The following is a 72,089-nucleotide window of genomic DNA, read 5'->3' as shown; positions in this document are numbered from 1 at the left end:
CCTGAGTTTGATGTCTCCCTCTGCCTATGAATTTTCAGACATGCTTTCCCCATCTTCCTGAAAATTGTTCCAGTTGCCAGTTCATTAGACTCAAATGGCTTATGAAGGCAATACATTCTGTGTACTGCCTGACCTAGCTGAGACCACATAGCACTGCAGGAAAAAAAGTCACTGGAGTGGTCAGTGCACATCTCACAGGACTGGGACAGTTGGATAATAGCTGACATTGAATGTCTATTACACAAGTTACTCAGTTCTTTCTCCTCTCATTTTGGCAAACATTAGTCCCTGAAAATAGATAATTTATCTGAAATTTGCTGATGGGGAATGCTAGGGAAGGGGGTACATGGGTCATTTTTGGAATTACAGTGATTTTTCACAATAAAATAAATAGTGGTTTAAACAACTTTGGAGGAGAAGTTATACCAGGTGCTGTCCTTTTCATGAGGAGTTATGAGGTATTAAGGATTATACAATTCAGTTTTTCCACACTCAGCGCAGCCAGAGATGGGTGGGAGGTAATGGCCCACATAAAGGGAGCAAAGCAGGGAAGGAAAGATTTAAAGTGTCACTATTTGGTTTAGGAGTTTTTGAGGAATACAATGGACTTGTCTTCCCTGATACTTCCAATAGGATCTTTTACAGTCATTCAATGTTCAACTACAATGTCAACTACCTACAAGAACAGGTGATACTACCAGCAAATTTGGCAAACACTGTAAATATTCTGTTTTTGTGGAGGAAGTTAGCAAGGACATCAGCTTCCACAGTAGTTCTCCTATCAACAAGAGGGAATGCCATCTCTTGTTTAGCAGAGATGGCCAACTAGTCTGCTGGACTATTTATATACCTGTTTTCCTCTTTTATCTCTCTATTCAACACCTTATTGTTTCATTAAGCCAGTTGATTCATCATTTGAGAGTAGAGAAGTACAGCTCAGTGAGCACCCAGACAGTTTAATTTAATTTTCTCAGGTTTTTAGATGGGGGCTCAATTTGATGTGACCCCTAGAAATTGAACCCAGCTCTTGCTGTAGCTAATCAAATCCTGGCAGTCTGTTACATCAGCTAGAAGAATTTCAAATTGTAGTAGCATTAGTTTGTTAGAAAAGTTTATTTTGTTAGAGCTGACATGATAATGAACCTTCCCTTTATCCATTTCAGCAGACAGAAAATTTGATCTTGAATATAAACAACATTGTAGTGAGGAACAAAAAAAATTACTTCTTTATTAATTTTTAACAAAATAGTTTCAGTTCAGTGAGGAGAAAAGTTGGAACACCTGACTTTCAGAGTTTTGGGGTTTTTCTGTACTTTCTAGTTTGGAGGTGGTTTTCATTGCTTTATTTTGTTTGTTTAGTGAGATTTTGCGCTAGAAAAATTAGATATACATTTTCCCTCTTATCTAGAGGTATGATATGGTTTGGTATGGTATGGTATGGTATGGTATGGTATGGTATGGTTATCAATTTCTGTGTGGAAGAGCTTTCATCTTCATTCAATCATTTGGATAAAATGTTGATGAATTATCCCTTATGACTTTGTCTCGGTATTCTGCTGCATTCATTAGGGTATGCATAATTTTAAATCCAAAGCTTGCAAAGTACAGATTTCATAGGAAAGTCAGGTTCAGGTCTCTAACAGGGCAGAACTTGTGATGAAAATTAAGACAAGTTGATACCAAATTAAAGAGCTGTTTGCCTTAAACAGAGATAAGTTTACTCTTGAATGCATATATTTAACCCATGGAATTGATATTTTACAAAATTACAGATATTATTTATGCTATAGATGAGAGTTTATCATATAATGTTTCTTGAAATATTTGTTATTGATTTTAATGATGTTTAATGATGTTTAATGATGTTTAGCTTTGTGGACAGAGTTAATATAACATCAATTAATCTTCAAGTAGAAGTCTGGGAAAGTAAAAATTTTGCCCTGCCTTTCCAAACAGTTTTCTCTTCTTTCACATTTTCTCAACTGGCAAAATGTACTTTAAGGATTTCTATTTTCTCTGAACTGTGAATCTGCTGCCCAAGGCAAGAACGAACAACTGTGTGGTAAAATCCAGTCTAGCAAGTCTTATTTTCTTTGATACTGGCAACTTTGATCTGCCCATGAAACCTATTTGGGGAAATGTTCCATGTAATTCTCACTGGTGCTTAAATTGATTAAGCCAAAAAAAGAAACAGAAAAATTATTTTCAATGTCAAGATACTCAAGGTGAGACAGAAATATACACTTGCAGCCCAGGAGGCCAAACATATCCTGGGCTGCATCAAAAGAAGTGTGGCCAGCATGTCAAAGGGAGATGATTTCCCCCCTCCATTCTGTTCTCAAGAGACCCCAGCTGGAATGTTGCATCTAGATCTGGGGTCCCCAGCAAGAAGGACACAGATCTGTTGGAATGAGTCCAGAGAGGGCCACAAAGGTGATCAGAGGGCTGGAGAACCTCTCTTATGAACACAGGTTCAAAGTTGGAGTTGTTCAATCTGAAGAAAAGGAAAGAGGCACCTCATAGCAGCCTTCCAGTACCTAAAGGGGCCTACAAGGAAGCTGGAGAGGGATTTTTAATGAGGAACTTCTGATAAAGGTCTGTAGTGATAGGACAGAGGGGATTCAGCATTAAACTGAAAAAGAGTAGATTCAGATTACATTTTAGAAGAAATTCTTCTGGGAGGTGGGCTGCATTGGAACTTGTCACAAACACACACACATGCACACATGACTGTGACTGCCATTTCCCAGCCAAAACTGGTAGCTTTTGATGTGCTTCTCTCCCACACTGCTCTCCTCCTGGTGTCTGTGTTTGATTTACTGCCAGCAAGGCAGAAGGTGAGAGACATTCACATTGGCAGGCCCCAGTGCTCCCTGTAGCCTGCTGGTATTGAGCTATTTGCAGCCTCCTCTGCCTTTCTCACTTGCAGTTCAATGGTTAGCAACCTCTTTTATAACATCTACCTGAGAACAAAAACCATTTAACTTTACACACTGTTTTGGGTCATGGCAGAAGCTCACATCAAACCTCGTCAATGGAGATGGTAACTTTCTTTCCCCAGTGGCAGGAGAGCTCACTGTCCAGCTGAACACATCTCAGGTGTTTGCCTTAGTCAGGTGCTATGAGAGTCATATAACAAATTTTCAGTTTCTGCTGAGAATTCCAAGTATTTTAATAGAAGGAGAACAGAAAAAGAGGTTTCTGCCACAGAAAATTCCTTGTTTCTTCCTTCTTACCTCATTTTTAAAACCTCATGTCTTCTGACAAGAGGGCATCTGTTACAATTTTGTGCTTCAGCCAAAAAATCAGTCTCTAATATTACCCAAAACACTCCATGTTAATCACATGTGTAGAATGTTACAGTTTTTGTATTGTATTTTTTTGAACACCTGGAAAATATACTAAAGCCATTCTATGACAGCACAGTGAGATTTATAGTTTGTGCAGCCTCAGTTTTCAATCAATGAGAATTAAGACTAGAACTCTCAACCTGTTTAAAATGCATAGAAATTGTGAATACCTTGTTTCTGGGCTGATGCTGCACTTTAATGTCCAAGCAACATATATTCAACAAAGTGTTTTAGTTCTCAGATCAAATTATCTGGATGAGATTGGAGCTCAATTGCCCTTGTGTCATAAGACAAACACAGGACTATTTTTCACAGCTCTCTAAAAAAACTCTATGTGAATAGCAAATCAGCTGCACAAATACAATGAACTACAGAATTTATCAGAAATTTTAAAATCCAAAAATTAATTACATCTTAGACATTATACTGTTGAGAAAGGGCTATTAGTGCCTTAAAGGATTGGAAAAATAATTTAACTTGCACTGGTAGAATGAATTTTTATTTTCAGAATTCCTTCATTTCTCTAGGAAATTACAGTACATCATTTTCAGCTAATAGAGTAGCCCAGTGTTTCAGCAAGGGGATGCACATGCTGCTAAAACAGGACCCTTAGATTATCAGTAATTTAATATTAATACTTTTGCATTTCCAAATCTATCTTGATGCTTACAGTTTTTAAGCATCTCTATTTGCTAGGAAGATCTGGAACAATGGTTTCAGTTTTGTTTTACAGGAATTTATTTCTGAAATAGCTTCATGCTATTAGACTGATGTACTAAAATAAAAATTCCCCAATTTTTGGAAATAAATAATAGTAGAATTTCATTTAGGTAAATATTGATTGTTTATTGCACAGAGTAGACTCTGTTTCACTGTGAAACAGAAAATTTTCAGTTGGTATCTTACAATAGTAACAAAATATTTATTAATTTTGAAGTCAATATTATTGTAAAAAAAAAAGCTCTAGTCAAATTGTCAGTTAGTCCAAATTTTCAAAGCTCCACCCGCTGACCTCTACTAGCTATGCCTCCTTCAGGAAATACACATTTTTTTAAATGGACATAATACAGAGCTGTAGCACAGGATAATATTTAGGTGCTTAACTTTCCTCCCAGTTTTCCCAGAATGACATTAATGTGATTCAAACTGATATTGAACTGAGCTGTGAAATGGCTTCTTGTATTGACTTCTTGTATTGCTAAGGGTTAAATCTGGTGGGACATGGCACTGTTTCAAACCAATCTTGCCTATTATCCAGTTGGTACATTCACGTTGGTCAGTCTTGACATTTTCACCAGGCTTCAGTGAGAAGGCTTTCAGAGCACAGTTTGAATTTCTAAAATTATTTCTTAGAAGGTAATACAAATTAACTATTTTGTCTTTCATGCAATCTAAGGCCTTTGTGTGAAGTAATTTTCTTGACATAAAAGAAACATAGGAAGAAACAGGCAAATCCATTTGAATTGTCAGTAATGACACAATGTGCTTCCTGGTTCCTTCAGGGGATTGATAAAATTAATTCAGAAGAACAGAAAATTTGTCAGACTAACCAACCATCTTCTCAGTATCCATATTATTTCTGATAGTAAGCAAAAATAGATCCTTAGGAAAGACTATTCAAACATTACAAGGATTATAGTGAATGCCCTCCAGAATTGTCTGCCAGCCCCCAGGAAATTAAGTACTTCAGAATTTCTTTGGCTAGAGAGAAAGTAGTCTTCATCTCATGGGAGTATAACATTACAACCTGCCTGGGAGGGAGGGTAAGTGATGTTCCTGTTAATAAATCCCTTGGGGTGAATTAGAGTGAAATGATACTGAATGGCTGGTGCATGTGAGCTAGCCATTTATTTTAGAAATTTCAACAGGAAAGAGATACATGGCCATTTTGGTTATTTTCTATAAAACTGTAAAAAAGTCATGAAGATAATTCATAAGAAAAATAATTAAAGAGAAGGAACATTCAAGAAAAGGTAGTGGGTAATGAGACTTGATCGCTGCAATTTTGATGTCTGTGGTTGGAGTAATGGTGGCAGTCTTGGTCCATTGGGGGTGGGGACCAACAGATGCTCCTCAGGTTATACACATTCCAGTTAGCCTGGAAACACCTAAATCCCCACCCCCAAGGGAAGTCTTCATATCCAATGCAACACTGTGAGGCATGCACAGACTTCTGCTGGAGAATTCCCAGTAAGAGTGCCAGAGTGCTTTGGGGTCCTTGGTGAGCCACAGTTCCCTCTGAGGATATGACCACTGTTTGTCCCTGCTTCTTGCAGTACTGCAGCTGTGTCTCATGATGATGGGGGGAGCTGGCATCACAAAAAACGTAAGATGTGCTTTTTACTTTTGGCCGTTGCCCTTGACTGGTTTAAAAGACAACGTGTTTCCAAATGTCGTGGATAAAATCAACCACAAAGCAACTGTTGGCAGTGGTTGCCACACAAAATTCTGTTTTCTGAGGAGCTGGTTTTTGCATCCACACACACTTTACCAAGAAATTTTACAGTTGAACTACATTGTGTGTGAAGTATTTGGTATCACATTTTGTTTAGTATGTCACCCTACTTTCTCTGTAAGGTCACATCACTGCAAACAAATCTATTACAACATTCTTTTAGTTCCCTAGGCTGAGTAGTCTGCATCTATTTGATCCTTTCTCTCAAGGAAGCAACTCTGTAATTTGGTTCCTTTGGTCACCTTCCACTGATCCCTCTCCTTTTCTTCCATATTTCTCAGCTGTGGGGGGTCAGAGCTATTCAGTGTGCAGGATATGGAAAAAACTCTAAGTTTATGCAATTAGTGATATTTTATGCTTTGTTCCTTATTTTTTTTCCCAGTAGTTCCTAACAATTTTCCTTCTCACTACTGCTGAAGCTAACATTTCTATAGAACAGTCTACTGCTAAAGTTCATGAGGCATGCAGAATTTATGATTGTTTGTTCTCATGTTCATCAACTCAAACCTGTCTGTGAATTTTATTCACTGCTTCCTGTTTACCTTCTATTACTTCTATCCTGATGCTAGTGATGTTTCTTTATGGAGTCTAGTTAATTGCCTCAGCTGTTCAAGGTAAAAATGAAGTTGCTGAGGAGAATGGTAGGTTAAAATGAAGACTGCTATAAAATAAAGATGATATCTCATAAAAATGTCTGATTTTACTAAATAAAAACAGACAACATATCTGACCTGTTGATTTTTTTACTATTCCTCGGCCTCATGCTTCAATTTCTTTTCCATATCCAGAAATATCACAACTGCAAAACAAAGATAAAAAAGTGATGTTTCATGTTTCAAATTAATTTAAGATTGAGAAATAGGTGTTCTTCATAACACTACCAGTCTTGGACATTTATTCTAAAGTTTCATAGATTTACTGAGAAGTTACATCTGGGTTAATTTTTCCTCTGTGTGTGACATCTCTTTTCTCAGGCTCAGAGCTTATATGTAGAGATTATCAAATGTCAAATGCAAATGTAAAATGGATCCACGCTGTACAAAATAGTCTTTTAGAGATATTGAGCTGACTATTCCCTTTAAATGTTAATGGATCTGTGGTAATTACTGAAATACCAAACCAGCGTCAGAGCTGGAGATCACAGCTGTAGCCCGTTGCTAATAAATTACTGGCACATGCACTGTCTTGGCAGAAAGAGTTGTACATGAACTTATTCACCATGCCTCCTTTTTAAGTAAGGTATGGAGACAGCACAGCTAGAAAACTGAGAGACCTTTTTGTTTTACTAAAGTATAAATCTTACCCCCAGCCAGGCTGCCCATCTCCCTGTCCGTGTGTCTCCCTCCCTCCTTCTTTTCACATTGAATTGCAATTATAACCTAAAAGCTATTGAACATACAGAAAAATAAAGCAAGCCTCTCTAAAACCTTTTTTTAAATAAAGATCTGCTTATTACACTTAGTATATTCTAATCTAAAATTTTTAGTTATGCTTGCATTTACTCTGTTGTTTTGTTTTTATTTTTCAATGGGAAAACTGTGTCCAAAAGTAGACAGACAGGATAGAAGGAAAGCGAGTTGAATAATGGGGGAAAGGGTGGCACTGCTTCATTTTTTTCTGTGATATTTTTTCAGCCAGCAATCCTGTAGCACAAATGCAGTGAAAAGGAAAATAGAGTACTTGAATGGGGTAAGTAACCTCAAGACAAAAAATGTCTAAGGGCAATGCCAGCATAACTAGGCAGTAAAGAACCAGTGATATCTATACTAAAGAAGGCTGTTGACACCTTGATTCTTTGATCTGTGAACTGTGTGACAGGCTTGCAAACGGATAGTTTATTATCTGGGAGGTGAATAGCAAAGTCCTACAGCGTTTCACAGGGTTAATACGTATAAAACAGCCATTTAGATGTGCACCAGGAGCAGAGCGTGGGAGGAGTTTGCTTCAGCATGCAAGGAAGTTGTACGTGCGCCTGTGCCTATATGTACGGCTACGCGTGTGTGGAGCACCGCGCGGAACCCCGCTGGTCACATCCACTGCAACTGGGGAGATCCACACCGAAGCTGACCATGGAATTGCCAAATCCTTTTGTTTCACCTTCCGATGGCACTGAAGGTGGCCTAAGCCTGATCGGGACCTTATTCTGGTTTTCACGGAGGATCGCTATCGTTACACTCCATTTAAATTCAGGAATAAGCATCCCATGACGCCATGCTCCACTGCATCGGAACTGTATGAGCAAGGCGGTTCTTGCACAGAGAGGGAGAGACGGAGCGAGGGAGAGACTTCCCAGGCTGAGAAGAAAAGAGACATTATCTGGTTTTTATGTCTGTGGGTTGATATTTTCTTTTAAAGAAGTCTGCAGCTCAAAGGTATTGGAGTAATATTTCTGTAAGCCTTGTCTCAGCAGCAATAAATGTATCTGTATCAACAGCAGAGCCAGATAATTCTGCCGTTGTTCTTACAGCGATCTGTTGTTTCATGGATCACATAGGAAATTCCTAAGAGCAATCTTTGTGTTACCTGACATTGTATGAGCGTAGCCATTTAAGGCAAATAACTCATCTTTGAAAGGAGCATGCATCTCACCTAAGCTTGTTTAAGGGGCAGTCTTACCTCAGGTGCAGACACTTGATTTTTTTCTTTCAGTCATTTTTGAAAGTATGTTTGGCATGCAATCTACTATCGATATGTGGTTACTTTTTCTGTTGGGTTTTGGTTTTGTTATTTTTTAAGAGGTCTCTTTTAGTTGCAGACAAGAAAACGTGAAATTTCAAGGCAATAATTATTGATTTTGGGATAGCAAAGTATTTTGAAAGCATATTGGTATGTGATGAGTACAGATAGGCTACCTGGATTTTTTCAGCATCTTTACTCAACATCCACATAACTGTGGAACACTAAAAGGACAGTCGTGGAAATATTCGGAAATAACAGTGACAAGAATGTTGCTCAGGTAAATGAAAATTAGCATTATAAAACATTAGGGACTTGTTTTTTTCAGATTATATTATTTCAGTAGCAAAAAATAAAGACTTAATTGATGTGAACAGTTACAACTGGTTATAAGTACATTTTGTAAGGAAAAATACGTATACAGCAGAAGTCAGAGGAAAAAATATCTTCTACCTTGAGTATATGAAGATAAAACTATGAAATACTCAAACTTGCATTATTGAAACTCATTTAGTGATTAAAAACTGAAATGACGAAAAAAAGTAGAAGAACGACTTTGCTTGCCTGATATGGTAATTGGGTAATAAGATATATTCTACTGCAAATCAATTTCCTCATTCCAGTTCAGAAGTACAATATAGCTCTGGCAAAGTAGCATCTTTACGGTCCTATGGATTGACATCACAAAGCCCTAGCCTTCTTTTGAAATCTATGGAACTGTGATAAATCTTCATGGCTCTGTTTTCTAAAAGGAAAAAGGATTAAAGAAAGATTTTCAAGAGTGGCATATTACCTCACTACATTATTTGGAGATGAAAGGATTGCATTATGGAAGACTAGCAGTTATCAGTTTTTCATGGGATTAGTAATTAAATAGAATTTATAGCAATGGGGAAATATTGTTACGGTTTAAAGATTTAAACAATGAAAAACTTTTTAAACCACTAGAGCTTAAAGATGGAATTATAGCCTAGGAGTATAGAATGTATAGAAAATCTTCCTTTAGGATATGTTGTTTTTTAATTGTACCCTTTATTTACAGACAAAACCACAGAAAACTGATCATCCTAATAGACCTATCCTTGTTTATTGATGAATAATGTCAAATGAGTTTTAAAGGACAGTAACTGTTCTGCACAGAGGCATATTAAGATTTTTCTGAGTTGCCTTTCTCTAAGAAGGGAGTCTTTATTATCCTGCTTTTCTTATAGCTCCAGGAGTCTTTGTTTGTAATCTTACCAAGGAAATTTTAGAAAAGTGTTCTTTGGGAGCTACAGAAGATATTAAGACCCAACTAGGGACAGAGACTTTTTGATACAAAAGAGTAAGCCCAGATTTGAGTTGCAAGAACAGGTAGAAGCAAATCTGTGTTGTTTTTTTGATAAAATGGCTAGGGCTGGTCAGGGATTCTCACTTGCTTGTTTTTCAAGTTGCCCTGGAAATATTTTGCAGTTCAGGCTTTTGGGATCATTCCACAATGCCACAGAAACTACATGGCTTTTGTGGATGTGAATGTTGATCCTGATTGTGCCATCTGGCACTGAGTTTCCCCAAGCATTTGACTTCCAAGATGCAGTTCAGCAATGTATGAAACACAATTTTCTTTCTCCAAGTTTACATGAGGTAAAAATTCACAATGAGGAAATATGTTCATCATCACTAAAAATATTTTAAATCTAGCTTTTCTTCATATTCTGTTCTTTTTTAGCTTTGTAAAAGGCTGTGTTTAATGTTCCCAGCAGTCAAAATGTTACTAAATGCTCTAATTAAACTACTCAGACAGAAGTTTTTTATTTTTTGTTTTTCTTCAGTTTGCTTTGTTTGGGTTTTTTTTCAGAATTCATAATTTAACTTAATTCTTCTCATTTGGCACAAAGAATGGATGCCTGGATCTTTCACTCTTCTTTATTTATTGGTGTATCTAAGACTAAAATTTCAAACAGAGACAATGAGTTTTTCACAGTAATCTCAATCTTTTTCCAAAGCAGAATACACTGGCTCCATTTCCATAGGATACGTTATAACTTCAGCAGTAGGCTTAAATTAATCCAAGTATGGCAAGGGTTGATAAAGCAGCATCAATGTTGTATGAAGAATTCCTCTTATAAAGTCATTGAAAGTTAACATAAATTTTTATGAGGTTCTCTTGCTCCCCTAGAAAAATAAACTAACAAATATGAAGCAGAATTTAATTACCGCATGTAAATATGTATAGAGGCTTAATGATTGCAATGCATCGGTTATGCTATGTTTAATTTAACAGTCTATTATTAATATCCCTTAGAAAGAAACTTGAAATTTAAAATACATTTGATTAAGAACACAGATGTCCAAGATTCAACTACTATAATTTTAAGGTATTTTTACTAGTTGTATAAACTCGCTGCCTCTTTCAGATCAAGGCTTGCAAATAGAGGGTCATGTAACAAATCACCCTCTCACATAAGGCTGTGCTTCACTATTTTTTCCTTCCTAAACTGGTGACATCAGCCTCAGAAAAAGAGATTTACAGGGAGTTCAAAGGATTCCAAATAGGCATGAACAAAACGTCTGAAGAGACTTCAAGGTTTTCGTCAGGTCATGGAAATGAACAGATATTCCTTGATCTTAAAGTAAAGCCCAAACCATCCTCATACACTTAATATTAATGTTCTGGGTTTTTATTATCCTTGTCAACTGCCCACACACAGGAGAAGACAGAGGTTTCTATCCAGATAGTCAATTTGTTCCAGTCCACATCTTTATTTCGGCTGAAGAAACCTATTATTAGCTCAAACAGCAACTTTCCCAGTTGAAAACACATGTAACATTTTAGTAATCTAGATTTATGTCAGGTAGGTCATGAACTTTTATTGTATTCCTGTGGTAAATAACATAAACAAGCAGAAAAGCTGTTGACCACTTGTAGTGAACTGGCTCCCCTATTTCAGTTTAAAGACAGCTTCAATGAAGCAAAAAGAAAAAGCTTGCATAGAGCTGTCGAAGCCACAACAAATTGATTTTTTCCACTGCTTTTGTTACCTCATGGAATTTCTACAATGTAAGAGCCAAACAGCTTCAGCTGAGATTTTGGCCTCCTATTTTAAGGAGAAATTATACACTTACAACAAAATATCTTGCACATATCCAAATTCTAAACAATTAACTGGGTAAACGCTTTGCTGAAGTGATAAAATAAATATTTTCCTGCTTCTATTTGTTGTTCATTTGTTTGCTGTAGGATTTTGCTATCTTCCAGCTCACTGAGTGGGCAGTTTATATAGAGTTTTCTTGAACAGATTTCACTTCTCACAGGATTATCGGTTTCATACCTGACAGTATTACACAAAAGCTTGTAATTAAGGGCAAAATTTGTGAAGCTAGACTAGCAAAAAGCTTTTAAACCCCTGGATCCTTCAAGCTTGTGTGCCATACTTCTTTCAGTAGTGTGGGCAATATCTCCAATCTAACTTTTCTTCTTGGACCTTCTGAGATTACTGAGAGCTATTTTAGGTGTGTAGATCTTGCCTTGCTGTGTGCAGTACAGCTATATTCTCAGGACATATCTATATTGCAATCAGAAGTGTGTCACCTCCACACATAAGCACACTTGTGGTAGCTTTTCCTTAGCTGTCTCAAATGCCAGGAGAAACCCTGCAGCATTTCAGAAGTGACTCCATTTATTCTGTCACTTGGTATTTAAATGGTCAGCCGTACCTTTTTATATATGTGACTCAGAATGGGGGAACTTATGATTATTTTGAACATATAAGTGTAGTCACACTTGTACTGTTATTATGACTTTAACTTGAATTAAACGATCACTGAATATGCACCTCCAGCTGTCAGTTCATCCCCTCCTGAAATACTGGAGACAAAGGATGAAACATCATCTGCATTTCCTCCAGTGACTGTAAGGTGAAAATGATTAGCATAGATGATTAGCTTAGACCAGCTGTGTTACTTCCAGTTGGATAAAGTTATATCAGGTGAATTAGTTTGTTTCTTTGCTGAACTGAGTCTTGAAGGTGATAACACTTTATAGAAAAACCCTGGTTTCCACTAGACTGATGAGGATAGTCTTGCTTTCATCACCAGTGTCCTCAGTGGCTCACTGCCTCAAGCAGAGCCATGGCTTGGGTCCATGGATCCCAAAAAAAAAAAAAAAAAAAAAAGAAAAGCTTTTTTCTGTCTAGATAAGTTTCTTCCTCTGGTCATACACTTGTGCTTTTTACAAAGAAAAAGGATTGAGTAACCTTAGAAGGACAAGGGGTATTGCCTCTAGTTACAACTGCAGAGGCATACGCTAGAGCAAAGAGACTGTAAAGCCATAGTCTCAAATCTTTTTCCCTTAATGCTGCAGCAGTGAATATGCTGTTTGTTGTGAATCCCACTCAATGAGTCTGGCTCTCCTCCACTGAATACTGAGGAAGCTTCAGGGCCCCAAGTCAGGACTGCGAATTTCAAGTCCAGGGAAGGCAAATGGCTTCCAATCACTGCAGTACAGAGCAGTACAATTTAACACACCTTTTCTGAACCTAAGCCTGCAGCAATCACCCCTCTCCTCCTGGGTTGTTGCTGACACAGGATTGGATCCAGCCTTGGCACCCTTTCTGTTGCTATATTTCATGAACAAGGATACCAGGTTATCAATACTCCTAGTTTTACATTATTGAAATGAAGATCCAGACACTGATTTCCTCTTGGCAGCAAAAACCTTTGGAAGAGCTTTCTGGACCTTAAAGCAGTTCCTCTAAGCACTCCCACACCTGCATCTGATTATTCCACACCATCCTCCCAGCTCTCAATGTCAGCTCTTTGGACTTCAGGTTGATTTTGAAGGAGGGACAGGCAGGTACACCAGCTGAAAATGCACCCTGAGTGCAGAAAGGCATCAAGGTTCTACAAAGTGTATTTGTCTGATCATATATCACTAACCCCAAGCATACCATATATGAAAATTTTGTATAGGTGTGCTTGAGGTAATTTTGTATATGTATGCTTGGGGAAAAAAAACTTAGCAGAACAGGAGATTCTGTTGTAGACTTTTTTCCCTTCAATTTCTTTCCCCCATTCTGCTCCCTGGGGTATCTTTGGGGAGAAGTTCCAAAAAAATCGAAATTTCGGAATTTTGCTGGTGTGAGATTTCATTTCATATGTTACATTTTAAATAAATCTGCTTATTTTTATTATGAAAAACTTGCTTTGCCTTAGTAAATCGGTATGACAGCCACCTACAACCCCAACAATTACTTTTCACTGCTTACAAAAGCTACTTTAAAAAGTAACTTGTAATTAGATTAGTAAAGAAAAGCATATATTGAATAAGTGAGCATCAATGTTTAATCTGGAATGATTTACAGGGAGACCCACATGTAATTTTTTCTTCCAATGCAATATTCCAAAGTCCTAATCTTTCTACTTGCATATGTCAAAATAGCAGAAATCAGTCTTTAAAATTAATAGAAAGGCACAAAAATCCACAGTCCTCCTCTGCATATTCTTGCATATGCTGGCAGGCATCTTATATGTGTGCACATTAATGCATGTGTTACGTGTACATGTGACAATGAATATAAATATTTCTGATGGCGGGTGTTTACAGGGAATGTGACTCATATAGATGAATTATTGATTATACGTATGTTATCATCCATTTGTATGAGCTGCAATGCATGAATCAAAGCAGTTTAATCTACAAAGGTATTCCACACAACATGGATTCGTTGCCATAGCATTTATCATGCAAACTCTAGCCTCAGTTCATTGCTGAATTAAAGAATACCTCTCCAAGCAGCCATAAACTGAGCACAAATTCTGTAATATTTTCTATGGCAGAGAATCCATGTCAGTATAGCAGCCATTCTCACACCACCAACCATGGATTTCTTTTTATATGTAAGCAATTGTGTCTGGGATGCAGACAGTAGTCTCTTCTACCTCTTATGTATATGCATTTTAAAATTTTTGGTTCCTTTTCTCATTTTAGCTTAATTTATAGTTAATTGAAATGGCTTTTTGTATTGCTTCCTCATATTTATAGTAGCTAAATAATGAACATAATTTTCCCCATCTCACACATAATGTGTGTTCTCTTTGAGCCAGAATCTGTACTATAATTTTATGGGACCATGAAAATATTAAAGGTCAGCTCTACTCTGACTCTTCTGGAATCAAGAAGACCTGACAACTGGGACTACAGCCTTGATTTTGGAAAGTCTAGCTTCAAGATGTCATTCTGCTTCGGATTTCTTGTATGGACTTTGGCACGGTGATAGTGTATCTAAACTGTGTATGGTGTTCATCTTCTGTAATGATGGGCAGAGAAGCACTGTGCAACACCAATGGTGAGAATAAAATCTGTCCTTCCCTAAAATTTATACATAAAGAGACATAAAAGAAAATGAAGTGCAACACAGAAAGAGTTTGGATAGCACTAAGACGATATCCTGGTTTTAATGGCACGTCATTTCATGCATATTTTACAAGAAAACTGCAAGTGTTATGAATCACAGAATCACATAACCAGAGAATCACAGATCATGCCAAGTTGAAAGGCACCCACAAGGATCATTGAGTCAAACACCTGGCCCTGCACAGCACCATTCCCCAGAATCACATCATGTGCCACTCCCAACTCAAGGGAATCTCTCCAGATCCTCCTTTTCTCCTAGCTCCCTCAGCCACTCCTCACAGGATTTGTGCTTGAGACCCTTCACCAGCTCCATTGCTCTTCTCTGGACATGCTCCAGCACCTCAGTGTCCTTCTCGTAGTGAGGGACGCAGAACTGGACACAGGACTCAAGATACAGCTTCACCAGTGTCGAGCACAGGAGGATAATCCCTGCCCTGATCCTGCTGCCCACACTAATTTTGATCCAGTCCAGGATGCCATTGGCCTTCTTGACCATCTGGGCACAGCTGGCTCATGTTCAGCCAGATGCAAAAAAGCATCTCCAGGTCCTTTTCTGCCAAGCAGGTCTGCAGCCACTCTTCCTCCAGGCTGCAGTGCTGCAGGGGGTCATTGAGACCAAAATGTGGGACCCAGCACCTCACCTCACTGAACTCCATGCTTTTGGCCTCATCCTATCAATGCACTCTGTTCAGATCCTTCTGAAGAGCTTTCCTGCCTTCCAGCAGATTTACACTGCCATCTACCTTAGTGTTGTCCTTGAACTTACTAACTTGTTCTGATCAAGGCAGAAACATGTGTCTGAAGGAGAAGGTTGTTCTTGGGCTTACAGGAATGCTTCTGTCTTTCACCTCCTAAGTTCTGCCACACGGCCACACCAGGCAACTGAATAATTTCTCAGACAGTTCTAATTTTTAATCACTTTTTTCTATCATTTCAAAGAGAAATGTAGCAAAAGACCTGTACTGGTGTTTTGTATATTACCACTGAGATGACACACTTTTGTTTTAAATAGCAAGTTTAACTTTCCAATTGTTTCTCTAAATGAGACAAGTAACTTGCTAGAGGACATGGTTGGGAAGGAGAAGAAAGCACAAAAAATGCATGTTAGTAGGATTGCAAAGGATACTCCTTGGACATACTAAAGGTTCATTACACAAACTAAAGGGCTGTATTATCTAGCAGAATAACATGTGCTTTGCCAGAGGTTTAGAACGCTGTTTTTGCTTGAGTGGCAAGGAATAAAGTTTATGAGAAGGGAATAGCATCATCTGATTATAGCAGATGAGACAGCAACAGACATCAGTTTAGGACATTAATTCTGACAGGCAGAGTGTCTGAGCAATACTTGGAGCTTTGTGCTAAACTAGGTTGTCTTCCCAGATGTAGCCTTGTGTAACCTCAGTTAATGTATTCCAAAGAAAATGTAAGAAATTTTTCTTTCTTCTGTAACATGAGTGTTGTGGGGAAGAGCAAACTAATGCTTTTACAGTAGACAACAGGCAGGATAGGCACAGATTTAGATTTTATAGTCTGCTAGCTCAGTATGTTCTCCTTTATGTTATAGGGTATAATGATGAAAGTTGTGCTGTTTCCTGTCAGTACCAGTAAAGTGACATGGAAGGAGACGAGGTCAAATTCCCATGGGATACTGAGCACATCACTTCGGAGTGTTGAGACATATCAGTCAGTTTTGCCTACTCTCTACCTCACAAAATTTGAAGAGTTCCATTTCTATGGACAAGAAAAACAACTTGGAGCCTGATTTCTAGATTGTGGAAGCATATAGTAAACCAACAGAGGTGCTGGAAGTCAAGAAAGGAGTATATGAGGAGAATAATGCAGCAGCAATACTATTTACTTCTTATTTAATGTGTATTTTATGGATTAATCTATATAAAAAAGATTTTTCTTACTACCCCTAATTTCATCAAAATTGCCTCAAATTCTGTATAAATTCTCCTCTCAAAATGTGAAACTGTTGATGTAACTGTATAGTTTGATAAGAATTTTGTCTTCCTTCTTTGAAGAGACACAATCATTTGTCAAAATTTAATTCTGTGTTGTTTTTATTAATCCTAGCTATTGTCTATAAATCACAGTTTACTGATTTATATGAAAGAACAGTGATATAGCCAAGTAATCTCAAATTTTAAAAAAGGATCAAAGCATGAAAGAAAGATAATTAATTGCATCAGATTATGTCATCAGGCCAAGCCATGCAGTTCAGATTCAGATATCCCTGAAGGGAAGACATAAAAATGCTAGGAAACTGAGAAAAATATGACAGAAATAAGATCTAAAATGATTCTGATGACAGAGATTTTTAATAAAGTCTTCTGTTTCACAACATAAATTAATTTTTATTCCCTTCTGGAGGTTCATTATAAACTTGTGTTATTCTTTCTTCCAAGCTCATCTTGTCATTTAAAGAGCTTTCCAGTAGTCCAAAGAGAACACCTTAAAACAGTCATGAAAATGTGTTGACAGGAACAAAGCAGCAGATCTGAAATATTTGTTTCCAGTCATTTGCATTTCAGCTGCACAATATCTAAAACATTGTAAGCATTTGTTTGGTGACATTTGTGTGAGATAAATATAAGCAACAGAAATAAAGGTATTCTTCAAATAAACCCACTTGTTGAAATGTTTAAAAACAAGGGGGTGAAAAAATTGTGGTATGCATTTAAAACAAGAAATTTATATAAAACTCAGTTTATCAAAACTTTGAAAAGAATGAAAGGAAAAGATTGCTGCATTAGCTCTAAACTCAGAAAAAATTCTTGGCTATTACTTCTGCCTCTCCTTTCAAGTCACAAAGAATTAGAAATAAAGTCCTGTTCTTAAATACAAAGCCAGAATTGAGAGCATCCAAGAATTCATTAATTAGGCTTACTGGGAAAGAATGTGAACTGTAGTGATAGGCATGCTAGTTGTGTTTCATCTTTTGCATATTTGATGAATTCTGTAACACGACAAAACAACAACAACAAAAAAGACGATAATTTTCTCTAATAAATCTTCATTTTAACCAGCTACATGGAGCAGGCAACAATCTTTTTTTTACAAATGTATAACAAATGTATTGCTGATGGTGAGAAGAACCTGAATTTTTCTTCCAATGCCTCTTAAAGGTTTGGAATAAAATGGCTTTTTATGTACTACCATAGATGAGCCTCAAGCTCATTTTGCCAGCCCATAAAAATCAATATGTAGCTCTGGTAAGATCATCAAAGTTTTTTTTTAATTTATGAGATTAAAAAACCACCAGACTTATGCAAGCTTAATGTCCTGCAAACAGACTTCCTTTTATATAATCAGCTTAAAACTCACAACAAACAGATTTGGTTTAGTCTTTTAAACGCATCTGTATTCTTTTATTTTTGTCTTTAAATAGTGAGTGCTCATCACATTATATCCATGCAAACAAGCGTATTCTAGTCTGGAGTCTTCAGTAAAGTGAGTTAAATTATGTTATAATTGCTTAACTTAAAAGATTCAAAAGCACTAAAAATCCACATAGTGTATGAATTCCCTTTTTGCACTTTACAGTGAAAAGTTTTTTCACTATTCTTGTCATATATATTGAGGTTGGGGGTGCAGATTGTACTTATGTGATTTGCCTCCCAGTCTAAGATCAAAACCATCAATGCTTCTATGTGAATGTATTGATGGGAAAATGAGCAATTAAAGTTTTGGCCAGGTGAGGGGTTAAAGGTGCAAGTCTCAGTAGACAAGTGACACTCATGCAAAGCAATCAACATGGCCAGCTATATTTTGTGTCCATAGAAGATATAGGCAAACCAGTCAGAATGTATTTGCAGCAGGAATTAATAATTTACACTTCCTATATCAACCCTGTGATTAGATTCCATCAAAAAGAATGAATAGAGCATCACATCAGATGCCCACCCATGTCAGTCATAGGGGGCTCCTCACATAGGTGTAGATCTAGTTTGAGGCAAAGAAAGAACTGAAGAATTATCAATGAGAGTAGCTTTATTTCTTTATCTCAGGAACAATATCAAAATTTAAATCAATCAATATTTCAATACCTGGTTGTTTTAATGTCTGATAAAACCTTAAGGCACTGTTTCTCATTGAGATCCTGAGCTATGCGTCCCTTGAAAAAGAAGGGAGGGATTGAGATGCAGTAGTATCATATTTCCATTAATAACATAGAATTAAAATTATTCCACTTGGAAGGCAAGGGTTAAGAATGAGGGAGGTAAAAAAGTATGCCAGGATAAGTAGAAGTAGGTAAAAATGGATTTTGAATTTTGATCATATATCAGCAAAAGTGGTTTTAAAGATATTTCTGCATAACATTTGCAATCACTTTTCATTTACTGTGTATGCCTAAAAAGTCAAAATTACATGGTTAAAGGTTAATATTTGCATTTTTTTAATATCCAGTACATTTTTATAGTAGAACTGTGTATTCAGACAGTAGTAATGTATATATTATTTTTATTTTAAAAGAAAAAGTTGATCTAGACTATGGAGGATATTGCCTTCTTTCTCTCCTTCTTCCTTTCCCATAAGAAATATAAAAACTTAAATTCAAAATACATAAGAAGAAATGTTACAACAGATATTTTGCCCAACCACTCTGAAGACCGTCTTCCTGACATAAATATTTCATATGCAGATTATCTGCTATTTCTACAGACTATACATAATGACTAAAATCAATTGCAGCAATTCAAACCAATACCTGCATTTCTCCCATCTCATAATATTTAAAGAAAAATATTCTGATGTTTTGATTTACTAATCTATATTGCCTAATTCGAATTATTCCAGCAATGTTACTAAAATGTAAAATTAAATGTATGTTATAGAATTTTTCACCATACACAGAAAGCTGTTCTTTTGACTTTATTAAATTGTTAAGTCAAGAACCTTATTCTTAAAATATATTTTATACAAAAAAAACCCTAAAATATCCTAAATAATTCTTCAGTGACTGATCTTCAATAGGCCTCTATTCTTGACCTAAAATGAGTGAAAAAGATTAATTTAAAAGTTTATTTCTATGTTAGAAGCCCTACAGTCCTTCCAAATGTAGGTGGACCCAGTAACCATTAAGGTCCTTTTACTGTCAATGATGCTGAAGTAGCACCTCTAGTGTCTCTTCTGTAGGTTTTAGTTTACTATTTGGTTTTTAGTTAATTGTATTCTTTTTCTCCTCTCTCTCTCATTCACTTTCCTCTAATTTTTCTCTTTGTGCTTTTCTGTCCGCCTGCCAGAATACCTATTCCCTCCATCTTTTGATTTAGCCTGTCTAAGCACAGAAGATTGTTTAATTTATTTAATTCTTGGTACTGGTTTGTTCTAAGAGAGAAGATTCTCTTTTCAACAATTTAGAGGCATAATATTAATGAAAACTGGCTCTTAATCTGTTGAAATCCATCCTGCCATTTTAAACAGGGAAGCAACGGTCTCCCAATCTACAGCAGGCACAAATTTTTGAAAGATACTAAACAAACAGCTCCTTCTCAGGACTCATCTGTTGGAGACAGCTGCATCTTCTCAGTCAGAGAATCACAGAATTACTTGGGTTGGACTGGTCCTTGAAGATCATCTTGTTCCTACCCTTCTGCCATGGGCAGGGACACCTTCCATTAGACCACCTTGCTTAAGGCCCCGTTCAGCCTGGTCTTGGAAATTTCCAGGGGTGGGACATCCACAGCTTCTCCAGGCAACTTGTTCCAGTGCCTCACCATACTCACTGTAAAGAATTTCTTCCTATTACTTAATCTAAACCTACCCTCTCAGTTTCAAGGTGTTCCCTACTGTCCTATCACTACATGTCCTGCCAAAAAGTCCCTCCCTACCTTCCTTGTAAGCCCCCTTTAGGTACTGGAAGGCTTCAATAACAATAATGTGTCAGTAGAGACTTTATCAGAACAGCCAAGTAACTGTAAAAACTTCCTCTTGATTGAATTATTAACTTTTTGCTCTGGTTTCCAAAAAACCTCACCAGTCAAATTAAGTTCTCTCCTAACTTTATGACAATGGAATGCAAGGAATGTGCTACATTGAAGTTTTTATATGGTCTGCCTGCTCAGGTGGAAGAAACCCTCCAGCAAAGTAGGAATCAAACAAATTTACTAAGACATGTGTTATCAAACTAAAATTTGTATCAATACTGACTTTGTAATTGTCATTTACAATAATCAACTGAGATCGTCTACAATATTTAATATCCTAGTCTTGCATAGTTTTACATTTACTGCTATGACAGTAAAGAAACCTGAGTGATTATCCAGGAGACAATTAGTGTGAGCAGCAATTAATCCATCACTTCTAACCAAACCCTCAGAAACTGCTGGCACCATTCAAGTTACCTGTGGGACAAATATTTGAATCACAGTGAGGGTAACAGATCAGTTCATTTAAAAGAAATGGAAGAGAGAAATACAAAGAATATTCTCAGTTGGCTCTGTAGAGTACACGTGCTTTCATGTACATATGAGGGACAAAAACCAACACAGCCACAGAAATCCATTATCTGCACATCCAACTGTGGAAGAAGCCATAAGCAATTCTTATCCTTGTTGCAAGGCCTTGGCACCTATTATACCTCTTCCTACAATGAGAGTGGTTAATTGGTTTATTTCTCTTCAATGTATTCACAAGAAATTCACTTGTTTAGCCTCTTTCAAGGAGTACAACAATCTTTACTTTGTTGCTATTTCTCCCTGAAAAAAATGCATTGAGAATCTGAATATTCCTCACACTTCCATCAAATATTCTGGGCTGAATTTTGTTCTGTGAGTGGAAAAATGAGTCTGCATTTCCACAACTAATTATTTGTTGATAATTAGTTGATAATGCTCTTCTTGCATGCTTGGGAATATTTAATCTTCCTTTGGACATTAGACCAGAAATGTGCATTTCCACTTATAGTTATAGTCCCTGCCCTTTTGAGAATGTTGAAAATAAATTAAGAAAATACCATCACAGCAGCATGATTTTCATGTTCTAGATGCTTAGACTTGATTGAGCTATTGTTAGGAAAAGCAGTCCTCCTGGTAAATTTTGCTCACCTATTGCTTCAGAATAAAAGCCATGTGGTTTCAGTAGGAAAAAAAGATGCTTTGAACCCACTTCAACTACTTATTTTTGGAAAAATAAACACCAAGAAAACCTGCAATTGTAGGAAGTTAGCAGGTCTTTGAGATATGAGAAACCTTGCATTACTCATCACCTCTGCAACCAACACCACCAGCAATTTCCAACCATTCTAATCACTGCTAGTGAGTCTGCATTACATATGGTTGTCATTTCACTGAGTCACTTTCTGAAGCAAGCTATCTGTGATCCCTTTTCCTGCTGTGTTGAAATTTCTAGAAAGGATTCTCACAGTTTTTCACCTTTCAGACAATCTCCTTTTCCTGAGGAAATCACTTACGTTTCAGCTGTGCTGGCCCACCTGCTTTGCTGTGATAGTGGCTGTTATATAAATGTCCAAATGAACAGAAAACTTTCATTTTTCTCAAAAATATTCTACTATTACCCGTAATGTCTTCTATATCTATTTTGTGTTGATCAGCTTTTGAATTCTCTCTTTCAACATTTTGTGTTCAAGACAGCTGTAGTTAGTTCAGTAGTTCTGACCTCACCATGTAACAGCCTGGCACTCAAAATGGCAGAATTAAACAGAAAGACATTCTGACCTCAGAATTAGTTTGAATCACAGAAGAGGACACAGATTTTGGTATGTAACTGCTGATAATGGTACTACATATATCTATTCTTATAAACAATAATGAGAATACATTTTCACTACCGCAATAACATTCTAATACACCTGAAATTTTTTCCTTCCTAAAGACAATCATGAAACCATTGGTGAGTTAGAAGTCCTCTCTTCTTTCAAATTTTGAATGAAAACTCTACAAATCAGTTACAATTCAATAAATGGTCTAGACTCTATTTGCATTCAAACTAATTATAAGGTCAGAATGTCTTCCTGCTTACTTTTGCTATAATTTGGTTCATAACTTATGTGATAAAATGATAGTTTGGGGTGAATCTCAAGGGATAACAGTTTCAATTTAACAAAAAAATCCCAAATATGTGTAATAGTAAATATTTTGGACAATTTTTATATCTGTTCTACTTTTATATCTGTGGAGGTGAAGTGAAACTAAATCTAATGATCACACATTTGCCCTGGGAATTGCGACTACTTCAAACATATGGAATGTCAAATTTTACAGATCTTTTATTTTTTCCTCATTACTTGGCCCAAGTATTTAATTGCATGCAAATCTTCTGACTCTGATTTTTTTTTAACCAAACTGTGAGTACAGCTATAGATTGGTAGACTGGTGTTCAGGCTTGATTTCTGATCCAAAGGCATTAACTTCAATGGTCTTTGGATCAGATCCTTAGAGAGCTTGTTTTCTGTATCCTCATTCCAGTAATCTGTAGTGCATAATTAAGTGAACTCAAAACTGAGCCCTATGTCCTCTGTTCATTATTTCTTTCAAAGTTACTATGTTCCCATGCATGACTAAATTTTGTCTCTTTCTGTTTATTCCATTTTATATCTGGCACCTTATTTTTATCTGTGGCTTTCTACCTAATCAGTAATCTCTGACGTGGTACTTTTTCAAATACTTCTTGAAAATCCAAGTGTAATGTATCTGAAAAGTTTTACTTATCTGCCATGCCTGAGTTATTTTCAAAGAGTTCTAACAGGTATATTTAAGCAAGACCTTCCTTGACTGAAGCAATTTTGGACACCTTTAATGAACTGTAAAGTTGGTATTCTCCTACTAACCTCTGTCAAGACCTTTTCCACAAAGGTCATGTTAAACTACGTGGCCTACACTTTCTCTTAAGCCTCTGTTTACTAATAATGTACTTATATTCATCTCTTCTCAGTCCTCAGAAATGTCTTTCATATCTAGTGAACTTCTAATACTGAGCATTTAAAGGGCAACCAGCATCTTACTTTGCTCTTTCACAAAATACATTTTTTCGTGAAAGGCATCCAAATGTGCAGACAGCTTTGGTTCCTGTTAGTAAGTACACAAACAGAAGCATAGAATAAGCATTTGCAATTTATCTAAATGAGCAAAGACAGTTTGGGAGGAGTGGGAAAGGAGATCCAAATCACAAGATATGTCTGTCACAGACAAGAAACAGATTGAGGGATTCTCTACAGCATGGCAATGATTTCTAACCAGGTATAACTCTCCTGTGTACATATTTTTAAAAAATCATTGTCTCTATCTGCTTTAACTGCCCTCCTGAATAAATAAGCTTTGCTTAAATAGTTCTTTGCACTTTTTCATGGATAAACCCCCAAATCTATAACTGTAAATATTTTGACACTTCTTTCTCCCTATCATCTCCACTGTGAATATTTTAAATGTTTGGAGTCTTTTATATTCTGATTAACTTGATTGTAGTGGTCAGCTAGAAATTCCACCCTCACTTAGTTTTTTTTTTCCTATAAATTGAAATGTGAACTGGAGAAAATTGGCACAATATATTTTCAACTCTCCCAATGAATATCCCAATATTTCACTTTTATAATATATTGGCAGTTATTCTCAAGCCTTGTTTCAGTGAATATTTGAGCATAGACGCAGCAGGAGAAAGTTAAAAAAAATCATAGGAAAAGAAACATTTTTCTAGGTCATTATAAGTTTCATCATTGGTCTGTTCCAACAGCAATTTTTCTTCCTGCTTTTTTTTTAAAGGCAAATTTCATTCTGGAGCACACAAACTCTGACTTCCTAAAATAGTATAAATGGAAAAACGTAGTACAAACTGCTCCTCCTATGTTTTCTCCAAATAGTTTAGAAATTGTCTGGAAAAAAAAAAAAAGATGGCTGAAAAATGCAAGAAAAATCAGGAAATAATTAAATTACTTCCTTATAGCAATCATAATGGCAAAAATCAGCAGTTTATAGATGTTTCCACCTTTAAATAATTTGGGAAAAATATGATATCATTAAAGGATGATAAAATTCTACAAAGCTTGTGAGGAAACTGAATGAGACACATCCAACTCTGCATAGTAAAATCTGTGACCAGGCAGTGTCTGAAGAGATTTCAAGACTCCACCATCTCAAATCACAAAACTGCTGCTGTAAGGTGAGAAAGCACTACAGGTATCAGGTCTGATAACTTGTTTCACTTGATGCATTTCAAGTAAGAGCAGCATTGGTAAAACCAACCTGGCAGCTTTTAAGGCCAAAGACCCTAGCTAAGAAAGGTTTGGGAAAGACATGGATACATGCAATATGAAATTAGGAGGTGGAGTTGTGAAGTGGGGCAAGATTCAAACTAAAATTATAGCAATCATAAAATAGTAGTATACAGTTTCCAGCAGAAAGAATTTCTTGTATAGTAAGATTCTCCATAACTGGACTCCAAAAGGCAAGAGATTCCCTATGACACAACTGTAAGGAAATGCACATGACAGACAGTGACAGTACTGATAAAAAGCCAAATTCTAAACATGTTATATGTTAGAATAGAAGAGAAGGCCTTGTTAAGAAAGACAGAGAAATCATTCTCCCTGTAAAACAAGTAAAAGAAGTCAAGACACTGGGATGTCTACTTAAACATACTCTATTTATGCATTTTTTCTATGCTCAGCTCAAAATGGGACATTCCACTGTTCTTGACCACAATAATTTTGTTCATATTCTCTCCATGAACTTTGCAGAATTACTGAAACGTAGGAAGAAAAATGCAATAGAACTGCTTTATTATGCCCATGAGAAAGAGTTAGAATATAGTGCAATTGCAGTGCAACAAATATTTGATTTGCCTTTTTAAAAATAAACAGCAAAGTATCCAAAACAGGCAAAGCCGTTCAAACTCCTGTGGTTATCTCCTCAGATCAATATCTTTCATGCAGTGGAAGCAGGTCCCTGAGGGAATCACAATGGAGTAACTGTTAGCAACTGTCGACCATTTAACAGAAAGAGTCATCTGGAAATAATCAGCTGTAGAAGAGAGAACAGAGGAGTCCAGCTGGTGACAAGCAGTCTTAAAAGTGGTTGCCTGATAGCATCAGAGAGGAAAGAAAATTTTACTACCTGTCCCCTTTGCAAGATATCTTGCAAAGACAATGTGAAGTAGATACTTCATTGTTTCAGTGAGGAATTTTTGGCAGCCAGGATATCTCAGTTCAGCACTTTGCTTTTTTTGCGTTAGCTTAAAGGTACAGTAGTCATTTGATTAATTACAGACATCTGTCTCTGCAGCTGTTGGCTGTATTTTGAATGCTCTGACATCGAGCTTTAATACATAAATAAGTAAACTTTTAACATCATTTGCACCATCTCTAATGTCACTGTGTAGCTCTTCTCCCTTTCATTAGAGTGTAATAATTCATTGTTTGACATTACAGAGATTCAGGTAAAAGCTACAGACAGTGCAAGGTTTTAGGCATGTTTTACAGCTGTTCTTTTCTCTGTTTTGTACGTGTTTCAGCCTCTACTAATTAAACAGAGAGCTGCTCCCACACAGACAATTGGAAATATGTTACAATGATGATGTTGTTTTAACATTTATGGAAATCTCCAACAATATTCTGTGGAGAAAAGGGGGAAAAATTTGTTTCCTCAATGTTTCTATTTCAATGGCTTGTTTCATTTCCAACTGAGTTCTTGAACTTCTCTATGTCAGATTTAGATGCTCTCAACTCTTTAATTTTTGAGTGTGTCCAGGCTTTATTTTCCATTAGATAAGTAGTATGAATAATATAACATATTAAACAGAACATGACAAAATAATAAAAAAAAAAATTATATTCTATCTTGCAAAAAGAAAAAACCTTCAAAATTATCTGTGCAAAGGCAATGCCACCGCCACCACCACCATCATCATCATCATCATCATCATCATCATCATCATCATCACCACTTAGGTATTTAAGTCAGCCTAACATGATGTCTTTAAGTCCTTCTAAATCTTTCTGTTCAAGTCAATTTTCATGGTAATAAATGGGGTTTTTTTTGAATGCCAGTACTTTAATCATTTACACCACTTATTCCATAATAAATTGTTTCTTGGAAAATGCTATTTACAAGCTGAGTTTCTATGCTCTGGGCTGACTGCCACCTCATTTTGGCTTGCTTCATAGAACTCTGCATGTAAATATGGCTATAAATTGGTATAAATCTCCTGTAAGAGTCTCCTACAGCTCTCCACCCAGAAATACAATCTATTTGCCCTCTCCAGCTTCTGAGAAACAGCACACCACTCAAACACTCGTAGAATGTGTCCTTCATTCAGCAGAGATCATTAGTTTCAGTTACTTTAACTGAGCAACTATTTCCCTTCCAAAAGGATATTATATTTGCCTAATTGCATTTAAGTGCTAAACACTGTACAGGATAATGTTTCCTGAGTATGGCATTTTTTGGGAGTTGCTGGTAGAAGGCTAGGTGCCTGTTGCAAGGGTCAATAGAAAGCTGCAGACAGTTTGAGTAACAGATGAAAATTCACAGATCACTGAGCACAAGCATATTTTTTCCCCAATGACTGTCAGTAAATCTTTCTCACACAATTCAAATCCTTATCACATGCTCTAAATAAGCATGAAAGGTAAATTGTGGAGTTTCTGTTATGCTATGAAACAATCAAGATTGAGCTGAGCCAAATGAGTAAGACATTAGTCTACAGATTTCTGCAAAGACCTACTGAAACATCAACCCCACCAGTCTTCTTTTCTTTCCTTGCATTTTCCTGTCTTAATTAAAGAGCTCTTTCCACTAGCTTGATCCAGTAAGACACCCACAGTGCAGATGCTGTAGTTTTATTCCAGTCAGAATACCGACATGCTTCACAACTTTGCCTTTAATTTTTGGCTAAACAAACAGGCAAACAAACAGTAGATGAAACTAATGGAGAGCTTAATTATATCTATCCATCAAGCCCTAAATTTGCTTCCTTTCCAAATAGCAGGCACTGTCTTTAAATCCAAAAGGACTGATGGCAAGATACCCAGTTTAAAATTCTCCCACTGTCATAGACTGTTTTACTAATTATCCAGATTCCAAGGCAATCATACAACCGTAATCATTCACCTCACGCCTGGAAACATAAGTCTTGTTCTTTTGATGAATATTTATAAGACTGTGTAAAGCAGTCTACTTTCTTTTCCCTTCAGGCAAGACAATTTGGAGTTCATCAATATGTATTACCAAGGACTTTTATAAAAGGCACTTCAAAGGAAATTCATCAGGCATTCCTTTTGTCTTGATTTCTGTTAGACTGATACTTCCTTTTGACAAGTATCAATAAATTATCCTCTGATGGCTAGAAACTTGATGTCTTATTCAGAAACTTCCTCACACAGCAAAGTCTAGTCCTTAAGTTTCCAATGAAATTTTTAGCATCTAGCTTCTAATTTAAGGATAAAGGAGGACAGAAGAAGCAAATGAAGCACAAAATAATCAATGTATTTATGCAGTGGTTCTATGATATATTTTGCTTTCAGAGATGACAGAAATTTATCAGTTCAGAATTTCCTACATTTTCTTACATTAGAATCTCCATCTTAAATGACCTACATTCTTTGTTAGTTTTTCCATTTGACTTTTGACCATATTTGGAATTCCTTAAGAGAAAAATTGAGGCCCTTTGTCCCCAGTGCTCAAACTGAACAATAAGCAAATTAAAGCCAGATTAATGCAGATCTGTAGTGTTGAATGACAGAATGTCTCTGTCCCAGTTGGTTATTACTTTTCCTCCCTTGGATGCTGACACAAGGGCTCATATTTCTGGGAAAGGAGAGTGGGATCTTAAAGGGTAATAGAAAGAAAAGAAAACTTTTCTGCTTATTCTGCAATAAAAAAAATACTATAAGGTTGCATATGTTTCTTTTCCCCAATTTAGTTATTTTTCTAAATGTGAATGCATGAGAAAAGCTATCATGGAACATAAAAAAGATGCACAAGATTCATATGTGATGATAAGATCTGCGAGAAAATGGGGACAATAATGGCAAAAAAAAAAATCTCAATTTAATATTTTCCACTTTTATTTTTTAAAATATGAAATAGAATTATTGTAAGAATATTTTGTGGATGTGTGATTGTGAATTGCAATTTTAGCTTTAAAAGGAAGTCAGGCCTTTCCACAATTAAAAGTGAACTCTCTATCATGTTGAGCCTTAAAAAGCTCACATAGGCTAGGCTAAGTCAGGCTAGGCTCAGTTCCTTGGCAGCAGAAACAATATCCTGAAGGGTTGGACATTTGGGGCTTCAGTAAAGTGCACATAGAAAATGTCCACTTTTTCTGTCATGCTTTGCACCATACTTACATCACTAACAAAAACCAATAATTTCTCATGAGAACACAATCCCTAATTTAGAGTCTAGTTTGTGTGTGCACTGGAGGAAGTAAGGAATGATGATACTTTTTCTTGTAAAATACATATTTTGTGATGAGCACTTCAAAAATGTTCTGTCTTTTTAAAAAAAAATCTGAAGGAACATATTGAAAATTAATTAAAGTCCTCTATGTCTTATAATGAGAAAAGTAAAGAAAAAGTAATTTGAAATTATATTATCATTTAGATTGAACTTATTGGATAAAGATGCAAACTGCACAAGGGTGTTTTGAACTCTTTCCCAAAACCATACTGAAAACCCAGCCCAATTTCCCTTGACAATAAATACAAAATACAAAAGAGGTACACACAGTAAAGGGAACTGCACAGAGTAGTTCATATAGAGATGCCCTGAAAATAAAGTGTCAGACTTTTCATCACTGGATTTGAGTTCTCTTTAAAACTTTCTTTTTATCTTCTCTGGGCACAGAGAAACCTTGTAGATCTACAGAAGGTAATAGGAACCATAACTAACTGAATATGAAAAGAAAAAAGTATTAGTATATATTTGTTGTCATGAGTAATATTATAGAAGGTAGAACTACTGTGTATCTGGAATTTATAATAACTCGATAGAAAAAGGTGAACCCTAATGGCTGATATTTATCAACTCCTTAGCACTTACCAAAATAAAGAAAGTAACATGTCATGGTACATGAACAAGGTTTACTACCCCAAACTGGCAAGCTGCTGTTCCTCGATCTCAGCTAAATTGGATTGTTTACCAACGGAAATAGAGGAAAATTAATTTTCTCAATCTTTCCCTGAAAGAAAAGCCCCCTTATTTTCCTCATAAATGTATTCTTTGTGCCATATGAAGTGCTTAATGTTCAGATTTGAAAAGCTAGTTATTGTGGACATCTAATTAGAATAACTCACTGTCTACATTATTGTGCTTAATGTGTTGCTCTGAATAAATATTTAATATGCTACCTCAGGTGTTCCTGTATTAGAATTTTGATATCTCTTTCCTAATTATGGCAGACCTGTTGTAACACTGAAGCTCATGTCATGGCCAGTAAAATTTCTAAGGAGAAGTTGAAGATGCATTTTAAAATATTCATTCAAGGTTAAACTGTTAAGACTTGTGAAAGTTCAGGATGAAAATAGGTAACTATTACCTCATGCTACTTTTGTTAAATAAGTGCCTCTTAATAGATGGATGAAAATTCCCTAGGGTTGAGTTTATGACAGTCAACATTTCTTTCAAGCCTTGATTTAGGAAAAAACCCAAAACCAAACAATGCAGGTCAGGGGAAAGACATGCCTGTCAGTCTCCTGAGATAATATCTCCCCAAACTTATGATGCTCCTGGTATCATGCTTTCAATTCCATGCAAAGTTTTAAAGTCAGCAACAAGAAACAGCATCCTTGAGTAACCCTTGAATGAAAACATATCTGAAGTCCTGGAGCTCTCTTTCTTGCATAGTTCTCTGTCTTGCCTGCCCTTTCTTTGGCATCATGATTTTTGCAATGGATTCAGCATCCCCATCTTCAGACATCCATGCAGATTTCTGTTTCCTCCTGGTTCTTTGTCTATCACACAGGACATGCCTCAGTGCCTGACGTTAGGATCTGTACCGCTACAACCTGAGGAAAATTTTAAACCTTGTAACAGAAAGAAAAAGGAGGAGGAAGTAGTATCTATAATACAGCTAAATCAATCTCAATTTAAAGATGAAAACTTCTCTTATTTATTGAGTATATAATAACAGGACAGTCTTGTCCTGTTATTTAGGATTTTCAGCAGACTTCACTCCATATGAATAACTTCTACTTATGTGTATTACATGCAAATGAAGTATCCATGTGGAAAAGCAATTGGCCTGTTCAACAGAAATAAGGTATATTAGACTTATTCTCAAAAAGGGAAGAATAGAAAGCAATTCTATGGAATATTAGATGCTTTTTTTTCTCTAGGATCTACATATCTCACAGAATGACGTCCAAATCTATATTCTACTGTGCACTTAGATTTATTTTTTTATATTACAAGCATAGGTCCTGTTAGAAATCCCTAATAGTTCATTAAGCAATGATCATCATGTGCTTGTTTGTTCCTTGACGGTAGTTTTCTCTTGCAATTGAGTTTTAGGTGCTTAAATTGCTTCTCACTTTTTTGACTCCTCCCTCCCATTTCACATAGACATATGCCTAAGACATAATATAAAAAAAAAAGAGTCAAAGAAACATGCCTTGCATGTGCTGCAAATGATGAGATCTGTGATGACCCCATGGTTATTTGGAAACCTTATTCTGCTATATAAAGCCAGGAAAGTTTTGCTTGCCAAAGAGCTACCCTCTTTGCCCTAGCTGCTGCACTCATAAAGCATATTTGCACATCATGACCTTTGCTTTTTTGTTCCAGATATTTTAAATCCTGAACTGCAATGTTGGTTAGGGAGCTGAAGAGAGAAAAGATATATCTGTCATTTGTCACACTGCTGAAAAAACAAGCTGTAGTATTCTGTACTGGTGGCTGCTGAGCTCAGACCTAACCAAGGCAAGAAGAAATAACCAGCCCATCTTTGGAGTCTGATAGGATGGGACAGAATTTCACAAGGAAACAGAGATATGAGGGGTTACCAGAAGCTACTGCTGCAGATCTGGTGTTTGAAATTAACTATTTAAGGAGACATAAAATTATAGTCTGATATAGGATAATATAGAAAAACAGCATATGAATAAATATTAGAAATAGAGTAATACACAATGTAGCATATATAAGTCACCAAATCAGTATGCTATTGTAATTACATAAAGTTAAAAAGGAAATTCAAAGAAAAGATTTAGAAAACAGAAATATGCCATGGTTGCTGCAAATGAGATGTTAGAAATCCAGATTAATTGCAAGCAAACCTTTCATATTCTAATGACACTGTACTCTGTCCTGCATGGTGATGTGATCTCACCATGCTTGGCTCTGTCATGCTGGAACATGTGTAGTTGTATAAATGGCATATGTGTTATGTGCCATCTACAAAAAACACAAATGCAATCCATAGAAAATATTTAATTCTTCAGCAGTATATACTAAACATAATGATAGTCTGACTACTTTCAACAAGGCAAATTTCTCAAGAGTCTGCCTTGATATTGCATTTGACTTTAGTAGAAGTCTTGCTGACACTGAGAATAAGAACCTCAGCTCAACAAATAAGTCAACACAAAATATCCACATCATGGATAATATGAATGAGGAACACCATTATTAGCAGCACAAAACAAAGTGTATAATACTGGAGCTATTTTTCATTTCTTGATGTATCTGAGCACAAAGCATCTTCCACTTTTTGAAAGTGTCTGGGAAAAAAGATGGTGTACACAAAGCATTCTATCTCTATATATTAGAACTGTGATCAGTGTAGACTTAAAAAATTTAAAGCAATAGTACTACTGACCAACTTAATTTTGGGGTTTGGCTCTGACATTTTATGTCTGTGAAAAACAGAGACAGATGGGAGAGAGCAAGCCCCCCACCCTCAAAAACAAAAAAAAACCAAAAACAAACAAAAAAAAAAAAAACCCCAAAAAAATATTTTTAAAGATCTTTCTCCTGAGATGATGTAGGTATGAGCTATTTTAGAATTTCATTCATTGAGGATTTTTGTACTCTTAATCAAGTGGTCATGGCTTGTAGTATGTCACCTGCTTCTGACCTGCAGATCACAAATATCATGAAATGTCATCTATGTCAATCTATTTTAGCATTTAAGGCCTCTAGCTTTTTTGCATATTCTCACTAGGTTTACCCTTAAAAAGAATATTAAATATGTTTCCAAGCAGACTAGCTATAATCCAAATTTCTTAGGGAACATCAGAATGTACTTAGATTGTACAGATTCTCTTCTTTAGCTGTCTTTTATCTTGTCTTCTACATATACATAACTTTTTTGTGCTCATCTTGGATACTTCACTGCCTGTCTGGTGTTCCTCTACAGAGCTGGAAAAGAGAGTAAAATTCATCTTGTCATTGAGTAAAATTTTTCTGTTTCTCAAAGCTTTTATCCTTTGTATCTACAATAAGCAATTGTAGATTCAAAGGATAAAATTGCATGTTCTTTTTTTCTTGGGGAGGGTGTGGTATTAATTTTTTATTTTATATTTTTTTGAACTTTTCTTTATCATAGATATATCAGGTAGACACAAGGACTGCTGACCTACCTTGAAAATACAGTTAAGTTTTCTGAAAAGGCAAATTGCTATGTGATATAACTGGCATATTAATTATACACTAGTCCAATGATTGATTACACTGTGGAGTGGGAATTGCTCTCAACACTCTCCTCTTTGAGAATAAACCACAAACTTATCATTAGAGCACCTGCATCCTCACGCAGGCATTCAATGATACCATCACTGTTTTTAATCTTCCTGTAATTTTGGGAACGTGCTGTACGCTCTCCAAGGTGCAAGAAGGACATGTTGTACCCATTAACCTTTCCACACAGAGAGTGTTCATTGCATCCAGCAGCCTGACAGGGGCCCAGTCAGCTCCTGGATAGGACTAAGAAACAAAATGTGTGTGTTTTGTACAGCATATGTTATCAGCTAACAACTTGAAAGTCATCTTCCACATGGGGTGAACTTAGAGTGAGCAAATTAAAGCTCATGTAGTAAATAAATCATCATGATAATGTCCAGTTGTGTTTGCTAGAGGAACATGGGAAGCTGGGAGAGTAAAACTTAAAGGCTGTCTCAGTGACAAACTGTAAGAACTAGACAGATATAAGAAAATATCTTGATGTGGTGAATTTTTCATTAGAAGTCAATAGAGTCGGTAAAGCTGTAATGCTAACTAGCTTACCTTCTGCTCTTTTCAGAAAGGTTAATGGATACAGCACATTTGCTGGTGTGACACTGAAAACAAAGCATGACAAATTATATGCTCCTGTATTTGTTTTGCACCCTTTTTTAAATTTTTAATTATTAGTTTGTTTTAGTCCTTCTATATGCAAAAGTGGCTAAGTGTGAGTAGATATTAGAGCAGCTTGAAAAGCCTTGTCATGGAGTCATCATGTAGGCCATGGAGAAAAATCTACCTGTGTGTGTAGTGCTGAAGGCTCTTGTCCACTGTCCTTTCAGTCCCTCTGAATTTCTGCAGATCCTGTTATTTCTCCTCTGCCTTGTCTGTTTACACTGAGGTCTTGTTGGTCAGATAGCCTCCTCAGCAATTTCCCCAGCATTCACTGCATGCACAATAAAACTTTGATTTTTGTTGAGGCTTCTAGGCACAACTGCAGCATAGTAATGTTGTGAGTATTGTGATAAATCATGTATGCATATTTAGCCTATATGATATTGATGTAAGTGGGAAAAATAAATCTGAAGACGTCAGCAGCTGCTCTTTTTCCTAATTACATCCATTTCATGTCATGTGTTCATCCTTTACCTGAAGTCATGGGCTCAGATTCTGCTACCACAAAACATGACACCTTTTTCTGAACTCCAAAATACTCTTCAGCACAACCTTAGCCAGAAAAGAGTAGGACTAAGCTTTTAACTTGTGGCTTCCAAATATTTTTTTTCCTACACTTTTTATCACTGGTATCTATGCTGTTCCATGAATGTAACTGGGCCTAGGACTTGTAAGGGAATAATTTTAAGGACTAGCTATTATCTGATATCTTTTACAAGCCACATGATTCAAGAATAAGATGAGTTGTTCCTACAACACATATCCAATATGAAAGCAGTGAGATCACAATCAGCCAAAGAAAAACCCAAACTACCCAAGGAAATTGAACCAGTGAATGAGACTACTAGAAGACTTCATCAAATTTTGTGAAAAATCACTGATGATTGGTGAATGGAGTCACTTGGACCCCATTTCCCTCTTGCCCAAATACATGCAGAAGTACTATTTAATTACAGAACTTCTCCTCTATCTGTTGTCTGTCTGTGAGGTGATGCACTCCAGTCAGATATTTGGGGATTTTTAGAAATATTTTGAGAAAATAGTAATGACCTGTGACCTTCAGAAGATCAGATTAGATAATCTTTTGTGCCCTGAAACTATTGAATCATTAGTAAGGTCACTCATTTTTTGCATCTTTTAACCTTACAATTTAGGATGTATATAATCAATACTTCCAAGCAGAAAAAATCTCAGGTCAGATTCTTAAGTCATAAACAGGGGATTTCACACAGAGAAATGAGGCTCAGACATGTAAATCTGTTGTGGTTTGTGTTTTTTCCCTCTTTCCTAAGCACAAGAAACTTCATCAGGCACTAGGTAGCTGTTTACACAAACCTTAGAAATCTTTACAGTCAGGCTTGATTTTAAAAAATAAATCCCTGAGGCTATACAAATTTCCAAAATGCCTTACAGTATCAATCAATAAATACCATGTTCCATTAATTTGGTTGCAAGTTTTCATAACAGTTTTTAATAAAAAACACAAAGTAGTTAGAAAGGTTTAGAAATTATGGAAAATAGAAATAGGAACCTTAATTTCATGAAATATTTATAAGTGTTGCGAGAACTTTAAGATTACTAAGCTATTGACAATTTCAGTTTTGATTACTGTGGGGAAAAAAAAGGTTATATATTCAGATACAGAAAAATGTCGGATTTAAGGAAAAACAATACCAAAAGAAACACAATGTTTTCAAAAGTTAAAACACAGCTAGGAGTGCACCTGTATGTGGAGAGGATTTTAATATGTTTTGGCAATGCAATTGTATGTTGGAATCTCTTATTTTATTAATTCAACAAGTAGGAATTTCTTAGAGTCTGCTCTTATGCTAAGTCCATTCTCCTGAGTATCCACTGATTCTAGGTGAAAATAATCAAACAAAATAATCTGAGAGTATTGAAGAAAATAAATGGGACCATATAATTTAATTGAATTTTCTGGTAGTCTTCCCCTAGGATGTCATGAGATGATTATGTTCACCATTTACATAAAGACAGAAAAGCTTTTCTTCCTGACTTAAAATAAAAACAAACATCTTCTCCCTTAGGATGATTATGTCCCCATTTTCCAATATCCCCATATTGCAATGGTGGGAAGAAGAAAAGATGAAAGTGGGAATCCAAGAACTAGGAAGTCAGAAAAAATGTGATGGGAAGACCAAAAGTGATACAATTTTTTACCATCCTTTGCAGAACATTATTGAATTACTACTACTGGAATGGCCATTTTAATATGTTTATGTAACTCTAACATCAGAATTAATTCCAGAGAATCTCCAAAATCTAACTATCCTAGACTGTAATTTCACATTGAGGAAACAAACTGCAATAAGCAACTTTCAACAAGACTTCATGTGATGACACACTAAACTTCAGGGTCAGCTTCATGGATGAGCATGGAGCCCAGGCCACCATGAGACAACTGTGTTAACTTTTTTGTTGTTTGTTTTTTTTTCCCCCACTAAGATGAGAGAAATGGAGAGCCCAAGCGCTGCAAAAAGAACCCACATGCAAAATAGAGGTTGTGAATACTTATTTGTTTGTTCATCTTTCCCTAACAAATTTAGACAGACTTAAGCAGTGTTTTTCTCACTTGCTAAATGCAGCCAGTACAGGCATTTCAGATTCCTTGGTATCTATTTTAAACAATAATACTTGCTCATAACATGAAAGTCAGAAATTCCTCTGCCATTTACTTATGCCTCCCAGGATTAGAAATGAAGGGCATGGCAGCTTTTATAGCAAAGATATTAGCCATTTTCTCCTATTGTCCAAATTAAAGAAGTTCTTATAGACAGCTATTTAAAAACTATAAGATTCACCAATACTGGAATGTCTTTGGCACTTCTGGGACTCTTTCTCCTTCTTGGTTCAGCCTTCTTCCTTTTGAGTGTTTTTTTCATGTCTCACCACTGCAGTCCTGCTTTCTGAAAAATGTCATTATATTTGCCTCTCTTTGCAACCCACATGCTTTCCTACCTTAACCTCGCCTCTTTGATAATTACCCTATCTATAAGGTAGACATCTAATGAACTCTTAGGACTTCAATACAAAGTGTAGCAAAAGGTTTCTTTGAGTATCTCTACTCCAGAACTTCTTGTGTCTGCAGTAAGACTGAAGAAAACTCTCTTATTCTCACATGGCATGGTTTCTGTTCATTAGGCGCTTGCAAAGTCTTGAAAATTCTCATTATAAGGGCAGCAGATAAAAGATCAGTGGAGAGACACTTTGCAGAAACAGGCATTATCCCAGAAGCTAGTTTGAGGCTTAGAGTAATATAGAGATAACATAAAAAGCCTGTAACCTTCATTCTTCATCTCTTTATAACTTTATAGTTTATTCCTTCAATTAAATCCTTCTGGCTAAAAAGGTAACAATATCAACAACAGAAAGAAAAACTGAAAGAGATTTTTTTTTTTAATAGAACATGTCTCAGAGTTAAATTTAGTCTAACAGATTTTTTTTTCAAAAGCAAAATTTGTTTTTTTGATTTACTTTCAAAAACTTTCAGCATGTACCAGCTCATGAAACCAATTCATTAAGAAGCTAAAAGGATATTAGAAACATAATAGTGTGACTTAAAGAATAGGAACACAAAGACATATAACTGTTGCCTGTAGCTTATTCCTGTCTTGTGCTTTCCAGCAGTCATCAAATACAGTATCAAAAATGAACAGTCAAGTGTTTAAAATGAAGTAAATGTTACAGTAGGAGAAAAACTAGAACAAAGAGGAATGAAAAAAGAAAATAAGATGGGAATGGGTGTCCATTTTGATTAGTAAAGGTTTCCCTGTGTCTAATTTTCCCCAGTAACATTCTGCAGTTGGGATATTTTCTTATCATCGTTGTAGCAATAATTATTATTATTATTCCTTCTAAAGTGAGACTCAGTCTGAAAATCGCACAGGACAGACCTCATGTGAATGCTCCTATTCTGAGCTATGCACACAGCCAAGACAAACTGCAGGCCTCCTTACACCAGAACATAATTTGGCAGACAAGGAATCAGCATGATAAAAAATTTAATTTTTACTATTTTACCTTAAGACCTTAAAACTATCCATCATTTGAGAAAATCAGGTAAGGCTATTAGAAAATTTGGAAATCATTCAAATGTATATGATTTTTCTACTTCTTTATCCACTGACTGAGTTTTTCACTTGTGCACTTTTGGTCTTACTTATAAAAGCAGTATTGACTTTAAATTGGATAAAAGCTTTTTACTTCTTTTATTGGATTTTTGGTTTTGGTTGGTTGGTTGGGTTTGTTGTTGTTGTTATTTTGTTTTGGTAATTTTTGTTTGTTTGTTTGTTTGTTTTTATTTCAAGTCAGGAAGAAAAGCTTCTCTGTCTTTATATAAATGGTGAACATAATCATCTCATGACACCAATTCCTTTGCTGAGCTCTGTCATTGCTGTTATGGTAACAGGTCCCTTCTCATCTGAAGAAGTAGATGAGGAAGTACAGGTTATGGAAGAAACTTTTAATTATGAATGAATACTCTATACATTACTTCACATAAACCTTTCCTTTATTTTTTTTTTCATCTTTCTCTCTTTTTAGTTTGATATCTGTATTTCTTACCAATCCCTGTAAACTTTACTATCAATATGAGCAATTTCAGATAAGCCCTGTCTGTTGACTGGTAGTAATGTCTAGCATGATTGTAGATCTAACAACAGCAGTTGTACCTTTCCAACAATACAAAACCAAACAAAAAATAAAATGGAAAAAATCAGAGTGTTTTTGCCTAATCCAACATACTGACTGGAAAATAATTGATGCAGTTACTATAATTGATCTACTAAAAGCCAAACCTACTCAGATATAACAGATCCTCTTTCCTGCTTGTAGACATTGATATTCCATTGGCATGGAAACTGTTGTTTACAACAGTCTGAAGACATTGTTTACAGGTGTTGCATAATGTTATTGACATGAGCAGTATTGTTTATATAAGCAGAATCACTGTGTGTAAAAAAGTCTCACATCTACGTGTGCTTGCTCATGCAGTATGACCCTACTTACTGCATCTGATCCATAGCTATCAGCATTCAGCAGGCAATTTGATTTAGAAAATAAAGCCTGAAAATAGCTTCATTTCACATATATTACTTTCTGACTGCTGCTGTGATTGTTCAGCCAGAGTCCAGCTGTGGAAATGTTAAAACTATTCATCAGGCATGAATATTCATCAGAGTGGTATTCTTATTTTCCCACACATCACTGGGATGGCAGACAGAACTGCTGTGTGAGAGGTGTGAATTAACCCTCCAACTCTCTTTAAAAGTAAAAAGCTCAGGCACACCAGGAAGCCCAGTGATGTCTGTGCAGTTGAAAGGCAATACCCTCTGGGTCCTCCTAATGCAGCTGTATTCAATGCGCTATGTGTCATATCACTGGATCAGTCTGAAAGAACATGGCAATCCAAAATAATGACAAAATCACAATTTAAGCTTCCCAGCTCCTGAGATCTGTTTAAAATCATAAAGGTTTTTTAAAGGAATTATTTGTGCTTGCTTTTATAGACTCGAGTCTTTAGGGACAAAATGACAAATTAAAACATTTTGGTTTTAAATAGATTTTGAGGCTGAAACCATAGGATCTGGAGGTTCAAGAAAAGAACATAAAATACAAAGGCTTGTAAAACTGAAGATAAAATGGTGAAAATGTTTTGCTAGAAATGTTCACTGGCTTCAACAGAAATAGGATTTGGTCTAACCACAAAGAGAGGCATAATATCTTAAAGACCAATTCTGTAACCCTTGCATTCCACATATCCTGTTGAGCTCAAAAGTTTTAATGGGGTGATAACTGTATATCTTTTTTACTGAATACAAAAATTCAAGGTGAAGCTTTCTGCTTCCAGCACTGCTGGAACATTCCTGACACTGAATCATGCAGCACATTCTCAAGGCTGAGTCCTGGCACCAGACCCACAGTTGGCATAAGCCAGAGCAACTGTATTGATTTTGGTGGAGCTACAGTATTTGACATCAATTAAAGGCATGGTCCATTAACTTTCTATTGTCTCTAGAACATATGCCCATAGCTTTGCCCTGATACATATTCATATGGTAATGGTGTTAATAAAGAAGTCATTAGATCACAATAAAAATATTTCAAAGCTTGTCTGGCAATATACAACAATAAAGCCCACTCTGTGGCTGAAGTGCTGTGCACAGCCTGAATGCCATTCTTGTCCTAGCTTTTTCTTTGTATGCATGCTTTGTACCAGACTTTTCTTCAGGATAGAATTCAACTCCTATTAAACATTTGTCTGAGTAGAAAAAAAAAAATAAGCAAGCAGACAAACAAATTATGCCTAAAGCCCACTCCTAACATCACCCGGAACTGATGCAAAAAAAAAAAAAAGAAGTACTGCTTTAACAACAATGTGCTGAAGGTGGTTTTTTATCCCTTACAATTTTTTATTCATACACATGAATCTAGTATTGAAGAAAAAAAATCTGTACCTGGTTCTACTAGCATGAATATTCAGATGGCACCAAGTTGTGCAGGACTGTGGATCTGCTGGAGAGTAGGAGATCTCTACAGAGGGCTCTGGACAATCAACAGTATGAGGTTCCATAAAGTGAAGTTCCAGGTGCTGGTCTCGAGCCACAACATGCAGTGCTACAGAGTGGGGAAGATTGTATGGATTGCTGCCTGGCAGGAAAGGATCTTGGGGCTTTTGGTCAACAACCACATGAAAATGCACCAGCTGTGTCCAGGTGGCCAAGAGGTCCAATGGCACCCTGGCCTCTATCAGCAATAGTGTGGCCAGCAGGTCTAGGGCAGTGATTGTCCCCCTGTACTTGGCACTGGTGAGGCTGCACCTCAAATCCTGTGTTCAAGTTTGTTCCCCTCACTGAAAGAAGGACATCGAGGTGCTGGAGTGAGTCCAGAGAAGGGTAAGGAAGGTAGTGAAGGGTCTGGAGCACAAGTGTGGCAAGCAGTGACTGAGGAAGTTTGGGGTGCTTAGCCTGGAGAAAAGGAGACTCAGGAGGGACTCTACAACTCCTGAAAGGAGATTTTAACCAGATGGAGGTCCACCTCTTCTCCTGAAAACAAGAAACAGGACAAGAGGAAACAGCCTCAAGTGTCACCAGGGAATGTTTAGACTAGATATAAGGAAAAATTTCCCTACCAAAAGTGTTTCAAGCATCAGAATAGGCTGCCCAGGGAAGTGGTGGAGTTATCATTTCTGGGGCTACTTAAAGTACATGTAGCTTCAGCACTTAGGGATATGGTCTGGTGGTGGACTTGGCAGCATGGGGTTAGCAGCTGATTTAAAGGTCTCTTCTAACCTAAATAAATCTATGATTGTATGATTCTATAAACTTACTCTGTTATGGATGCCAGGTGAAAAGAAATAGACTAACCTTAACTTTAACTTCCATCACCTACCTAACGCAGTATGAAGTAATTAAACCATTATTTGCCTCAACCATTTTGGATATGTACATATGCGTATATATCTTTGTACATATATAAAAAAATAAATAAAAACCTGCATGATCAAGTCAAGTGTGATGAATTTCAGGTCATGTAAAATGAATCCCACCCACATGCCCTCAAGGTAACTGTAAGTAAAGCTTGGAATATGTGAGATGAATGTGCCATTCAGGAAGATTGAGATTATAGTCTTCGGTATACTTAAGTGATGTCACTTAAACACCTCCATTTGATATTCCTCCCGGTAAATCTTCTCCAGTCTGGAGGAAAGACAAAATGGTTGGATGTCAAATTGAAAGCTGTCACACCATAACACAAAATCTTAATTGCCAAAGTACAGTGATTTCTAAACTACTGTTAATTTCTGTTATTCTACCATGTACCAAGTAATGCTCATAAAACAGTATTTTAGTGATCCTCTAGTTTTCTAGGACACTTTACTAAATTAAGATTCAGGTACTCAGATGCTCTCAGTGGAAGAAGGATGTGAACACCACTGATCATTTTCCAAACCTGTGAGCTCAGCAGGTGTTACATGCAGTACTACTGGTTTCTTGAGAACACAGCCCTGATGTCATTTGGTTCAAAGAGATGTATAACTTCATAATAACTAAAACTATATCTGGCTCATGTGGGTAAAAAGATATCAAATAACAATATATGTCATATATATATCGAAGATAAACACCCTGCACTAAAATAATGGCACTATAGTTTAGGGAGCACCAGTAAGACTTTTGAAAATATAGAAGCCACATTTCCAAAAGAATTTTACTTACTGAGGATCATTAATCCTACGGAAAGCCAAAGGGACTTAGGCTAGATTGATTTCAGTGGGAGTTAGTCATTCTGAAAATCTCATTAGGTTACCTGTCCACATCTTTACACTCCCTACTTAAATGTTTTTAATATTTGGCTGCTAAGTCTCTTTTTAAAAAGAAGGTTTATGCTCTAAACTTAGATTGTTAAAGATATTTACTATCTTCTGTCATTTCAGAAGAAATGAGGTATCTAGGCATCTTTCAAAATTCTAACCATTATTAAAAATTTTTAAAATTGTGGTTAGGTAACAAAAAGGATTTGTAACAACTGATATTATATAGTAGGTTTCCCTGACCTTTACCTTTTCCATTTTGCGATGAATGCTGTATTCTGTTCAAAATTAAGCCATTATTTTATGTACCAAACAGTCATACTGCATTAATGTGGGAAGAACAGAAAACAATGTTCAGATGTGCATGGAGACTCAGAGCAGTGGGCTCTGCCATCTGCTCTGACATGTATAATGACTCAGAAGCTCATTGCAAATCCAATCTGCAGTGACTGTAGAGCTCAGAATCAGCATGCAGTGCCACTGCATGACATGCTGAGCAGCTCAGAGCAATAGGCTGTGCAATAGCATTCCTGGGGTCCACACATGCATGGATGTTTCTCTTAAATTTATTTAGGGTAGAAGAAAAAAATGAAAAGAGAAGAATGGATGAAGGTTCAGTACTCAAAAATAATTCCAGGTCAGGGTGCACATTTTGCATGTGAGCTGATCGATCAAGAGCTGCATTAATTTATGAAGAGTGTGGGATTGATTGTTTATGCTGTTTCTGGGAGGATTTATTTTTAATATAGGATTTTGGCAAAATGTTTTATGTTTTCCTCAGTTTCTTTTGGAAAATAATAACTAGATTGAATGGAGCACTTCAGAAGATATTTCATTTCTTGGGTTTTAAAATCAATACTTTTCACACTGTCATGAATTTTTTTGCAGAAGCCTTGGCAGCTATTTTTGTTCATCGTAATTGTGGCTATAAGTGAAGATGGAGTACCTTTCTCTCATTATTAAGAGCTTAGTAGCCCTGAGCTAAAGGCTGCAATTCTTCATGTCACCACTGTGGTGGCAAATAAGATTTTCTATTTAGTTTCTAGTAACCTCATTTGTCAAGGAGACTGCATTTCAAGTTTATATAGATTTAAGACAAACAAAACTGGACAGTTAAATACTTTTTTTTTGTCATAAATTTAATTAATCCATCAGCAAAGAATTAAACTAATGTAACACTAACATCACTGATATGCTGGCCTATTTCTTTGCGTAAAGGTTTGTGAAGGTAATATAAAAGTTAAATAACTTTTCATTAATGACAGTTTCATCATGCTGCTGGCACAATGTCATGCACTGAACATGAGTGTCACCCAAAATTGGTGTCCTATGGTTTTCTCCACAGAACTTTTCCCTTAATACTGTATGTTTTTAATGTGTCTGTGTATGTGTGTGTGTGTCTGTGTATCTGCATGTCTGTGTGTGTCTGTGTGTCTGTGTGTGTGTGCACATGGGCATGCATGTGATGATCAGGAGTGTGGATCATATGAAATCTGACACAGATGTTTACAAAACATGAACAGGAGAATTCTGTCTAAAATAGACATCTATTCTTATTGATTTCTTGTGGGTTTCTTTCCTTCTGCTTTTTTTTCCTCCCTTCATTTTTTCCTGCATTTTCCTGGTGATGGTTGGGATAAAAACAGTTATCCTAGCAGGGGGGAGATGCTATGTCCCTCTCAATCTTCATATGAGTTGCCTTGTGTGCTCAGTGACTAGCCCCTACTTCAATTTATAGTTCACACTAAGGGGCTCTGGATGACGGTTCTAACCAATGCAAGTGTAGAAATCACTTTTCTACACACTATCTTAGCCAATACCATTTTTCATCTCTTTTAGATTGTCCCGACTGAAACACATCAATGCCAGTCTTAACTGCAGGTTTGTGATTTGACAAAATTTAAAATTCAGTGAAAGCATGACATTGTAAATGATTCAGAAAATGAAATTAGCATAGCCTAGATATCATACTGTGCTTTCTTCTCTCTTCTCTCATATCCATTTCTGTTCCTTTAGGATTCCTGAAATTGTTTGAAAATTTCAGGTAGGACAGCACTTTTCACATCGCAATGCAAACACTTGGGATTCCCAAAGGCTCGCATGGATTAGGATTTTTTGAACACCCAAAACTTTGATCAGGCATTCTGGAAAGGGATGTGACATTATACAAGTATCTTAATTCTACAATACTTCTGTTGAGTGCAAGCAGTGACAAAAGCTTCAAATTCTTTACAGTGGAGTCTAGGGTTCTGAATAACACCGAGTCATGTCCCACCATGGAAGAGGCTACAGTAGGCATTATTTATCATGTCATAGCAGGGTGAGGAAGTCCATAACTTCTAATGGCCTTTTGAAAAATTTCTGGCAATTCTTCGTAGACAAATTTTTCATCATTTTCAAATTTATTCTTCTTATTACTTTCCTGATCAAAGTTCTTTTATACTTTTATTATAAACAAGAATTCAAATTCAGGGGAAAAAATGAAATTTGTTGAAACTTTTCAGATTTTGTATATCGTGTTAATTCCTCATTATCATGATGACAGTTGTTGATGACACAACAATAAGAAAAGTCTAAGAGTTATATTTTTATTTATGCTTTATTTTAACTCTGAACTTTTTAAAAAAATTCACATGGTTGACTAAGTAACATTTTTGTTTCTGCCTGGGAACTGAAACAATAATGACTAGACTTTTGAAAACCCATTTTGTCACACTCCAAGCACTTACAAAACTATTAGATTTCAATAATATAAAGGTTTCTGCTTTGGTCATTATTACTACAAGATGTATTTTATTGCAAACATTAATCTGAAAAAAAAACCTTAGATGAAGATATTTTACTTTCAGTGTTTGATTGAATTCTGATTCAAAAATTATATCTATCCTTATGTTGTTTTTATAAGGCTATTTGATCTGACAGAGTTAACATTTCTTTTTCCTGCTGCATAAAAAAGAAAACAATGAGAGTAACCCACAATTTTCATATTCTTTTATCAGTCCATTCCTGAAATATTTTTAAGACCAGAAAAAAATTCCCTAGATATTTTCTTACAGCAAAAATTGCTGCTATTTTACAATAGTAGTAAAATATCTCCTTCCCAACTATTCCATTTATAACTTCCTATCCAATTATTTACAAATTCAAATACTTTAAAAACAAGAATAATCTCTGAAGGGCATCAAAAATCTTACCTAAACTCATTTTGCTGTTATATAATTGCATAGAGAAATGTGTTCCAATCACAATAAAATAATATGAACATTGATTTATCAGTAGATGTTCCTTATTTATAAGCAATGTAGTTATTATTTTGATTTAGTTACTCAGGTTACATTCCTGCAAAGATATTCACAGTGGCCACCTGTACTTTATGTGAAATTCCACAGATTTAACTGGGTTTTGTGTGCTGAAGAGCCATTATTACTATTTTTAACGATAGTAGAAATAGACTGATGGTTATTTAGAAAACACCTTTTTACAGACAAAAAAAATGTGCGCTCCACTTCCATAACATTTAACCAAAGGAGGAATTAATCTGCTCATATTCATAACCATGACTTAAAAATGACTTTTCAAGATGTAGAAATCTCCCTGAGAATCAAAGGCTTGTTTGTGGTTACTTAAGTGAACACTAGACTTTTCCAGTGCTCACTGTCCTCATCTTCCTTTGCTGAGGCTGGTGATGCCCAGGTACAGAGGGCACCTGCAGCTGGCAGGGAGCCACACCTTGCCACCCTCTGGGCTTTGCTTAGCAGGGGCTGAGACACAGCAAATGCTTCATTCACTGCAGATAAGGAATCCATTGTTTCACCACTGGGCATGGATAAAGGAGAGTATACTTAAAAGCACAAATTTCAAAGAGGAAGCAAATTTACAGTAGATAAAGTAGAAAAATAGATTTCTAAGATTGCATTTAAGAATAAGAACGTTGTGCACCAGCTCCAGTATTTTTCTTCGTTTCTATGTCTCTTTTCTTCTTCTCTTGACTGACTCCTTATCAAGATTCAGTTTCATCACCAGAGAGGCTGCCTCCACAGGACAGAGCTACCAACTCCTTCTTGTGTCCAGGCATTACACTGCTGCTTCATCAATTTTACTGGTAAAAATATTTGTACAGTCATACTGTAACTGGATCACAAGTGCTGCCTAGCAGTCCTCAATGGCAGTCAAAGAAGATTTTCAGAGAGAAGTGAAGATCTTGCCTGCTGACAGCTAAGGAGAAAGATCCTTGTATGATATATGATATTTGAAGCACATTATTTGAAAGATTAAAAAAAATCCTTCTGCAGAGTTATATGCTTATAAACATATGCATTCTTAGGAAAAAATGCAAGCATTGCCTAAGTATTGTCTCATTTATTTCAGCTGATGTGACAAGTACACCTGGAATTAGATGAGTGTTGAAGTTCATTTAAATTATGTCTCATTTTCTGAAGTTTCCTCATGATCCAACATCAACAGAAAATATATGTTTTGATTAGAGAATTCAACTGTGACTCTGAGTATTCCACTTTGAATCTGATCCAGAATACTAAATCACCATTAGCTACAAATCTTTTGAACATTTAACTGTTCAAAAAGAGAGAAGAAAATTATATTGTTATAGCCATTTTTTAAAATAATTTTGTCACCACAGTGTTCTGCATATTCTAAGAGTCTATCTAGTTTTTGTAAGCTATATTAAATTTAAAACAGCTCTGGGAGCTTTCTTGATAAATTCTCAATGGTTGGTTCCATTAAGCAAAGATTGGTTTGCTTGTCTGGAAATGAACCAACAATGGGTTCAAAGTGTTTTATACAAATTCTTGGTTGGAAATATGTTATTATTATAATGTGCCATTTGTATTTTTCCCTGTTTTGAAAGGGTAGATCATCTAGTTTCCATACTGAATAATTCAAATAAGTGTTCTCTATTAAATATTTAATCTATTCAAAATTATACATCCCCAATATATATCAGTTAAATGCATCCATTTATGGAAGCTGAGTTTTATTAAACCAAATTAAATATTGAATCAAATTTAATAATTAAACTAAAGTACTTAATGGATCAATTTAACATATAACTTCAATATATGCCACCATACTCAAATAGCAAAGGAATAAATATTGAATGGATTAAAAGTAACCTTGCTTATCTGCTGCTAGAAATATTTCTTCTAAAGTCAAGAGCTGAGAGGTAGATGCATGTGAATACAAACAGAGAGACATATAATTCTCTGTCATTGAGAAATAACTTCTTAAACTAGAAAAGGGAAAATATCTGCTACTATAGCGGCCAATACAGGCAATAAAATAGAAAGAAAATTTCATTAATATACACTTGGGTTTTAGAAACCTATTCATAAATTATCTAAACTTAATTTAATAACAAAGAACTTGTTAGGGATATTGTTTTCCAAGAATCTATTTCCTTTCTTATGTCCAGCCCATGCTATGCATTATTTTAAAATGGACTCATACGCTGTGAAATGTTGTAGGCTATTTCAGCCAGACCTAGAAAAAAAGTTTTAATTTGAATTGAGCACCCAAAAGCCTAGTAAGTCTGGTGCATGACACTAGTTTCAAACTAACTCTTCATCTTCCTTATGAAATACTTCTTTTTAATCCATTTCAAATCATAATTCAGCAAGGAATTGACTTTTTATTATTTACCTGCATTGACAACTCCATGGGTATGACAGGTACACAAATCTAATAGTTCATTCACTTCACAGATACACAGGGTCAGTCAAAAACAGAGCTGAAAATTTGTATAGGATTGATTCAGATTTCTAGTACTTGGACTTTGATAGATAAATTGGCTTGTTACAACTGATCATTTAGCCAATCTTGTAAAATAACTTATTGAAACTAAATCTATCCTACCCTTAGAAATGAAAAGGAACAAACAACATTGGTGCCAAGGATGATGGATAACTTTAGCTAAAAGTGAATTACTGAGCAATGGGAGCATAAAAAAATTAACACCAATATCTTGCCTCTGGAACAAATAAGTAGAAAAGAACGAAGTGAAGAGAATAGAACTTCTTTGCTTTAATGAGTAACTGTTAAAACAAACTAATATTTGGAAATCAATGCAGAAAGAAAAGACTGGGTTTGGCAATGCTTCATTTAATGACCAAACAAACTAAAATTCTCTAAAGGCAGGTAGTTCTTAAAAGTATTTTCATTATCCAGATGCCTGATCTATACACAGGGAACATCTCTGTGTACCATAAGTTCTGAATCTGGCATTTTGCAGGTTTTCTGCAGCAAGAAAATCAAAGAAAATCCTTGAAAGGAGACCTGTAGCCTAACAATTGACAATATTTCTTTAAAATATGTGGTATTGCCACTTAAAGCTATTTGTTCTTCGTAGTAAGGAAGAAAATGATCAGCAATTTTGCAACAGTTGCATTCTCTGATGTCTTCAGTCTGGCTGCATTTTTGGAATGCCAGAGAACAATTTTGTTCAATGAGATTGACTATTCTTTTTGAAAAATAATCCAGAACACAATTTTTTTTCTATTATTATTATAATTTAAAATATTTTTACACTCTGATAACTTTTGGTTTCATTAGAAAGATTATAAGTTTCTTAAATAAATTTAAGAAATATAACTTAAATGAAAAAATTAGGAAGTGCTTCCTTAGTCTCAGTGCTTGCCCTAGGTGCATCTCAGCTGCACACTGAAGAAATATGGGACCCTTCAACTCAGTTTTCCAAAAGAAGAACAGAGTGAGTAGCTCATTAGTCAGCCACTCTCTAAAGGATGTTTAGTTGGTAGAAGAGGGGATGGGGGATAACATAACATACTCTTGGAAATTAAAAAGCAAATTAAAAAGCAACTGTACACAGCAACTTTTTGAAAAGAATGTAATACAACTTCTTTCAAGTTCCTTATTTTCTGAAAGTAATGCATCAGAAACACACATCTGCAGGCTTCAGCAAATATTTGCATTTAATATCTGAAGTCCATAAGTGAAACCAAATCAGCAGAATTCAATGGTGTTTTACACTCAGTGCATCTTCATTTCTCTCTCTTCCTAAGCTGTACAAACCAATAAGAAGAGAAAACTATCATCAATATTCTTTTGTGAAAAGAGTTCTAGTACAGTAATGCCTGTACTTATATTTCTGACTTTGAATTTTGAAAACAAACCAACAAACGGATTTTTTTAATGGTAGAATGGGTCACCTTTTTTTTGACTTTTTTTGGGACTTTTCATAATTTTGCACACTAACACTACAAATATATGACTTATTCATCTAAGTCATAGTCTCACGATATTTTGAACAGGGTTTTTTTTTATAGTATGAGTACCTCCACCTCACAGAACTTTGAGCTTTTGAAGAGCACAAACCAAAAAGAGACAGGATTCCTTTTTATGCATGTAACTTACAGTTATTCAAAGAGCTTCATGTTTGCCTTTTTAATAAGTCTGTCAATACTGTGTAGAAACAGCATTATCATGACAGATTCTCTGGATGTGAAAATTAGAATAAGTTCAAACTATAGGAAAATACATAAAAAAAAATAGCCCTTAGAATGCCAGTTACTCACATCCTTTCTCTTTGTATTCTGTCACAGTAGCACTTTGCTTTTAAACAGAACAAAATTTGAAGGCTGTTACATTACAGAATTGTTGTTCATTGTTGTTAATCTCCATTAATTGCTTGGACAGAGGCCTTGAAGAAACACTGAGTTAACAAATTACACTAAATTGGAAGAAGCTGCTGACCCCCTTGAGGACAGAGAGGTCCTACAAAGACACCTCAACAAATCAGAGACATGGACAATCACCAGGTGTATGAAATTTAACAAGGGCAAGTCCCACATTCTGCGCCTGGGATGGGGCAACCCTGGCTGTGTGTATGACCAGGGGATGAGCAACTGGAGAGCAGGGCTGTGCAAAGTGACCTGAGGGTCCTGGTGGATGGCAAGGTAACATGAGCCAGCAGTGCCCTGGCAGCCAGGAGGGCCAACCCTGTCCTGGGGGGCATCAGGAACAGCATCATCAGCCAAACAGGGGAGGGGATTGTCCTGCTCTGCTCTGGGGAGGCCTCAAGTGCTGGGGGCAGTTTTGGGTGCCACAGTACAAAAAAGACATTAAGTTATTGGAGAGGGTCCAAAATAGGGTAGCAAAGATGGTGAAGGGTCTGGAGGCAAAGCTTTATGAGGAGAGGCTGAGGTCACTTGATCTGTTCCGTCTGGAGAAGCCAAGACTGAGGGGAGAGCTCATTGTGGTCTTCAACATCCTCACAAGGGGAAGTGGAGGGGCAAGTACCGATCTATTCACTCTTGTGACCAGTAGCAGGACTCAAGGAAACAGCATGAGGGAGATTTAGGGTGGATATCAGGGAAATGTTTTTTACCCAGAGAGTGGTTGAGCACTGGAACAGGCTTCCCAGGGAAGTGGTCAGAGCACTAAGACTGCCTGAGTTCAAAGAGCATTTGGAAAATGCTCTCAGACACGTGGTGTGACTTGTGGGGTGTCCTGCATATGGCCAGGAGTTGGACTTAATGGTCCTGATGGGTCCCATCCAACTCAGCATATTCTATGTTTTTATGATTCTATGATACAACATGTCAATTTTGCTCAGAGATAAGATGATGCTAGAACTGTGATTTCCCTGCCTTGGGAACCTCTCCTGCTCAGAAGTCTAGTCTGGAAGTCATAGAAAGAATGTTATGGAAGGATCCAGGCTTCTCATCTTGTATAGCTTGATCTCAGTAATTCACTCAGGAATAAAAGTAAATTGAGGCTCCTTTTTCTTCCTCCATGTGGGGTCATACAATGTGTTACAGTCCAGTTCCTGTAGAATGGAGAAATAAGAATGTACAGCTCAAATCAGAAGATAGAAGTAGGATACTAAATACTAAAGATAGAAGTAGGATACTAAATAAGATCAGAGGAAATGAGTAAGATACTAGAATTAGAACATTAAAAGGCATATCCATAATTTATGTATATGTATCTTTTTAAACTGACTAAATGTCTATAAATATGTGTATAGTCTTTTAGTGGAATGGATGAGAGCAGGAAACAAAAATATCTTAAGAAAAAATTGTATTTCAATACAATTGTACTGTATTTCAAAATTGTATTTCAATGTTTTCATAGTACTAAGAACATAAAAATGTGGACATATTCAAACAAATAAAAGACATTTCTTCCTAACCCCTCAATTTACCAATATCACCAAAGTTTATGAGAATTCAGCCAAGTCAACTAAGAAGCCAGAGTGTCAAAATGTGTCCTGCAGAACTGTGCTAGCTGCTGAACTCAAAGTATTACATCACTGTGAGTGCAGGTGCTAAGCTTCATTAGAACAGCTCATTTTGATTTCCTCTGTAATATTCTCTCCTCTTTCCACTGAAGCCAGCACTTTCTCAATTCTCTTGTCTAGATGGCTGTACAATCTTGGGTGTCCAAGCCAAGTAGGGAATTACAGCATTTAATCTTGCAAAAGCAAGTGGGATACTGATTAGCAAAGGTTATCTGGGAAAGGAAACATCATGAAATAGATTTCTGCCAACTCCTTGTTTGCAGGTGCACAGGGATGTAATAGTTCCCTACTGCAGAGCACGGGGCTGCTCTGAGCTGCTGCCAGTGTCTTCTGTCTCTGAGACCTCTTGAGTGTGTGAGATGCCTGAGAAGAGGCTGACTGGAAGGAAGGTAACAGGAGGGGCTTCATATTTTATCTTTGCATCTGTCACATTGCTGAAGAGAGAAGTACACTCAGTTGAAGAGAGATGATCTAATCTCCCAATATATTCATGACTCATGTTTGACTATTTTAGTTCAGACAGCAATCAGACATTGGAAAACTTTATTCAGGCTGCTATTCATTTCTTAACTTCTCCAGGTTTAGGCCAAGTTGAGAACTCAGATTTAGAGCCTGATTAAGGCATATACCTACATATTCACACAACTGCTAAATATAATGCAAAAATATCTTACCTCAAAATGCAGTTTGTGGAGATAAAGTCAGTAAAGAAAACAGACATGAGAAAGCAATTCAGCTCACTCTAAAGTGAAATTAAATACTTCCTTTATGGTGGAATTTAGCTGCCTAAAAATGAGATTCTGAAGTTTCTTCAGATGTTTTGAGTTCCTCCAACCTAAAAAGATTCCAACTTGCAACTGGGGTTTTCTGAGTGTGAGCCCTTGTGCTACAATAGACATTCACTGGTCCTTGGGTAATGTCCACCAGTCTGTGCAGACATACTGAGTAAAACCTGTCATCTGAAAAGCTACTCAACATTTGTGTTTGGACAGTTCCTGTCTGGTTAGCTGAATCACTCCCTAAGTTTAGTGGGTGCTAAACCTCCCTAGGTTATAATGGGAATTTTAAAAGCATGAACTTATTTTAGATGAATATAGCAAGGGCATTCAGTATTATTTGAGAAGCTCTAAAACATCCTAAATGCAAGATTTGGAGATGTGACAAAGATGTGACTATGGAAGATGTGTTCTTTTCAATCCAGGTAGAAATTCTCCAATGTCTAAATGCACAGTAAATGCCTACGTGCAGACAACCAAACCAAGCTGTCCCTCACATGTAGACACCTGCACACTGTCTCCTCTGTTCAGATGCCTTAGAACCAGTCCATTGGCTGGCTCCATTGAAGAGAAATTATTTCAGATTGAAGGTCACATTACCTAACCTTCAAACTTTAGACCATTTCTGAGTCATAGACTATGTCCTAAAACCTGCAGAAACTTAAGTAGGATTTTGTCTTTTATAACATCCAAATGTGTCTCCATTACAAAGAAACTCTGTCAATCCAACCTGTTACCATTCATGCTTACTAGAGAATGTCAGTTCCTCTGGAGAGGTCCCAGAAAGGAGACTGTTCTGGCTGTGTGTTTCCTGCCTTGGCTGAAGAATGGGGCTTAGCTTGTTGTTTTTCCTTGCTGTCCTACTGCGAGATCATAATTTAATCTTCAATTGAGTGAAGAAAGAAGTTTTGAAAAATCCTCAGTGTCCTCATAAACAGCTACTGACTGTTCATCTTCTGGAAAAGGTTAGCTCTTTCACAATTTCACTGGCAAATCTTCCCCCTCACTGAAAGGTGACCAACTTAAGAAAATGAAACCTATTAAATAACAATTTTCTTCTAATTATCTTTATTTTCGTTTTGGTCTTGTAATGGGAATGGGAGAAAGCTCAAATTTCAAATTATATTTTTACTGCTACATACCTAGAGAGGTTGCTTACTGTACTACTAGTTTCAAAAGTTTAAAGCCTACAGTATTTGAGTTGTTAATTTAAAATTGATGCTCCAGTCTACTGAGAGGAATTTCTCCAAGAAAGAAGACACAAACTGGGGAAACGTGCCTGTGGCCCATAGAGGCACAGTAATCGGTTTTGGCTTCACTAAACTTTTTGAAATGTGAAGAAAAATAGATTAAATTATGACATATAATGCACATATTTGCAACTGCATGAGGTTTAGTATTTCATTAGCAGGAGATTTGATGGGTTATTTCATAGAACTAGACAAATTACGGAGGAGAAAACAATTGAAGAATGCCTCAAAAAGGCTGCTTCTCAGACAAGAAGGAAAGGAAGGTTGTGAAATACATGTAAGGTACAGATATCCCTAGCATCTTGGGGAAATACTTCCAAAGACAATCTATTTGTGTGCTAATTTTTATATTTTTTTCAAAATACAGCTGTTGGTGCAGGGAAGAGGGGAGCTGATAGGACTGATGTTTTGAGACGTCTGTCTGCAACTGGTGGAGAATAAATGCAAATGCCTGTGGAGAGTCCTGTCTCTCTGGGGATGTGGGGATGTGCTTCCGAGGCTGAGCACCAGACAGGACACACTGTCACCATGTCCCTGCTGCCGCCAGCCAGAGTCTGGGTCCCCAGGAGATGTTCTGCAGCAATGCCTCCCACAATATCTCCACTTTGATGCTTTCTTCAGAATTACAATAGAGAGAAAACACCTCACTTAGTCTGGTCAAACTTAATGATCCTTCCAAGGATCAGACAGGCTTACAGGTTCTCCTCATCTTCTCCTGATATTTTTTTTCCTGTTGCTCTGATTTTCATTTTCCTGCTCTCTGAGAACTAATCATATTCTCTCAGTGCAGACAGGTGTTAGCTAAATACTGATTTAATTTTCACAAGATTGGCTACTGTTCTTCCTGCCACTGCTGCCCTGCTCTACACTGGGGGAATGATGAAAAGGAGAGTTAAATATATATAGTTCTCAATCTGAAAGTGGGGGCTCTACCCTTATGCCCTGTCAAGAAAATGGTCTGCAAATAAGTAATCCTGGAAAACAAAGTCACTGCCATGCAGCCTCCATGCAATTCACAGAGAGGTCCTCAGGCTTCTGAGGAGTGATGAGGACAGGTATAAGAGTCAAGCTTAGTCCCACCTTTAAACTGGTATAGTGATAAGACACATTATTAGATTGGGCCTCTGACAAATGAGGAGTAGGTTTTGTAACAAAAAAAAAAATCAGACAAACTGACTGGTGAGTAACTGCATTTAAAATGTTATTGAATACCATATAATATTTAATAATTAAGACACATATCCAGCGAGCAGAGGACATACTACATTACATTACATGCCTTCCCCAGGTTTAGAAGTTCAGATGCACAACTCTTCAGCATGAAAAACTGAAATGTTCTTCTCAGAGAATGACCTGGAAATTTCTTTTTTAGTTTAGTGTGAGATACTAAACTTTTGTCACACAGAACCTTAAATTACAAAAATGAATGTAATTGCTCTTCATGTAGAGGATAATGCAGAGACCTGTATGTTCTGTGGGCAATAAACACCTTATCATGCATCTCCATTTGTAAATGTTACTTCATTAATGCCTTTGTCTCCAAGACAGACATTCATCTTGTTTTGCTTTAGCCTTCTAAAAATTGTCTATTCTGTGTAGTCAATCAGAGGCAATGGCATTTCCAAAGAATGATTAATTTACTTACTGATTCTGCAAGTATCTATTCTTCCTTTCAATGACAGAGTTCAACACTCCACTTAGGCTGGCCATGAAGGGATGGAATTAATAAGTTGCTTAAACCAAAAAAGGTGAGATGCCACTGAGACTCCTAAAGCATTGCAGAAATTTTCACACTGCTTAAAGATACTACACATGATGTAAGAGAAATTGCAGACAGGGGGCACTCAGGTGGGATACTCTGCTTGTCACTATATACCCAGATGTATGACCCATCCCTAATTTCTAGACAGCTGAGGACAGTTGCATCAAACCCCACTCTAAAGACGTAAATCAGTGTACCAAAAGGAAGTAAACTTTACATGACTAGAACAGCAGCAGAAAGGCAAGAGGTCTAAATGAAATCTGTGTCCTCTTCCAAGAAGAGAACTTGATGGAAATTTGCTTTAAGGATGTACCATTACCCTTCAATACCTCCAATTCAAGGAGGAAGTAAGCAGGACTGTGCTCTTCAGTTTCCATGTGGTATGTTCTGTCCAAATCTGATACTACAAGCACTCCAAACAGCTGTACAGAATTTCAGATTAGGTAGGCCCATTGACTTTCTAGTTTTGGCTTACCTAATGGTGCTTCTAACATTTCCAGACATATGTTTCATATGAGAAGTATTGTTTAATCTCTGGTGACATTGTTTATTTATTTAAAGTAAAAATAATTTTATTTCTAAGAATGACCATTGCACTAGAAGAGCTTCTGCTGCATAAGACTTGCTTCTGAACCTCAGGAAGCAATTTAGAGATAACTAAAACCAGCCAGAAATAATTCTACAAGTCTTGAATATGATTCTAAATATGGAACTGCTTTCCTTCAATGTGATCACTACAGACTCTTATGCATGTTGCTATTCATACTTTGACCTTTAGTCATGTGCTTTGCCTTTCCATTTAATAAGAAATTGATTAATCCATCTACCTGTTGCTGGATTTGTTGCTCATCAATTCTAAGCAGCAAATTTCATTGCCTACCCACTAAAAACTTAACTGATAAAAAGTTTTTTTTAAAAATAAGGCATATTTATTGAAGGTATTTTTCAAAAGCCAAATCAATAAAGTTGCAGCACATAGGATATCTATAGTTAGCAATGTAGAAAGAAAACAGCCTCCCACAGAAATGTAGCATAATAAAAATACAAAGCAATAAATAGACAAAAACTATAAAATAGTAGTGAAATGTCAGTGTGATGCTAAGTAACAGATAATAGTAAGTAAAATCAAAAATGACCATTGGAATAGAAATCACATTTTTAAGGGTCAAAATTTTTTATGAGATTAATGCATAGCCACATCCTTCAGTCTTTCCTCATCTTAGGACCCAAGTATTCCAGTTGGGACTACACCTTAATCAAGACCAAACAATACTGCCCTAATATTTGGGAATTATCACAGACAAATCCTATAGTCATAATTGGTCTTTGTAAGGCAAAAGGATAGGCATTCAAAGTCCTTATCAGAACTGTTTTTCTACAATTCTCTGAATTCAGATATTATAAAGACTAGGTTTTGCCAATTAACTGGAAATGCAGTGATTTCTAATATTCTGATATGAATCTACTGTTAGGCAGGACTTTTACTAAGAGAGAGTCAAGAGTCTGCACACATACATTTCCAAATAGATAGAGGGTTTGCACAAGAGATATGATGTGCTATGGCAACATAAAGATATATAAAAGTAGAAACTGGGAATGTGTTAAAATCTTTTGTAATGTATGCATTTCAGACCACCTTATCACATTTGTATGAGCTAGAAATGAGATACTGAAGACAGTTTTCTTGAGCATTTTTTTGTTCTAAGCTTTTCCAGTGAAGTTGCCTATTACAGACTATGAATTTTGAATATATCTTTATGAAGGAAGCTAAAAAGTGGTGTGATTATATACTGCAAATTGACTTGTCTGAATAAACACACACAAGTAACTAAGGGCAACCATCAAAACACAGCTGATTTATTTCATTGCCTCCCTAACATCATTGGGCATAAGAGACATGCAAGAGCACAGGCTCCATGCAGCTCAATTCATCCTAGCACACAGTAGGAGGAGGTTTGGGTGTAGCTCACTGCCTGCCTCACTGTGCAAAAAGCTTTGGGCAGGGCTGTGAGAGTTCACTGCCTTGCCACAGGAATTCTACTTCTCAAAACAGGCTCTCTTAGCAGTGCAAGACATAACCAAAAGTAATTTTTCCATCGTCATCTTCATATGGTGTTAAAAAACAGGTGGGGCAGTGTTCCTTATGTTCTTCAGGACTCATCCCTGATAACTCCAGGGGATATCTTCTGTTAATGGTCCATGGATTCTCACTGCATGACTGATTACATCATTGTGAGAAGCTCCACCCAGGAGGAGGAACCAAGCATTCCTACCTGGATATAATGTGAGGTTTGGAACACCATGAGCACCCTTATCCACTGGATTCCCAGAGGACAAGAGCTGTATAACCAGCACTGGATCTTCAGAGGAAGGCCAGACCCTTCTACAGGATCATGGCTTCAAGAGAACCACATCTACCACTTCAAGAGGTCTGCAGCCACCATTTGATCAGACTAACACCCCTTAATGAACAGAATCTCAGGTTGTATTCTGACTCTGTCAGTTTAAGCCACACATAGCTTTTGTTTTCTGCCTTTATCTTAATTTTCCTGTTAAATTATAATTCTGACCTGGAATCTTGCACTAGGTTGTTATCAAGCTAGTACGCAGGCAGAGGATGAACAATAGTACGCATAAGAGTTTTCCCACACCAACATTTTTAAATTCCCAGCTAAAGGTCACTTTGAGCAAAACTGTTCCCTCCTCCTCCTCAAATCTTCCAGTTTTAACCCTTTCTTACCAAAACTTGTGAAGGCAGATTTAAAGAATATGAATCATCTGGTATTCATTTTGTCCAAATAATTTATCTGATGGTTCAGTCGGTATCCACTGTCAATGGTAAAGACCACCAGTGTGAGACATTAAAGATTATTATTTGTACTGATTTACCCTGAGATGGCCTTGTAACAAAGCAAATTTAAGGGGAATAAGGCTAGTTTAGAATCCAATTGAAGCAATTTAAAATGTGCCCCCTGACAAGCATCATCATGCTTCAGGTACAGCAGGCCCCAAAATGTATCAGGGTATTCTTTGTAAATGCACTGTTAGCATGTTTAGCATACTTCTGGACTTACAACCAATGAAGGCAAGATGTAGAGCCTGTGCCTATTCTCAGCTGTAGACTTAACAATGAATGCAATGCATTGGAAATGAAAAAGAATAAATTTCCTTTACTTTGGCTGTTGAAGCTGCACTGGGCAGTTGCATGGGCATCTGGGCTGGACGATCATGAAGAAGAATCTTGCAAAAAAATATTAATGTTCAGGTTTAGCTAAATATTCCCTTTGCCTTCAGGATCAAGTTCAATGCCTTACAGAATAAGGGGAGAGTGACATTTAACTGTCAAAACTTCACCTTTTAAGTTTGATATGTCTAAGTTAGGTGACTAAATTAGCTGACCTTCAAATCTTTCCCTATACAAAGATATTGAGTCACCTTGGATCCTGTAGATATCCATGATAACAACCGTAAAATTTCACAAAGAAAGAAACAACATCTTTAGATTTCCTTTCATTATTCTTCATTCCCATCTGTCATCCTCAGTCGCTTAGCCTTTAGGATATCAGTATCCATTTATGCACTTCTCAGGATACCTTTTTGGGTGATGAATTAAGCTCCCTGACCACAAGGGTACAGTGTCATGTTGCTGCTCAAAATAAAGATTGTTTTGATGGAGTGTAGTTTGTCTCAGAGACAGAAAGAAATCACTGTTCAATTTCATGGAAGGGGACCATAGCAATGGAGATACCTTTAGGGAAGGTCAAAGTGTGTGCCTTCCAGCTCTTTCAGTCCATGACACTAGTTATCACTTCTACATGGGTAAACAGGTCATGAAACAAAGTGTCCTTGCCTGTGATAAGCAGGCATGGTAAATGTTTTACAGGTTCATGCACTTATATTTGGTATGAACTTTTGTTTCTTGATCTTTGACAACTGAGAAGTGTTTCATTTACTAAATAAATATAAAACTGCAGAAAACATCTTCAATTTCTTTATTTTTCTTTAACTGTCTCAAAAATCCCAATAGTTTTCACATTTGAATCAAGTTTCTTGACAGACATATGGTCATAACAGAGAAATCATTCTAGTCAGTAAACCCCTAAGCTAAGCCCAAAATAATTTCACCATTTGTAAATCATTGTCACTTGAATGTTTTCTCAATATGGCTTAATTATAATTCAGCACAAAGTAAAGCTTCTGGGAAAAGACCTCCATTAAAAGGTACTTCCTGGGAAAAGTGGGAAATCGAGAGCTCTCAGCTAGCATTCCACTTTATTATTCATGTATAATTCTTCTGCACCACTGAACATCTGCTAATAAATTTGATTCAAGTTTCCATTATAGCTTTTACACTCATCCTTCAATATCTGCATGAGTTTGTATCGGATGAGAATTGACATTATTTACTTATTAGTGTGAATTCTTATCCTATTAACAATTTAGCCCATAAAGTCATCAGGTAAATTAAAGTGTTTATAAAGAGCTTCCTTCTCCGGTTTTAAAAATGAAATAATAATCTTGATTTAGAAGAGAATTTCTGTAGATTCCCTGGAAGCTAACTGACAGATGGTCACCTTGGCAGTATGCTGCAGCACTGCAACCATACATTTCTTGAGAGTTTCTGATGCAGAAGGTGATCAAGAGCATCAGAAGCTATTACTTTTAACTTCGAGGTTTGTCAATCTTCTTTTCCTTTGTGCCTCCACATATACAGATAAGCTAAACCCAGATCAAATATAAAAGTTCCTTTGAACAAGTACAGATCTGTCACATTGATTTGGTGTTTGACTTTGTTCTATGTGCTGTAGCTCTTTTCCATGTGGTTAGACCACAGAGTTGAGGGTTCAGGTTTCCTAAGTCCATTCTGAGATCTTCCTCTGAATCACTGTCTGGCCTTTTAAGGAGTCACTAAGATCAAGCTTATCATAAATGCTTACCAATGTTTCTATTTCAGCCAAGTATTTATTTGTGCCAAGCTTGAAACACCCACAATGGGTGAATCCTCTTAATACTCCTGGCCTTAATCTCTGCATGTGTCTCTTTTTCTTAAAAATGCAATAAAATTAACTCATTTTGTATGTTTATACTTTTGAATCTCTCAGAAAAGCTTAGTAGGAAGGTCATAATGTAAAAACAGAATTCTGGGGTTGTACATGATAAAAGGGACTATTACTAAACCAGAAGTAGTCAACTAACAGCAAATGTTATATTTGTCTCCAGATATTTATGGTACAGAAGGTCTACATATATAAGAAAGGGCAAACAGTGTCAACTGAGTTCTGCTTGTCCAAAAGTGCATCAGGAACAGTTTGGCAGGGGTGCTACAGAGCCAGGTGAAATGGACATACACTCACCAGTGACTCACCCAGAAGTAAAATTCTCATCCAATAAGAGTGGAGACATTTTTGTCCTCCTTCCAGTTTCCCTTCCTCTTAAAAGGGAAAAAAACTTGCGCAAAGAGACCTTTCCTTTCATCCTGCAAATTTATTTCATGGATTCTCTAGCTTTCAATATAAGACCATTCAAAAACCTTAAATATGTTACATAAAATAATCATGTAACACCACCGGAGCTACAGTACTTACTGTGTCACGAACCATGAAAAGTTAATTGGCCTGCACCATTGTCAAGAAATCTGTTATTTGAAGTATTGCTGGAAAGGTATTGCATGAATTGCAGTATGATACAGGACATTTCAGCTTTTATTATGTTTTCGTTTTCTATTTTGATTTTCAATTGCTTAGGCTTCCTTTTGGAAAACACTTTTATTCTCTTTTTAGATTATTTTGCAAAACTGCTACTTTTGAAACATGGAAGAAAAATGTCAGCTGCACTGTTGGAGCATGCATCCCCTACAGCCCCTGAGGCAGGTCGTTCAGCCTTTCTGTCCAGCATACATATCTACATATGCAATTTTCTTTGTCCTAGTAACTTGTTGCAATTGTTACTGTATTATAACCCTCTTTGGGATTACATTGCTATAGCAATATTATTAAATTCGTTTGATGGGATGACTTGACCCTAAAACTGTTTTACTCTTTAAAATTACTACTAGGAATAAAGTTCAGCAATAATTTGAGATTTTATTCATTGCTGTTGCTTAATTCTATATTTGAGATCAAAGCACACTCTACTTGATAATAACTAGTCATATCATAAATTAAGAATCTGCCTAATCTGAATCTATTTGTACTTCACATTGTCCACAAGGACCCCACTGCTCCTAGAATCAGCTTTTATGTAGGGATTGTAGACTCTGTATGACCTTTTGAATATGAATATCATTTCAGGTATGGCACAAGAGGTCTGGATATGGTAATATTATGAACTTTCTTCATTTTTTGTTTAATCTATTTTCCTTTTTTTACTATACTGTGCCTTTCTGGTGCATAAATGTTTTAGACTGGTTTGATAACCTGTAAATTAAGCATCAACATAATTAACCAGCCTACATTCAATGCTGGCTCCATTAAGTTTTAGAATTAAAGGATGCCCACAGAGCTTACTCTTGCAATTTTTTTCCAGATCTGGAGAAATTCGCAAGGTTTCATAGCTGGACTTCATCAAATGAAACTGCACCTAGGACAGATCTCTAGTGGGTTTTATTTCTTACTACTTTACTCCTGTAGGTAATTACACTGATACAAAATAAAAATATTACTTAATCAGAATAATAGCATTCTATACCCAGTTTGGACTTGGGTACATTTTTATTCGTGCAAAGTAATGAGTATTCTGATTCTCTTTTCCTTGATGAAATTCAAAGAAAACACTGAAAACTGATTTTCTTAATAGTAGCTCCAAACTTGGTGATGAACTCTGTTTATTGGAAAATTAAATTCTGTTTTATCATGTCAAAATGAAGGAAAGACTGCTGGTCTGCAAATATTTTTATATCCTTATGAAAAATTCAGTTTCAGAATGTTTTCCACTAAGATTTCTATGATGATTTTCACAGCCAATTTCTGGTTGTTCTGCACTGTTTCAGTTGCACAGGGCATTGAATTGGTGGAATATAATTGTCCTGACTAGTGCAGAGAGTTAAACATTATCTAGAATGACCCTTTCCTCAAAAACAGGCTGTTCATTTAAACCTGCTGAAAAGTGAAAATGGAGGACTTATGAAGGAAAAGTCCCTTTTATTTACACATCTGGCATCCCGGAAATCAGTTACTAGTAACAACAAGCAATTATGATAAAAATGCCATTTAGGAAAGTTTCTTGTAGTAATGATAATGAAGCAATGAAATAGATTGTATGGGGATATTGTGGATTCTCCGCTACTGGAGGTCTTTAAGAATAGGTTAGGCAAACATCTGTCTGGAATATCAGCACAGACAGTTTAGCAAGGAGGTAAAACCATAACAAAGTGCCTTTGCTTAAGGTCACAGACTGCCCCAACACAAACAAAAATAGAGGTTGCAGTTCCACAGTATAAAATAGGACCAGCTGCATGGGCTCTCTACAGGTCACTGACAATATCTCCACATGCAACAATTTTTCTCTGACATGTAGAATGATTAAGCAATGACAGTAGCTCCATGGGTATGCACTTTATGTAGTGGGAAGTTTTTTTTGCTACATACTGAAGTCCTTGATCTGCACAGGGATCTGGGGAGGAACAGTACTGCCATGCTGAGGTAACAAAGGAGGATATTTCTACTTTCACTTCTCTGTCCTCTCTTTTAAAAAGCAGCCCAGCTTGCTGCCCTGCCTGTCAGACTGAGTACTTCCAGGTCATCACTTTTATAAAATATGCAAGCAGTAATCCAGCAAAGTATTCATATGAATAATTAAACTGAAACTGCAGTTGTCAGAAACACAAGCAAGGTACATGTTGTTCATTATTACCTGTGCATTTTCTGTTCCCCTCCTGGGATACTCATTAATTTGACATACCATGGTGAGTTCACTACTCTCTCCATTTCCAGGCTCACCCCAAAAACCCACTGATGCACATTTTGGACAGACATCATAGCACTGATGATGTTATTCAGTGGAAAAGTGAGGCTGGGAATCTTTCTGAAAGGCTGAGTGTTATGCTACTGTGTAAGACGGGAAATTTTTTTTTTTTTTTTGGTGCAAGCTAAGTGTTTTGGGTTTTTCTCCTGCTCAACAGAAACCTAGAGAAGGCAAATCAGGGTGGGTAAATCAGGCTCTGGGTCAGGGGAAGTCCTTCTGTACTGCCAATAGAAGATGCCCAATCAAAGTTCAGTCTCATGAAACCCTAAGGGTTGAGTAGTTTTACAAGGAGTTTAGATAGTATAGTATAAGTCACTGACTCATATTTCTACTCCTGTACCACCATTCCTTTCTTCAGCCATTCAGGCTCATGGGGTACAAGGTTAATAGGGTGATGCAAATTAAACTTCTCCATTTAAAGCTGGTCAGTTTCAACAGATCATGATCTGCCCACCAAAGACCATATTAAATATTTGCTCCATCACAAGTGGGAATGCAGGTAAAGACCTGCTGGCAGAAAGGTGGAGAAAGAACCAAAAGACCTTTAAAATTTGTGAAGTTAGAGCATTTTCCTCCTTGGATTAATTCCAAAACTTCCCATTATTATCCCTCATGCCCCATATATCAGCTTTCTGTATGCTTTTTAATCGCTAATGAAATTGCCTCGGTCAAATGGCTGTAATTCAAACTCATTGCATCAGACCAAGGAGCTTAATTCTCATCAGTGAATCTTAGCTCCACAGAAATTTCACTGAAGTCATTGCAGCTGTAAAAATGATGTGAAAGAAGAATTGAACTCTGCCCTAAACTACTGATTTATTTACTGTGTACAAACTTTAAGGCATTCATTATTTACCAATACAGAGGTGGAAAATATCTACTTAATGTTTATTTTGGGTAAAATTTGGATCATGTTATTATTTGCTTGATCAAATATAATCTGTGATTGCACTCAACAAACAATACAAGGGGGATAATTCAGAAGTTTTTTTCAAACTTTATTTAACATGAAGATGCTCATTCTCTTTGACTAGTGCCTTGCAAGCATTTTCCTTTATTTTATCTGATACTGTTGATTCAATTGAGAGAAGTCACTCTAAAGTAATGACATTTTTCTTGCATGCTTTTTCAAAAACCCCAAATAATGTAATTAAGACTATGCAAAGCAAAGGGAAAACAACAACATAATCACCACAAAAGCAAAACCAGCAAAAAATTTTGAATGCCAAGGCAGAACAAAGCATGTGCATGTCTGCAATAAAAAATGACACAGTTAACATACAGGTAGGTGACCTGAAGATGATCTAATTTTTTTAAAAAATTACATTATGGGGGGCTGTAGTAAGAAGAAAAAAAAAAAAGAAAGGAGGGAAGGAAGGAAGGAATTAATGGGGTGTTCTTACTCCCAAGGGATTATTCATAACACCATTTTTATCTCAGTAGTTTTTTTAGATTTCTAGTTGAAAATGGGTCATTGGCTTAGTGGAACATGACTGAAGAGGAGGTAAAAGGTACTGAAATCTATTTCTGTATTATTAATACTACAAATAAGAAAAAATTCACCTTCATTTAAAGTGTTTGCAGCAAACAATGATATAAACTGGGAAAAATCTCTGCGGACTCAGTGGGCAATGGATCAAGCCTCTAAACCTGAAGCCACTGGCAGCTCTCTAACTTTACTCATAGCAAAGTTAGGTCTTTTGAACCCTCAGAGTTTATGCCAGCAGTGGTTGCTGCTGTGCTGTCACCTGCACATGCCAGTGGCTCTTCTTGGAGGGAGAAGAAAGGGCTCCTACTTAGATTAGATTAAAGACACCATAAAAAAGGAATTGGTATGAACAGCTTCAAGATACACAAGCCTTTTCCTGCCTTTGTAAACGACAGGACTTTTGAATGGCATTAGACAGTTGAATAGTGAGGCAGAACACAGACATACTGGTTTCCTTTTTGCGCAAAGACCTAAGAAAAGGCTTTTCCCATCAAAACAGAATCACAAGAAAAGATGCAGAGTATTTTGTGTGTCATCTATAAATACAAGATTTGTCTTCCCATCTTCAATGTGTTAGGAAAAAGGAAATGTGACCATTTTGTGAGCACAGAGTAAAGATGCCAACATGATATCTCTCAGTTAGAAAGCGTCTCTTTGTTATAATATGGGACTAAGGCCAACAGTGTAACCCACTGAAATCCAGGGTACAGCTGTCATCAAGGGACTGCAGAAAAGGAACAGCAAGAAAATATTTTATGACCTAAACTAGGTCTTGAATGATAGGAAACAAGGAAACTCTTTTCACCATCTTACTGTGTGTCATCTTTGTAATTAATCTCCAAACCATGTCAAGCTATTGCTAAAAACAGTAATTATGCACAAGCATAGCTAGAAGCAATAATTTAGCTATGTTTAAAAGAAAAATCAGTGAATTTTTAAAATTCAAAACTTAACTTATATTTCAATTCCTCTTCCAAGAATATAAATAGTATATTATTCAAACACTTATTTTTTATTAGTAAGACTCTAACAGCAAACAGACTTTGTTGATGTGGGTAGGGGCAAGAGTTGAAATCACAGAATGTGAAAAGCCCACTATTTTTATTTAATTTTTATTATTATGGCATCTTTATCTCTATTAAGGTCAAGGTCTTAGTCATTGTGTACTTGAACAGGCCATGGAAGGGTTAAGGAGATGTCGGTGTCTCTACAATGGGCAGGTGTGGTAGCCCTTGGAAGTTTGACACCTTTTCATGCCCTAGGACACAGTGTACAAAAGGGCAGACATAAATACACAGAAAGCAATATACCCTTGGTCATTTTACTAAATTGGCTGTTAATAGCAGCAACAGAGACCGGGAAGAAAAATGATCACATCAAATGATCATTTTCAGAAACATTTCAGTGCGCAGTGACTATTCTCTGCCTGGATTCTGCTGGACGGCATGTACAGGGTCAGATAGTCACCATATGTTCTGCTAACAAGGCAGATTACAGAAGCAAAGAGAAACAGAAGCTTTTATAAAGAGGCAAGAATCATCAAGAAATCCTCCTAAAAATTAAATAAAATATTTCTTCATTTTCTTCATTCATTTATTCCTTCAATCCTGCTTTTACCCATATTTCTTTGCTTTGAAAGAAATGCTTTCTTACATTACTTTTCTGAAACACCAGGAGAATTTGTGGATTTTTCAAGCATTGAAAGCTATAATTTCAATTAACACTCTCATTTTAGCAATATTCTGCTTAGAATAACAATTCTGAGAAGCCTTGGCAAGCAGCATAGAGAAACAACTTTTCCATCTACAAACTGCACTTAATCATTTTGCTGTGAAATATTGAAAGCTTCATTAAAGCACCAGATTTTTCTGTCCCCCAGATTATGGAGAATCACAGTGATTCAATTGTTTTATCATGTAGTCACAGAATGACAGAAAGGATCAGGTTAGAAGGTACCACAGTGGATCATCTGGTCCCACCTCCCTGCTCAGACAGGATCATCCTAGAGCACATGAGACAGCACTGCAGGTGGTTCTTGAGTATCTCCTGTAAGGGAGAGTCCACAATGTCCTTGAGCAATCTGTCCCAGTGCTCTGTCACCTGCACAGTAAATAAGTTCTTCCCCATGTTCAGGTGGAATTTCCTCATCCTTAGTTTCTGCCCACTGCCACTTGCTTGGCACCGCTGAGAAAAGCCTGGAAACATCCTCCTGGCACCTTCCCTTCAGATACTCATAGATGTGGATGATCCATTGTGGTATTGAAGCCACACTATTAACATTCTTAGTATTTCTCCTCTCTCTGATCCCATAAATATTAACTTCTTCCAATACAGCATAAATTTTGCTTCTAGTCATCCTCTTCTTATTACTGGGGATTGCTTCTTATGGTACAAGTGACCCATTGAAGTTACTTGCCTACATGCATGCCATATGAACAAAGAGGGCACAAACAAATATTCATTAACCAACAGCACTAAGTTTTTTGTTTGTATTTAGGTAACAAAGATTCAATTTTCAGGCATTTACCTATGTCACTTAACTTGAAACTTCCACAACACAGAGTCAAGCACATGAAGTACTGTCCCTGGCTCCTTACATAAATGGAAATAGGTAGTTCAGGGCACAATATATTTGAAATGTTTTAGAAAACTTTAGGATGAAATGGACTGCATCTTGAAAGCACCTTTCCTGGGTGGAAGGAAGTCTAAGGAGACTAACCAGAGTGCCAGTCTTTGCTGTCTAGAAGAGTTTGTGTGGATTACACCACCAATATCTAAAAAAGGTAGGCGTAATCTAAAGTAATGTATAAACTCAAAAGCCATCTGTTTTATATCAATCTGTGGATGACGTGCTGTGATTTCTGGAGATTCTATGTTCTTTTTATTGATTCCCAACTAAAATATCTTCATCCCTCTGAAAATACTTACCCAGTATATAGAATTTTCTAAGCCAGTTTATAGTCTCAAAATAGGGACTCTCAAATATCCAGTAGTTCAGAGAGGTAGAATAAGTAAATTTCTATATGTGACGTTCTCTTCATGGCTTTAGATTATTTGCCAAAATTATGCTGAAAATAAATGTCAAATTTGAGATGACTGCAATTATATTTGTATGTATATACTGACCTGTATAAGTATATAGGTTCCACAAAACCAAAAATTTTCCTAATTTAGTTCAGTATTTTCCTTAAGGCTTTGCTGAGAAAGACAATTTTTAGACCACCCATTCTGTGACCTATTACTCAGGCTTATTATTAACCATTTCAGTGAATTTTGTTCCAACTTCACACTATTTTCATATTTGATCAAGACTCCTAATACTCCCTTGGTCTTATAGAACAAATCAAACAATTATAGCTTTTATATTGTATGTACTATAGAATAGGAATATGCTTGAATGTACATATATGTGTATGCAATTAAGCTCTGTAAAAAGTGTTCTTTTTTACCAGGACTCACACAGTCATGCTGTTATGCTCATCATCCCATTAATGGTTACAACATCCAAATCTTGGGCACATTATATCTTTCCCATGAAAATGATTAAGCCCATGTAATTTGGCATGTTCTCAGAGCAATGATTAACCTGCTCAAGAACGTCATTAGAAACATGAAAACAGAGTCATCCATCATCCCAAGTGTATCATGTTTACCACAGTCTCTAAACAGCTAGTCCTGGGACAGGAGGTTGAGCGGGTTTCGATTTTGATTTCTGTTATTTTCCTGCCATGGTTCTTTGACTGATCAAACAGTTCATTTCTTTTTAATTTCAAGCTTTAGTTTTACAGTTCCCCCATATTTCTTCAGAAATCTCAGGTAGGTTGCTCAAAAACTTATTTTTCCAGAAAGATACCTATTTCCTCTTCTGTTCTTCCTGCATCTATTATTAATAAATCTATGTTCTAAATATGTAGTTCTAAATATGCATTATTGATGAACTCACTTTCCTATGCTGTTTTGTTTATGCATTCTATACTTATAGTGTGTATGTATCTATGGAACCCTCTAACTTTGTTCAGTTTGCCTGATTTGGGGTTTGCCTTTGTACTGAGCCCTGACTTGGAACCAGAACTGTAACTGGTATCATTGCATTTCAGAACACCTAGACCAAAAATGCTCTAGTGCAGGTGGATGTCAGGCAGCATCTCCATTGGCAAATGGCATGGGGCAGTAGTTGTGCTCTGTCTGTGGAATGAGATAGCTGTTGACAAAGACTCAAGATCCTTCCCACATAAGTTCTATGATAGAGGGATTATTTCAGAGTAGTTCTCAAATGTATCAGGGAAATGTCCATTTGTGGCTGAGGTGTATTAACTGGATCCATACCTCCGTCACATTTTCCAGTTTAGCTTACAAGGAAAAAAAGCCAAAACTGTTTAAATACTCTGAGATCACACCACAATAAATGCAGTTTATTGAAGAACATCCTAATCTAAAATACTGGTGAAGAACTACAGTGTCATAGAATGTCATAGAGTGTCATAAATTACTATTTATTTTAGAATTTTTGTTAATTTTAACAGTGGAAGTGAGTTGTAATTTTAAAATTATTTCATGTACTATTTCCAAACAACCACCTGCATGTTTGTTCTTTAAATGACTGCAAAGGCACTACCAATACATTTTGAAATAATTTTAGTGCTTTTTATTCAATCAAGATGTTCCAAAACCCACATAGAATGGGTTTCTTGCAAGAACCCCTTATTGATTTCTTTTTTTTTTTTCATTTTGCATGTGGCAAAATCATCGTTCTGGTCATTTGAATCTTATTACAGCTCATGTATTTAAGTATTTCAAAGGGGAACATAAAAAATCAAGATGGTATCAGATTAGTAGTAAGAATTAGCAGTGGTCTTAGAGATTTAGTATTATCAGAGGCATAAGCAATGGGTATTTTATTTTTGCAAGGTTTGTATCCACATGAATTAACCTATAGAGTTATGAACATATTTTATATCATTACAGGTTCTTATTCAGCAAAAATTTACATATTTATTCCACTCTACATTTCTGAATATTTCCAAATGGCTGATCCCTGATATTTAATGTATCCTAAAATATATTTTCCCCTTTCATTTTCCAGTATGCTTTGTTCAAGATAGCTCAATAGATTAATTCTTGGAAAATATGCCATAATTAAAACAGAAAAGAAAGTATTTTAATTTTAGCTTTATAAAGGGTCCCTAATATACTTAGCATCCAGCATTCATCACAAAGCAAAAAATAACTGACTATACTGAAAAGCAGTCTGCAGCCTAAAGGAAGTTTAGACAGTGCAGAGAAAGAATAGGATAGAGCTCCTGGTAACCTTCCTCATCACCTACAGAACCCTCACCACCAACAATATAGTGAGCTAGTAATGAAACATGGTAAGCCTGAGAGAAGCTGAAATAAGAACCAGCGCAATATTTTGAGTTTTGTGATCAAAGAAGACTACATGTAAATAAAAAATGGGCAAATTTCCAGAAAGTTTTTTCAGGGAGCTGCTATTTTAATTTGGTATATGGCAACATCAGAGTGAATACAGAGAATCCATTAATGAATAAAAATGCCAAACTTAAACCCCACAGCATTTCATTCTATTTGTCTTCCTTCTGCATGGGGTTATAAACTGTGCTGCTGCAGAAGCAGATGAGTTGCAATAATTCTGTGACAAGTTTCATCAGAACAATCATAAGGAATCATGTGTTGTGAATAAAGCAGCCTCCAAACCCACACGTGCATTTTTACATGTCTGGATAGAAAGAGTCAATGCTTTGAGAATCTGTACTACAGCGTGTCTTGATTTTCTGCAAATTAACCCTATTCAGACAATATTATTCAATGCACACACATCCTTATCAACAAAATTAAAACATTTAACATCAGTTCAGGACTTAAAAGTTATTTTATGTCACAAAGCTATGGAATTTGCAGTCTTAAAAGGAACATTCATTTCTTACCACAGCTGAGAGATAGCTTATACACACTGACTGTTTTAATCAGGTCAGAGCATGATAGCTTGTGTTAAAAAGAATGTGTTTATGTGCATGCACGCTTGAATATATGTGTTCATCTAACCCTAAACACAGAGTTACATTTCAATTTGAGTAAAATTATTACTGTACACAATCACCGAGAACAGACCAAGGCATCATGCAAAAATTAGGGAAAAAATGGTTTAGAGATTTTTTTTTTATATACGTGGAATTGCTAAGTTTTTACTGAGCCCTTTTTATGATGTGCCCTGACAGAAAAATATCATTGAGGTAAAAAATATACTGAGAAGGAAGGAAAACTATGAAGACTAGAGATGAATAACAAAGAAATTTTCTCCAAAGACTCACGCCCCTCAAATATCTGAACAATTGGTTTAACCAGTCTGCTAAAGCCAAGTGTCTCCAATGTTTGAAAAGATAAGAAAACAGCTAAGCAGTCCTTCAGTGTCACATAATTGGGGTTACAAGCTAAGTTTAAAACTTGTTTTATTCTACAATCATAGAATAATTTAAATTAGAAAAGGATTTTATAATCATAGAGTTCAACTGTTAGCCCAGTGCTGCCGAGTTCAGAACTAAACCATTTCCCTAAGCACCAAACCCAGCCCCCAAAAAAGGCTTAATCTCTTTTATCTGTTTGCATTCTATGCTTAGTCTAGAAGAGGATACTGGTTTATCATTAGTTTTGTCCCTTTCTGGTTTAGAGAAAAAAAAAATTAAGTGGTAGAGATAGGTGAGACAGGTATGCTGGACAAGCTCAGTTAAATTCAAGTCTCAGCATGATGCTAGTCCAGGATTTGAGATCAGATTTTCAGAGGCTTTGGATGAGATTTAGCTCCTAAAGTGGGGTAGGCATCAGAAGAGCTTATGAGCTGCCTGTAAGCCTAGGCCAAATAGGACATGATGAGCTGGGGTTAGCATGATCAATAGCAACAACCTCTGCATTGAGGACTGAGGCTAACAGGGGTTTCTGTACTGTGTTTAAAGCCAGAGAGGATGTGATTTGACCAAGACTGTAACACTTTAATACCATGGGAAATTTATGGCAAATTGTCTTTACCTGTTAGGAACAAAATTTAAGGATAGCAAAACCTAT

The sequence above is a fragment of the Ammospiza caudacuta genome, chromosome 3, assembly GCF_027887145.1.
Source record: "Ammospiza caudacuta isolate bAmmCau1 chromosome 3, bAmmCau1.pri, whole genome shotgun sequence".
Lineage (NCBI taxonomy): Eukaryota > Metazoa > Chordata > Aves > Passeriformes > Passerellidae > Ammospiza > Ammospiza caudacuta.
The sequence above is the reverse complement of the archived record's forward strand: the minus strand, read 5'-3'. Positions refer to the sequence as shown.